The sequence below is a fragment of the Triticum dicoccoides genome, chromosome 7A, assembly GCF_002162155.2.
Source record: "Triticum dicoccoides isolate Atlit2015 ecotype Zavitan chromosome 7A, WEW_v2.0, whole genome shotgun sequence".
NCBI classification, from domain to species: domain Eukaryota; kingdom Viridiplantae; phylum Streptophyta; class Magnoliopsida; order Poales; family Poaceae; genus Triticum; species Triticum dicoccoides.
The window spans coordinates 220963420-221035508 of NC_041392.1; positions in this window are offsets into that span (position 1 = coordinate 220963420).

The following is a 72089-nucleotide window of genomic DNA, read 5'->3' on the forward strand; positions in this document are numbered from 1 at the left end:
CCGCCGGGGAAGGTGAGAAGGTGCAATGTTCACTCGGTTGTCCTTGGCGATGGCTCTTACCCACTACTGGCGTATCCCGATTAGCGTGTCTTCCCTTTCTCTCCCAAGCACCGCTGTCTAGGGAGGGCCTCCGACCCCTTCTTCCTCGCTGTCGTAGTGTGGGCAGATCCAGCCTCCCGCCGCCTACCTAGCGACATCCTGGCGACCCTCAGGTATAACTTCCTTCTAAACCGGCCTTTCTTTACTTCCAGAGCTCCTGACATCGCTGCATTTGTATCTTTTACTATTTCCCAGGCCCCCTTGTACATAGGATCGATCGAATGTTTGAAAGCCACCTAAATTTTGATAGTAAAGACGGAAAAGTAGTTCATGCACTCGAATCTAGTACTACTTGATTCAAACGAGGAATAAAGGTGTCGGATTTCAGGTTCCGGTAGACCCTTGAGGTTCGAACACTGGGGTGCGCGTGGAGATTTCGCCTCCTACCTACCTGCACCCCTCTGCATCGCTAAGATCTAAGCTATGGAAAGAACAACACGACAGACACAGGGTTTATACTGGTTCGGGCCACCGTTGTGGTGTAATACCCTACTCCAGTGTGCGGCATGGTGGATTGCCTCTTGGGCTGATGATGATGAACAATACAAGGAAGAACAGCCTCGCGAGTGTCTATTCTTGGCTGGGCGATGAACTGCTGGGAGGAGTTCAGTCACCCTTCTCTCTCTCTCTCTCTCCGATTGTCGATGCCCCCCTCCCCTGGGGGTGGCTAGTCCTATTTATAGAGGCCCTGGTCCTCTTCCCAAATATCGAGCGGGAAGGGAGCCAACAATGGCGGGCTAATTTGAAGGGGGGCAGCTAGTACCAGCTATCCTGACAAAAGTAGTCTTCGCCTGCACAAAGCTCTGGTGGTGACACCGTCTTGGGCTCCACAATGACCTCCGTCTTGCAGTCCTCCTGGTCATGGTCATGTTGCACCGAAATGGCAACCTTTGCCTGATGCCTCGGTACTCCGCGGCTGTGCTTGCCCCCTTTGCACCAAAGAGGAAAGGAGGACACTGCGCGGGCTGGCACCCGCCTGGCACCCTTGGTCGTCATGGCTTGCGTCACGGGCACCTCATGAGGTACCCCGCCTTGATCTCTCCGCCTACTCGCGAGCCAGCCTGATGAGGCCGTGCCTGAGGAAGCTCCGCGTCGTTCGCCCCGCGAGGCTTGGCCCCTCGCGAGGGTCTGGGGTCTGTGTTGGTGAAGATGGGCCGTGTTGGGCCCCCCTTTGAGCCACGCCGCAGGCCGCAGGCAGGCAAGTCTGGGGACCCCCATTCCCAGAACGCCGACAGTAGCCCCCGGGCCCAAGGCGCGCCCGGGCTCGGCCATGCAGGGAGGCGAAAGGGCAAGAGCGAAGCGCCGCGGGCCCTAACAGCCTGCGGTCTTGGGCGCCGCATGGCGGTTGATTGGACGTGGGCTTCTCCACTTCCCCATGGCGCCTCGGCAACTGCATGGGTTGGACAAGGCCCTGCATGCAAAGCGGGTCATAATTACTTGCGATCGTGGGGGCCGTCGGTTGGCCCTCGCCAGCTATAAGTACGGATCGGCGCGCGCCCTTCCAGTTCATCCCCCCTTGCTTCTCCTTCTTCTCCATGGCCCCGTCGAGGAGGTTCTCGGCCGGAGAGAAGGGGAAGGCTCGCCAGGTTGAGCCTGCCTCTCCCCCGCCCAAGTGCGGCCGAGGGCGCCCTCGCAAACATCCTGTGGCCACCACGACAGCTCCCCGTGGCCGTGGAGGCGATTTTCAGCACGGCGACGGGTAGATTGCTGTGGCCGGGGGGCGCGCTCCGGTCGCGCGTCCACCTAGGTCGCGCTTTCGTGCTGCAGAGGTGCTGCCGGAGTTCGTCGTGTGGTCGGCGGAGCCGACTAGCACCCGGCTTCCGCTTCGTCGCTTCCTCCTCGGCGAGCTCCAGGCCGACGGCTGCTGCAGCCAGGCCTCATGGGCTTCACTGGAGGTCTCCGCAGCCAGGAGCCTGGCCCTGGCCCGCGGTTGGCAGACGTTTGCCCGCGTGCGTGGCCTGAGCCGTCGTTGCACCCTGCACTTCAAGTTTGACGGCGATGCCACCCTCTACGTGAGGGTGTTTGGGGAAGATGGTCGCCTCGCAGGGTGCTGCCCCGAGGGCGACGACCGTGGCCAGGAACCCAGCTCTGGCGATGATGGAGAGGACAGCGCTCGCGTGACTGGCGGCGCTCGGGGTTCCCCAAGCTTCTCCGGTTCTTCTTCAGGCGGCGACTCTTCCAGCGGTGGCAGTGGTCAGCCTCCACGCCGTCGCATCTGCTTGGGAGGTGGTAGCATGTCCGCCCGCCGTCGCGCCCCGGTGAAGCGCAAGAGGGAGTCTGGCTGAGCCTCGGAGGCAGCTCGAGTCTTCCCTGCAGGCTGGTGTGAGGCGAGCTGCGCCTGATCTGTTCTTTCTTTTCCTTTTTCCTGCGTAAAAAAGACAGTAGTGTGGAGCCCCGCGGGGGTGTGTTTGGGTTATTGCTGTTAATCATCGGTTTGCTTTCGTTATCGTGCCTTCTGGCTACGTGCCCGCGTGTGGATAGTTCCCGGCCCCAACCGTGGGGGGGCGACCGACCCAGGCCCTGTGTTCGTGTCGCGATGCCCGTGGGGCACGGACTGGAGGGGTGCTCCTGTAATGGACCCAGGTCGTGAACCCTTTGAACGATTAGGACAGGAACACTCGCGAGGGCGCTCGGCTGTCCCCCCCCCCCCTCGCGAGGCCTTGCATAAGAGATATCGATGCAGGACAGTGAAAAGTCGAAGAACCATAAGCCAAAGACGGCAACAACTTCAATAAAACTTCGAATGAGAAGGAACAAGCCAACTGCGGAAAGCAAATGAAAAGCCGCGTCCGGCACCTAATCTAGTCTTTGACGTCTTCTCACCAGCGCGGAGCTAAGTGCTGCCACTGGGTGTGGGAGGGAGCCCCAGGGCCTGAGGCCGGCGCTCCTGAGACTCCGGGGCGTGTACAGCCCCAACCCATTATTACGTGAGAGTGTCACGGGCGGCGAGCTTCACTGGCGTTGGCCTTCTTCACAGGCTCCGGTCCTTTACCAAAACACGACAGCTTCACAGGCATTCGCCTTCTTCACAGGCTCTGGGACTTTCCCAAAACACGACAGCTTCACAGGCATTCGCCTTCTTCATAGGCTCTGAGCCTTTTCCAAAACGCGACAGCTTCACAGGCATTCGCCTTCTTCACAGGCTCTGGGCCTTTTCCAAAACGCGACAGCTTCACAGGCATTCGCCTTCTTCACAGGCTTTGGGCCTTTTCCAAAACACGACAGCTTCACAGGAACTCGCCTTCTTCACAGGCTCTGGGCCTTTTCCAAAACGCGACAGCTTCATAGGCATTCGCCTTCTTCACAGGCTCTGGGCCTTTTCCAAAACACAACAACTTCACAGGCATTCGCCTTCTTCACAGGCTCTGGGCCTTTTTAGGGGTAGAACCTCCAGAGGTGCTGGATGTTCCATGCGTTCTGGACCGGCACCCCCTCCTGAGTCTCCAAGCGCGCGGAGCCGGGCCTGGAAACATGAACAACTTTGAACGGTCCCTCCCACATGGGAGAGAGCTTGTGCAGCCCCTCCCTGGAGAGAACCCGCCTGAGCACGAGTTCTCCTACCTCGAGAGTTCTAGGGCGGATGTTGCGGCAGTGATATCGCTGCAGTGCTTGTTGGTACCTCGCCGCTCGCAGCGCGGCTCCTCGGTGACGTTCCTCCCCCAGCACGAGGTCCATCCCCCGCATGGCATCCTACTGCGCCTCGTCGAATGCCAGGACCCGCGTGGAGCGAAGTCTGACCTCATGAGGAAGGACCGCTTCAGCTCCGTAGACCAGGAAGAACGGGGTCTCTCCAGTCGGCTTGGTCGCGGTTGTGCGGATGGACCACAACACGGACCGAAGCTCGTCGTACCAACCTCTGCCACAGGCCTCCAGCTTCTTCTTGAACGTCCTGGTCTTGAGGCCCCTCAGGACCTCTGCGTTGGCTCGCTCGGCCTGGCCGTTACTTCAGGGGAGCGCTACCGAAGCATAGCATATCTGTGTTCCAAGGTTAGCACAGTATGTTTTGAAGAGGTTACTGGTGAACTGCGAACCGTTGTCCGTGATGATGCGGTTCGGCACCCCGAACCGGCTCACGATGCCCTTGATGAACTTGACCGCGGAACCTGCGGGAATGGTGCGGACAGCGTCTACTTCAGCCCACTTGGTGAACTTGTCCACGACGACGTAGAGGTAGCGGTAGCCCCCTGGCGCCCAAGGAAATGGGCCCAAGATGTCCAGCCCCCAGACTGCGAATGGCCACGAAAGGGGTATAGTCTGCAGGTCTCCTGCTGGCTGATGGATCTGGTTGGCGTGGAACTGGCAGGCCTCACAAGCTTTCACTAGTTTGACGGCGTCATTGAGCGCGGTGGGCCAATAAAACCCACTGCAAAACGCCTTGCCGATGAGGGTCCGTGATGATGAATGATGTCCACAGTCTCCGTCGTGTATATCTTCCAGCAATTCCTTCCCTTGCTCCCTGGAGATGCAGCGCAGGGATACATCGTTTGGTCGCTTCCGGTAGAGCTCCCCATCCTTGATGCAGTATGCCGTGGCCTGGCGTGCCACTCGCTCCGCTTCCTCCTCCTTCTCCGGCAGGGTCCCTTGTGTTAAGTAACTCCGGAGCTCCGTGATCCAGCATCCCTCCTGAGGTTCCATCGTCAGGAGCAGGCGTGCTCCTGAGGCCGGGCCACAGGCCGGAGCTCCTGAGGCAGGTGGCTGGGGGAGCTTCTCCCGAGGCTGAGTCGTGTTTGATAATGACGGCAGGGCTGAGGGCTTGAAGAGCTGCTCCTCGAAGACGCCAGGCTCCTGAGGTAACCGCGTGGACGCCCGTTTGGCGATGTCGTCGGCCTCCTGATTGGTGCCACGGGGCACATGCTGCAACTCCAACCCTCAGAACTGCTTCTCCATCCTGCGGACCTCCGCAAGTAGGCTTCCATGTGCTCATCTTTCGGCTCGTACACCTTGTTGGAGAAATTGACAAGGAGCTGTGAATCGCCCTTGATGGTGAGGCGTTTCACCCCCAGGGCAGCTGCGGCCTTCAAGCCCGATATTAAACTTTCATACTCCGCTATGTTGTTGGAGACCTTTTCACCTTGATGGAAACAGAGCTGCACAACTTAGTAGAGCTTGTCCTGAGTGGGCAATATAAGCACCGCCCCAGCCCCAGCGCCATGCCTGGAGAATGCCCCATCGAAGTACATGACCCAGCCTTCTGGCGCCTCGCTTCCCGGGGAGAGGGACCGATCCTCGTCGGCCTTGAGTCCTGGTGCTTCCATCCATTCTGCCACAAAATCCGCCAACGCTGCTCCCTTGATGACTCTGGTCGTGCTGAATTCGAGCTGAAACGCTTGTAGTTCTATGTTCCACTCAGTGACCCTTCCAGCTAAGTTAGGGCTCCTAAGCACTCTCTCCAGGGGGTATGAAGAGACGACCTTGATGGGGTGACCCTGAAAATAGTGCCGCAGCTTGCGCGAGGCCACCAGTAGCGTGAGGAGGAGTTTCTGAGGCATGGGGTACCGTGCCCTCACATCCCGCAACACTGTGCTGACGAAGTACACCGGGTGCTCGACAAGGTTGCGTGCATCAGTGTTGGCGGCTCCCTTCGAAGACCATGGCGCCTCTTGAGGCGATGAGGCCTCCTGAGGCTAGCCATCTGGGGGAGGGGCCTCTTCCGCCTCCGGTGCACTCCTCTGCGGCGGCTAATCCTCCTCAGCCACGGTGGCGGTTTCTGTGGGCCTTCCTTGTTCCTATTTTGCCTTGTCCCGGGCTGCTGCTACGGTTTTGATTCGACGCTCCTCTCTAACCGCCACCAGGGCTGCGATGGCGAAGTACGGAGTGGCGGCGAGGTAAAGCACCAGGGGCTCTTGAGGGCGCGGAGCCACCATGACCGGTGGGCTAGTCAGGTATCTCTTGAGATCCTGGAACGCCTTGTCGGCCTCTTCAGTCCACTCAAAGGGCCCCTTTTTCTTCATTAGCTGGAAGAAGGGCAGCGCTCATTCCCCCAACTTGGAGATGAAGCGCCCTAGCGCGGTCACGCGCCCAGTGAGCTTCTGCATTTCTCTGAGGGTCTTTGGCAGGCTCATGTTTTCCACCGCCTTGACCTTTTCCGGGTTAGCCTCGATGCCTCGGTGGGATACGAGGAAACCCAAGAGCTTGCCCGAGGGGACTCCGAACACACACTTCTCTGGGTTGAGCCGTAGATTCACTGCGTTGAGGCTCGCGAAGGTTTCCTCCAGGTCTTGTATCTGGGTCCTGGCCTCCCGAGACTTTACCACAATGTCATTGATGTAAGCTTCAACATTCTTCCCGAGCTGCGGGCCCAAGGTGATGTGCATCAGCCGCTGAAAGGTCGCCCCTGCGTTACGCAGCCCGAATGGCATGCATGTGTAGCAGTACACCCCACACGGGGTTAGGAAGGCTATCTTTTCGACGTCTTCTACCGCCATCTTGATCTGATGATACCCAGAGAAGCCATCCAAGAAGCATAGCAGGTCGCATTCCGCGGTGGAATCGACGATCTGGTCGATGCGCGGGAGCGGGAACGGATCCTGCGGGCATGCTTTGTTGAGGTTGGTGAAGTCGACACACATGCGCTCCTTCCCTCCCTTCTTTGGCACAACGACAGGGTTGGCCAACCAATCCGGGTATCGGACCTCGCGAATGACCCCAGCGGCTTCTAATTTGCGGGTCTCTTGGACGATGAAGGCCTGGTTTTCGGTGGACTACCGCCTGGCCTTCTGCTTCACATGGCGCACGTTGGGGTAGAAGTTGAGGTGATGCTCGATTACTCTCCTAGGGATCCCTGCCAACTGGTCAGGCTCCCAAGCGAATACCTTCTTGTTTGCGCGCAGGAACCCGACCAGGGCCTCCTCCTGCTCGGGTTCGAGGTTGGCGCCTATGGTGAAAGTGGCGTTGGTGGACCCGTCCTCATCGACGGGTATCTGCTTGGTTTCTGTCTTGTCTTGGGTGAACAACTGTTTCTTCTTGGCGGGCGCAGCCCCCTTGGGCTCGGGGGTCTCCAAGTCGGCGGGTTGTGCCGACACCGCCGTCTTGAAGGCGAGCTTGAGCACCCGCAGCGCGTCTCCGGTGTCCCCGTGCACGGTGAGGACACCGCTGCTCCCGGGCATCTTCATGAGGTTATACGCTGGGTGTGTTGCGGCCATGAACTGGGCCAACGCTGGGTAGCCAAGGATGGCGTTGTAGGGGAGGCCGATGGGGGCGATGTTGAAGTCGGCCAGCTCCGTGCGGAAGTTGTTGTAGGTGCCGAAGGTTATTGGGAGCCGGATCTCTCCCAAGGAGCTGGATGATCCGCCCCCAACGCCTGAGAAGGGCTGGCTGGGTTGCAGCCATTCCAGGGGTATGCAGAGGAGGTTTAAGGCCTCGACCGAGAGCACGCTGAGGCCCGCACAGCCATTGATGAGAGTTCTGGTGACGGCCACCTGGCAGATGGTGGGGGAGCACAGCATGGGGAGCGCACCCGAGCAGGCCGAGTTGGAGGGGTGGTCCTCCGAGCTGAACGTCAGGCCGGCCTTGGGCGCCGCCCGGTCCGGGAGAGCCCCCTGCCGCGTGGAAGCGGCGCTGACCCGGCGGATGAACGGCTTGACGTGGTGACTTGTAGGCGGCGCCTGCGAGCCGCCCAGGAGGGCCGCGACGACCGGGGGTGTTGGTGTAGCACGATGGGCGGGGAAGAGGCTGCGGGGCTCTTCCCAAGAGGCCACGGAGGCTGCCGGCAGGTGGAGCAGCCATGTGCGCGGAGCGCCGGTGAGGGCCATGGGGAGCCAGTTGGCCATGACCCTATTGTCACCTCTAGCTTGGAGGAGGGCCTCCTCGCTCGCCAACAAGAAGGCCAGCGGATCTGTCGCACCGCCGTAGCGCGGCGGCGTCGTTGGCTTGAACTTGTCCGGCCACCGTACCCATTGCAGGGCTGGGGCCAGGGCTCGGAGCCCCTTGGCCCCCGTGCTGGCACCAGCGGCCGGAGCGGGCGACGCGCTACTCATCGTGAGGCAGGCCGTGGCGGTGGCGGAAGAGAAAACTCCGGTGCACTCCTACCTGGCGCGCCAAATGTCGGATTTCGGGTTCCGGCAGACCCTTAAGGTTCGAACACTGGGGTGCGCACGGAGATTTCGCCTCCTACCTACCTGCACCCCTCCGCCTTGCTAAGATCTAAGCTATGGAAAGAACAACACGAGAGAGACAGGGTTTATACTGGTTCGGGCCACCGTTGTGGTGTAATACCCTACTTCAGTGTGAGGCGTGGTGGATTGCCTCTTGGGCTGATGATGATGAACAATACAAGGAAGAACAGCCTCACGAGGGTCTGTTCTTGGCTGGGGCGATGAACTGCTGGGAGGAGTTCAGTCACCCTTCTCTCTCTCTCTCTCTCTCCGATTGTCGATGCCCCCCTCCCCTGGGGGTGGCTAGTCCTATTTATAGAGGCCTTGGTCCTCTTCCCAAATATCGAGCGGGAAGGGAGCCAACAATGGCGGGCTAATTTGAAGGGGACAGCTTGTACCAGCTATCCTGACAAAAGTAGTCTTCGCCTGCACAAAGCTCTGGTGGTGACGCCGTCTTGGGCTCCACAATGACCTCCGTCTTGCAGTCCTCCTGGTCCTGGTCTTGTTGCACCGAAATGGCAACCTTTGCCTGATGCCCCGGTACTCCGCGGCTGCGCTTGCCCCCTTTGCACCAAAGAGGAAAGGAGGACACTGCGCGGGCTGGCACCCGCCTGGCACCCTTGGTCGTCATGGCTTGCGTCACGGGCACCTCATGAGGTACCCCGCCTTGATCTCTCCGCCTCCTCGCGAGCCAGCCTGATGAAGCCGTGCCTGAGGAAGCTCCGCGTCATCCGCCCCACGAGAGTTGGCCCCTCGCGAGGGTCTTGGGTCTGTCTTGGTGAAGATGGGCTGTGTTGCCCCCCCCCTTTGAGCCACGCCGCAGGCCACTGGCAGGCAAGTCTGGGGACCCCCGTTCCTAGAACACCGACAAAAGGGGGTCGGGTGGGGGAAGATCTGTTACCTGAATGTAGGACTTGGTTGAAAGAGGAAATAATGGGTGCGAAAAGTAGCAGAGACTGTTTATGCAACTGGTCTCTTGGTCTAATATGGAAATAAAGGGAAACGCAGTACAAACTCAATATAAACCCGATGTATTGGTTGAAAAAGGAAAGAAAGTGGGGACTGGGCGACAAGTCAACAGAGTAAGTCCAGCACTTGATTTTCTAGCCTCACATAGTATAAGGTGGCTATACCGCACAAAAATGGGACCAGACCAGAAATCATGTTCTGATGTTTGTTGCCCTAAGCCACTCTTATGTAATGCCACTGGTAAAATGTAGCTGTCGCTCTGTTAAAAGTAAGGACAGGTTAAACCAATGTTTTTTTCAATGTAATGCCTCCAGTAATATGAACCAATGGCACTTTTTTCATGTCCTGCTAAATTTCCCACTAAGATAAGTTGCTTCTTTTCGTTAGAAATGCAAATGTCCTGGTCCACCTACTCTCCCGTGCCCAAATACCGACTCTGTAGCAGCTGTTAATGTAATGTTGCTGGTAAAAGGAAGCAATGGCACCATTAAAGTAATGTAGTATTTCACGGTTGTCATAGTTAATCCTAATGCCCACACTAATATCTAGCCATGCTGCTGCTTTAGAAATTGCTACTGTCCTTATAGGATTGCCATTCAGATAAGGAACATGCTTCTTTTCATTTGATGTATGTTTCATCACTTGTTTGTCACCCTCCTTTCCATCTTTTTTTTGTGCAAACAGAGACATACATTTCACGCTTGATCTTACTTGAACTGCACAAATGATAACCAAATTATAGTTGAACATTCCAGGAGCTTCACAACCAACCTTGATGTGCTCAATTTTATTGCAACTAATGAAGAAGAAGCTCTGTGGGTTTCGTTTTCTGATGGAAATGGAACCGAGGGCTGAAGCCCTTTTCTTAAAAAAAATGAAGAAGTTGCTTTCTCATGGGACATTGGTTCATTTTAGGCTGAAGCAGTAATGTTATTATTTTGCACCTTAATCTAGTGGCACTATTAATTTGAGGCAATGTTTTGGCACCACTAGTTCCACTGATTTTTTTATATAGCAAAAGAGGGGGTTTCCTCCGATTTCATTAAAGAAACCATACCATAGAGAACCATTATCCGACAACATCTCAGTGTAAACGGGCAGTTATGCAAGTACTACTAGACCGGACTGAGTACTAGTAGGAGACAAGTTCGCCACGTAAGCTAGGCAGGTAGGTGGACGCAGCACCAGCTAGACCAAGTTTGGATTACAACCCAAATGCTACCACATAAACATCAGGGGGGAAGATAGAGCCAGCTTCAGCATCCCAGTATAAGCACCCCCAGCCTCCATCCTTGCGACGCACGGTACACCTCGTTTGCCACCTGCTCGACCCTAGTGCCACTTATAAAATGAAGTAATAATACAGTTAAAATAGAGCGAGTGTCCTCTCTATCATTTCATTTCCAATGTAGATAAAGAAAGTGCTTCTCTTTGTTAGTATATGTTTCATCAACTAGTCCCATTGTTGATGTTTAAGCATTTTTGCAAACTGGGGTGCTTAATTTTAGTTGATCTGCACAAAAATAGATATTGGAATGTCTCAAGGCCCCTCCATGTACTACCGATGTACACTGATACTCATCACTGGTAGAAGGTGTATCTGGGAGACTTGGGTCGATTTCCAGTATGAGGCGTACCGTATGAGGCGTCGCAAGGCCCATCTCGCCCTCGCAGCATGGCATACTATGATACTATCACAATATTTTCTTCTATTTATTAGTGTATGTTTCATCAACTAGTGCCACTATAATGTAATCACGCTTTTTCATTATATGTGTAGACAGGGTTATTCAGCTGCATTTTGGTGGAACTGCACAAATGTACGGATGGAACCGACATATATGTAGAGTGCGAGGTGCCAAGTAAAAATTACCGACACAAACCCTGCTCCATCTAAGCATTGGCATCCACCACCACCAGTGGGTTGTGTGGCGCTCACTGTGATTTGATCTTTCTCGGCAGCAAATCCTCTAACCAAATACTAGTATCTTAGACTTAAAAAAATACTAGTAGCTTATATTGGCAGTTTTCTAGGAAGTACTCTTTTCTGAAAGAAGCACCAATCTATTTTTCTTTATTTGTACACAGTGTCACAATGTTGACCCAAAGGTCTAGAGCTATTTTAGGGTGATTGGTGTAGTACTCGGAAATTGATTGTAAGCATGATTTTTATTAGCTGTCACACTGATGGTAAGCATGAGCAGATGGAAGATTATGTTAGTGCGAAGCTTACCTTAAACCCTACCGACGCCGTTGAAACAAGGCGAGCGTCGAGGGAACCATGGAGAATGGCGGGGAAGGGACTGTCGGATCATGGGTTCCGGGAAAACCCTCGAGGTTCCAACACTAGGGTGCATGCGAAGGTTTTCTCCCTACCGATCCACGCCCTAGCTCGCTAAGATCTCGCGGATGAACTCCACGAACTTGCGACACAAAGACACAAGATTTATACTAGTTCGGGCCACCGTTGTGGTGTAATACCCTACTCCAGTGTGGTGGTGGTGGATTGCCTCTAGGGCTGATGATGAACAGTACAAGGGGAAGAACAGCCTCCTGAGGTTGAGGTGTTCTTGTGCTTGGCGAACTTGTGTGGGCAAGATGCCTCTGAATGAGTTCTCCCTCTTTTCTTTTTTGTCCCCTATTGTGGTGTCTAGTTCTACTTATATAGGCCCTGGTCCTCTCCCCAAATATTGAGTGGGAAGGGAACCAACAATGGCTAATTTGAAAGGGGACAGCTAGTACAGCTTATCCTGACAAAAGTAGTCTTCGCCTGCAAAAGGCGCTGGTGGTGACGCCGTCTTGGGCTCCATGGTGACCTCCGTATTGCCTTCCTACTATTCTTGGTCTTGTTGCACTGATATGGAAACCTTTCCTTGATGCCTCGGTACTCCGCGCCTAAGCTTGCCCCCTTGGCACCAAAGTGGAAGCAAGGACACTGCGCGCGTTGGCGCCCGCCTAGTCTCGATCTTCATGGCTCACGTCACGAGGACCTCGCGAGGTTTGCCTTGCCTTGATCTCTCCACCCCTCATGAGCCTGTCTGGCGAGGCCGCTCCTGAGGACGTCTTGCATCGTCTGCCTCGTGAGGCTTTGCCCCTCGCGAGGGTCTTGAATACCTCGTCGATGAAGACAGGCCGTACAGGCCTGCTAGCTCAGTCATGCCATGGGCCGCAGGCAGGCCAGTCTGGGGACCCCCGTTCCCAGAATGCCGACAGTAGCCCCCAGGCCCAAGGCACTCGGGCTCGGCTTCGAGGAGAAGCCAAAGGTCAAGCGCGGAGCACCACGGACCCCAAAAGCCTGCGGCCTCAGTTGACGCGTGGCGGTTGATTGGACGTGGGCGTCTCCGCTGCCTCGGCAACTGCCCGTCTTGACAAAAAGGCTGGCGCAAACAGTGCTTGCCTTCATTGCTTCTTCCTCGCCTTGCTCCAGATCCCCTTTCTCGCTCCTTGCTGCCGGAACCTTCAGATCCACTCCAACCTCGCTCCACATCTGTGACACATGGCGCCGCGCAAGGTCAAGTCCTCGTCGGCACCGGCTTGGTTCGAGCCAGCCCTCGATGCTCCCAATGTCACGGAGAAGAACCTAGCCGCCATGCGCTTGCTGACGGTGGGGGAGAGCAACGAGAGAGGAAGACGGAGCCCCAGCTTGCCTCCGACGCACCGAAGCCTGAGGGAAGCACCTTCTTCCCTTTCTTCACGAGCAGCATCGTCGCCGGGCTGGTTCCCCCCTTTTCTGATTTATTTTTTGAGGTCCTCGACCACTTCGGGCTGCAGGCGTTGCATCGACATCCCAACTCTATTCTTCTCTTGTCTATCTTTGCCTACTATTGCGAGGCATACCTGGGCGTGATGCCGTCTGTGGCACTACTATGCCACTTCTTCTTCCTCCGCCTCACCAGCGGCCATATCTCCGGGTGCGCCAACTTCATCACGGCCAGCCAGGCCACTCGATCTCGAACACCTGGAAGAGGGTTGACAACATCAAGTTCAAATGGGTCATGATGAGTGCCAAGTGCATCCATCCACACTTGGAACTGCCGACGGAGGCGCGCCAGTCTGACAAGGGGTGGTCTCGTGTAGAGCTCGCCGATGAGCGGGCGTCGTCGGTGTTGGAGCAGATGAAGATCGATTTGATGCCGGGCAATGCGAAGGCGTCCAAGGTGCCGCGGGCCATGCTCCTGAAGGAATTCTTGACGCTGCGTGTTGCTCCACTTCAGGCGCGCGTGCGCCCTTTGTGGAAGCTTGGAGATGTAGAAGATAAGATTCGTCTAAGCCCAGTGGCCTTGCCTGATGACTAGCTGACTGTAGTTCTGCACCTTTTGGTTGGCGATAACCAAGAGTACCCGTTGAGCGCCTTTATTCCTTTGTTCCATCGCAAGGACTGGGAGAAATTCGTTTCCTCCAGGCCAACCTTTGACGCGCGCGGGCTGGTGCCGCCGGCGCTCGCTGGGGCCTCTGCAACGCTGAAGCCGGTGGAGGTGTCTTCTGACGAGTCCCGCGGGGAGGAAGAGGGGGAGGAGGACTCGGAGGAGACCCCCTAGGAGATGGGGGAGAACTCCCCCTTGAGCAAGGCTGACATCCTCCGCGCTTTGCTAGACAACGCCGAGGTCGACGCCCGCCAGGAGGAGAGGGAGCTGTCCCTCATCCCAACAAGGGGTAGATCGTCGCTAGTCTATCGAGATGCTGCCTCTGACTTGGTACCGCCTGGGGCCGGCTTCGGCCCTTCTGCTGCGCCCTTTTCTGCCCCCGGAGCCCGTGTGCCCACTCCTCAGGCCCCGACGCTTCCGGGTTTTAGGCTCCCCAGGCGGAAGGTGGAATATGTCATAGTGGATCAGTAAGTGCTTCGAGCTTTGTCTTGTTCCTGCTTGTACTTGCTATTTTCTGACATTCACCCTTGGTTGATCAGGCCGGTGTCTTCAGCGAAGAAGAGGAAGGAGGATGCCGCGGTCGTGCCCCCCTCTGCAGAGAAGAGCGGTGATAGCACCCGCACCTCCCTAGCCCGGTCGCCCTCCCGAGACCAAGAGGAGCATCGGCAGGAGGAATCAGCCCCCATGGCCCCGCCGGCTCCGGAAGTGCCGGCACCCGGCTCGGCTGATGAGGTCCCAAGGGCTCCAGAGCCCTCGATCTTCTAGGCTCTGGTAACGACGTCGCCTCCTCCTCCTGCTGTGCCTCTGGCCCCAAATTCTTCTGCTCCCTCCATAGTCTTGGAGCATGTCTTCTCGGGGATGGCCAAGCTGCCGGAAGACCTCCTAGGCGCACACCCGCACCTAGTGGCCGGCCGCCTGGAGCTGGCCTCAGGCTGGCTTCACTCCGACTCGGCAGTTCGAGCATGACTGAGCTAGGCCACGGCAGCCTCCGAGAAGGAGAAGCAGGCCGCCACCAGAGCTGCGGCCAATCGCGAGGCGGCGCTGAAGGACGCCGAGGCCGCCCGTGACTGCTGCCGAAAGCTGGAGGGTAAGCTGAAGAGCCTGCAGGACGAGTGCGCAAAAGAAGCACGTGAACACAAAGCGAAGGAGGAGGAGATGAAAGCTCAGGAGGACGCCATCAAGGGCCGCGATGCCGAGCTGGGGGAGCTGACGAAGGCGCAGGCCACGGAGCGCAGCCGACTAGAGGAGCTGGAGCAGAAGGCGAAGGCGAGGGAGGCCAAGCTCGACGCTAAGGCGGAGATACTAGCCGAAGACCGCGTGGCCTTCTCGCTTGTTGAGAAGAGGTCCAGCATGGCACCGAAGTCACTGTACAAGAAAGTCCTGGAGAAGTCGCTGACCACCGACGAGGATGGCCCTGCTCAGCTGCTTCCCCTCTTGGTGAAGGCGCTTGAGGAAGTCATGGAGGGCATCGGTCCCATGGCTGATGCAGAGGCTCATGTCCTTTCTTTAGCTGCACTGACGTGTGTCTTCAGCCATCTGTCCCTTCGCGACCTAATGCTCATCTCGACAAGCTGCTGGAGCCTATAGCTGATGAACATTGTGCGGCCGCCACCTCAGCCGTGAAAGGTCAGGTGGAGGCTCTGCTGAAGAAGTTCCGCGGTTTCGTCCTCGCGCCCTCGACCAGTGATGCCATCGATCCTGCAGCTGGCAGTGCAGGTGAAGACGACGCTACCAAGGGAGGAACACCTTTTGCAGGCGATGGCGGTGTCCAGGGGTGACCTGCGGCTGCTTTCCTGTTTCATTCCTGCAATACGCATCAGGCCTCGTGGAGGCGTTAAAACTTTCAGTTGATATTGTGAGGACAATATGTCTTGTAATATTTCCTTTGAGATTTTATGATTTTCTTCCTATTTGCTTTGTGTTCTGCATCGGTAGAGCCTGGCCCCGCGCATACCTCAACCGCCGTTGGGCCGACCGGATACCAGGATGGACCAAGGAGTGAGGGGCTATGTGACCAGTTAGGCTCCTGAGTCGCGATGCTCAGGAGTCCCCCTTGACGCGCAAACAGCTTACAAGGAGAGTATGCGAGGATAGGTTAATGTTCTACATCAGCAGAGCCCGGCCCTGCGCATACCTCAACCACCGTTGGGCTGACCAGAGACTAGGACGGACCAAGGAGTGAGGGGCTACGTGACCAGTTAGGCTCCTGAGTCGCGATGCTCAGGAGCCCCCCTTGACGTGCAAACAATCTCTATACCTTTGTCCTAGCTGAGGCTCGGCTCCGGAGGGGCATGCGACGACCAGGTCTGGGAGACCTGGTTGGGTGGCGTACGCTTGAGGTTGACCCGAGCGCAGCCCCCGCGCCCAGCCCCCTCGGGCGGCTCTCCCGAGGGGACGCATTGCGGTGAGGCCGGACGCTGAGCTTTGGGGCTCCCTGAGGTTGGTACGACCATGAAGCCGCCCTCAGTTGTTTATCACTAGCGCGGAGCATAGTGCTTCCGCTTGTGCATGGGCATAGCCGCTCCTCCGCAGTGTCGATGGCCAGCGCGGACCATGGTGCTTCCACTTGTGCGTGGGAGAGGGGCTCCCTCTGCGGAGAGCCCCCGGGGCGTGTATAGCCCCGCCCTGACACGTGGCATGCACGACAGGGCTAGGCGGGGTGTATCTGGACACTCGTGAGCCAGCACAGGACTCACGAGGCCCTACCTCAAGGCGGATTGCGCCTGGTCTTGGTTCTTGTTCGCTGTGCTGGTCCTGCGAGGTGGTCAGACAACCTGCGCCAAACGAATCTCCTGAGGTTATCGCGTGAGAAAGCCAAGAACCAACGGCCCCAAGAGGTGACGTAAACGGGGCTGGCCCACTAGACAGAGCTCAGCCATTGGACTTTATCGACGCTGCAGGGACGGGCCCGAGCACAAACACCGTGCTCAACTTACTCACGCGAAGGGTCCTGAAGAAAGACGACCGGCGCGCGGTCCCCATGATGTGTGGCGATCGAACAATTAGGAATCATAGGTAGATTAAACATGAGAGTAGCAGGCTTAAGTAAGTACATGCCACTGGGTCAAGCCCGAGCGTCTTGCGGATGATGCAGCCCGAGGGGCGCTCCCAGCTAAATGAACTTGGAAAATGTCACCTGGTTATGTTGACGAACGAGAGTTGGGGCAGTTGAAGGTGCGCAGCAAAGGGGTTGCTCCTCACGAGCCACCGGGGCCCTGAGCCTTAGGAGGCTCTGGGGGCTCAGGTGATTCCTTGAGGACCGTATCCATCTCCATCAGGATGGCATGGTGCCTGGCCTCCTGAGCCGCTAGGATGCACCGCAAGTTGCGCTGGTAGGCGGATAACACGCTCGGTAGGCCGAAGGGCATGCGAATGTAGCTGTGCGGTGGGCCCTCGCAGCGTCCCACGCGCGAAGGCCAGAAAAGCTCCTTAGCAGTGGCCCTGTTGAGCCCTCGAGCGTCAATGCAGACACGCAGCCCGGCATCCTCGCCTGGATGGGAAGCTGCGCCTCATGAGCGGCGGTCACTGCGCATGGGCCTTGCGTCTTGCAATTCTTGGGTGGTCTTGGTGACGAACTCCTGAACTGTGGGCGATCCTTGCCATATGCTCTCCTGAGGGAAATGTGTCGTGAAGCACGCCTCCAAGTGGTGCCCAAGCGCCTCCCTCGTGATGTGGGAAAGGTCTGAGGCGTTCCATAAGAAAGCCCCCGAGCCCTGCCCGAGAAGGGCACCGGGCGCGCTTTCCTATGCGATGAAGGGAGGCGCCCCGGGAGCGGGCGCTGATCCTGACGAGGCTCCGGCTATGATGCCACCCTCTTGAGGTCCTTCACGGCGCAACTACTTCTTCTTCTTGGGGATGACCTCAGGAGGGCCCTCGCCCTTGCTGTCGGGGTCGTCGATTGCTGCGCTTGGAAGGCACGCTCGAGGGAGCACACCACATCTCTTTCTTCACATGGGACCGTGATGATCCAGTTGCTTCCCGGCATCTTGAGGACATTGTAGCCGTGATGGGTCACTGCGATGAACTTGGCCAGGGCTGGATACCCGAGGATGGCATTGTACGGCAGACGGATGTGCGGGATGTCGAAGTCGATGAGCTCGGTGCGGTAGTCCTTGCGTTCCCTGAAGGTGACAGGGAGGTGGACCTTCCCTATCGGTGTGGTGGAACCATCGCTCACTCCTGAGAAAGGCTTGGTAGGCTGAAGCTGGTCATATGGTACTTGGAGGTTGTCGAACGTGTCGACGGACAGGACATTGAGCCCTGCGCCACCGTCGATGAGGGTCTTGGTAACTTGCACGTTGCTGATGACTTGGGAGCAAAGCATCGGGAGGGCGCCAGTGGTAGCTGCGCACTTGAGTTGATCTATCGAGTTGAACCAGATGGGGCACTGGGACCATCTGAGCGGGCGTGTGGCTTCGAGCTTGGGGAGGACTGCATTCACTTCACGAGCAAACTACTTGAAGATACGCTGCGAGGCTGGTGCCTGGGCTCCGCCCAAGATGCAGGCGATAGCATGCGGTTCCTAGAAGCCCCCAGCCCCTCATCTTTATGGTGTTCGTCATTCCTTCTTCGCGGTGGCAGCAGCGGAGGGAGTCCGGCGTTGCCTTGAGGACGATCCTCACGAGGCTGATCCCTCCAGGCGCCCTCGTGAGGCTGATCCTGCCAGAGGTCCTCACGAGGCCAGTCGCGCCACTCCTAGCATGGGCCACGATCGTCCCAGCATCCACCACCACGTCCTCCTCCTCGGTCGTAGTCTCGGTCGCCGCGCTCAGGGCGTCGACCAAAGCGTCCTTCGCGAATGGCTCTGACCTCTTGACAGTCGCTAGTGTTGTGGGTATTCAGGTTGTGGAAGGCGCAGAACGGACGGCTGCTCTTGGATGACTCTGGTTGGTCTCTGCCACGCTTGGTGTCTGGTTCCGCTGCGAGCACGGCTACTCCCTTGCGATTCACGTCCTTGGCCTTGGCTTTCTTCTCCTCCGGATCTGCAGCTGGGAGCTCGAGGAGGGAGAGGCGCCCCTCCTTTGCTCTTGTGCACTTGGTCGCCAGGTTGAACAACTCCAGGGACGTGCACAACTCCTCATGGATAGCGACCTCTTCCTTCATCATGATGTCGCGGACGCCATCAGAGAACGCAGAGATGATGGCCTCGTCCGTCACCTTGGGGATCTTGAGGCGGACGTTGTTCAAGTGATGTATGTACTTCTGGAGGGTCTCTCCCGGTTGCTGCCTGGCGCGGCGTAGGTCACCTGCAGCCGGCGGGCAGTCGCGACTGCCCTGGAAATTGGCGACGAAGCATTTGCACATCTCGTCCAAGGAGGAGATCAAGCCCGATGGCAGGATCAGGAGCCAGGAGCGGGCACCATCCTTGAGAGCGATGGGAAACCAGTTCGCCATGACTTCCTCGTCGCAGTTGGCCGCTTCGATGCTCAGCTCGTAGAGCTACAAGAACTCCGCGGGGTTGGGGGTGCCGTCGTAGCGAGGAGGCAGATCCGGCTTGAACTTGCCCGGCCAGGCGACGCTACGTAGCTCGGGGTCGAAAGTGCGGCAGCCGACTGTGGTCACTGGGGCCCGCCTTGGGGTGGAGCTTGCTCTTGATGGGGTCCGCGCCCTGCCGCTACAGGTGGCGTGCGGTCTTGCCGCTGCAGCCGGTCCTGGCGCAGTGGCGCGAGGAGCGGCGGAGCGTTTTCTTTCGGTCGAGCGACTTCTTGATAGCTTCTTTCTTCATGCATGGACGCGGGACGCGGCATGTCACGCCGTGGAGGCGCGCACCCAGGCGCCAGGGCATCGTCTTGGGGCAGAGGTGCTGGAGGCGCTCCGTGAGCTACGTCGCCCGTAGCAGGCGGAGGGCGAGGCAGAGAGATGGACGGCGCAGGGGAGCCCCCTGCGGCGCGGACAAGCTCGGCGATTCGTTCGAGCCAGTCTTCTTAGAGGTCGTCGACCATTCGGTAGCGCAGGAGCTCGTGCGCCATGAGGAGCCCGGCCATGTGTCCATGGAAAGGCGGCGTGCATGGGAAGAAGAACCAGCCGGGGTCAGCGATGGAGTGGCGGTGTGGCCGTCCCGCCGCACCAAGGGGTGCCACGAGGATGCTTGCTGCTCGTTCCCCGCCGGGCCGCTGGCGGCATTGGAGGCAGGCGACGGGGAATGACGAGGTGGCCCACCGATGGGAGCCGTCTGAGCGACGCAGGCGGCGAAGGTAGCCCGGCGCTCAGCACGAGCGCGGCGCGCGTCTGCCATGGAGACGACGGAGCAACGGGGCGCGGAGCGATGGAAGGAAGCTTCGGTGCACCCCTACCTGGCGCGCCAGATGTCGGATCACGGGTTCCGGCAAAACCCTCGAGGTTCGAACACCGGGGTGCACACGAAGGTTTTCTCCCTATCGATCCATGCCCTAGCTTGCTAAGATCTCGCGGATGAACTCCACGAACTTGCGACACAAAGACACAAGATTTATACTGGTTCAGGCCACCATTGTGGTTTAATACCCTACTCCAGTGTGGTGGTGGTGGATTGCCTCTTGGGCTAATGATGAATAGTACAAGGGGAAGAACAGCCTCCTGAGGTTGAGGTGTTCTTGTGCTTGGCGAACTTGTGTGGGGGAGATGCCTCTGAATGAGTTCTCCCTGTTTTCTTTTTCGTCCCCTACTATGGTGGCTAGTTCTACTTATATAGGCCCTTGTCCTCTCCCCAAATATTGAGCGGGAAGGGAGCCAACAATGGCCAATTTGAAAGAGGACAGCTAGTACAGCTTATCCTGACAAAAGTAGTCTTCGCCTGCAAAAGGCTCTGGTGGTGACGCCGTCTTGGGCTCCATGGTGACCACTGTCTTGCTATCCTGCTGGTCTTGGTCTCATTGCACCGATATGGAAACCTTTCCTTGATGCCACGGTACTCCGCGCCTGTGCTTTCCCCCTTGCCACCAAAGAGGAAGCAAGGACACTGTGCACGCTCGCGCCCGCCTGGCCCCCGTCTGGTCTCGATCGTCATGGCTCACGTCACGAGGACCTCATGAGGTTTTCCTTGCCTTGATCTCTCCGCCCCTCGTGAGCCTTCCTGGCGAGGCCGCTCCTGAGGAGGTCTTGTGTCATCCGCCTCACGAGGCTTGGCCCCTCGCGAGGGTCTTGAATACCTCGTCGATGAAGATGGGTCATACATGCCTGCTAGCTCAGGCACGCCGTGGGCCGCAGGCAGGCAAGTATGGGGACCCCCATTCCCAGAACGCCGAGAGGGACATCGCGCCATCCGTCCTCCTCTTGCAGTGGTAGAACGAATACTCATGTGGCTCTGGCTGGCTCTGCACCCTCACGAACGGCACACCGTACTCGATCAATTCATTATCCTCTGGGTGCTCGACCTTCGACCTGTATGCCCTCCACCTCTGCCTGACTTTCTCCTCGGGTCAATCTGTTTGCTCCATCACCCAGAGGAGATATTCAATGAACTCGAAGGACTGCGGTGTGAACGCCGCCGAGGAGTACATCGCCGTCGTCTCTCTCTTGCGCATACATTTCCACATGGCCCTCACCGTCCTCAAAATCTCCCACTCATTGTCAAACCAAGTAAGGATCTCCTTCAACCTAGCTAACTTTGCCTAGTCACCGCCGGTGATCTTCCTGATTCTCTCCTGCATCCTCTCCATAGATGTCCTTCTGAGTGGTCCGGTGCTAGATTTGGAAGACGGTGGTCTTGCAATAGAGAAGAGGGAGAGGCGAGATGGTGGTTTTGGAATGGAGATGATGGAGAGGAGAGGAGGTGGTTTTGCAATGGAGAAGAGGGAGATGCGAGACGGTGGTTTTGGAATGGAGATGATGGAGATGAGAGGTTTACTGCCTTTCAGTCGCTGACAGGTGGGCCCCACGCTTATTGGGACCCATGTGTCAGTGTCTCAATGGCAGGATGGCCTACGTCAGGGGATTCTCGTCCGAGGAGAGAGCAGGGGGTTTTGCAAGGGAGAAGAGGGAGAGGCGAGGTGGTGGTTTTGGAATGGAGATGATGGAGAGGGGAGGATGTGGTTTTGCAATTGAGAAGAGGGAGAGGAGCTTAGGGTTGTCAGTATTTGTAGGTTGTGAATTGTGCTTTGTGTTGTGTATTTTGAGAGTACTTTCAGATTTGTAGTATTGAGCATATGAAGTATTTTATGAATTCTAGAGATATATTTTTATTACTTAAAAATGTAGTTTAATAGGAGTATAAAAGTGAAGAAAATGTGATTCTCAGAGAAGAAACTGCAAGTTTCAGTTCCAGATAAGAAACTGCAAGTTCAGTTTCAGATAAGAAACTGCAAATTTAAGAGGCAGAGCATTTATATTAACACGGCCTTTTCAAAAAGGGTTAACATCATGTTGGAAGTTTTGTTCATGATCGAAAATGGAACTACCAGCTAGTTAACATCATGCTGATCAACATTCGTGCATAGCACATCTTCATATGATGCATAGTCAAAAAGGTATGCTATTTTCAAAATGCCTACACAATGTCGAGTGTGCGAAAAATAGAGAAAACGAGGGATGAAGTTTTGGCAAGTGTTGCACATGGTGTGTGTTGATGACAATGGGGACCCAAATGTCAATAATGGCAGAGGCAAAAAAATTGGAAATATTTTCCCTGCATCAGGTGGAATCGAACCCGGGTGGAAGAGTTGTCGCCTATCGGGTAGTGTCACTTGGCCACTGGGCTAGTTCAGTACTTTCGTTACAAATAGGGCACTGCCTCAGGTGGTCCGATCTCCCCCCGCGCCTTTGGGCGCTCGCCGCGGCGCCACTGCTTGCCGTTGTGAACATGCTGAACAAACGAGAGGAATCTAGAGAGGATGGTACATGGACAGGCGGACAGGCGGGACCCACCAGGTCTATGGCCGTACGCAAGCAAGTGCCTCATCGAAAAAATACTTCCTCCTAATGCTATACTGACATTGGGGCCCACAGGTTTGTCAACATAGTTACATTTTTAGGTGCTTCAACATAGTTACTATAGGAGATAAATTCACAACGAAGCCGGGGAGCTGGCAGTTATCATTTTATTATCAAAAGGGCAGCAAGTATTATCTGGGTTTTGGGCTGCCCCGTCTAGGCTTTCTGTTTTAACATGCACAGCCCACGACATGCCGGTTTGTATTTTTTTAGGGCCTTCATGTATCGACCGGCCTATGGACCTCCCATCCGAGGTTTTATTTTTCCTAAAACATCGACAATCCAATTTATGTATTTTTTGAAGAAAACGCAGAGGTCTGTTCTATTTTTCTATATAAGAATAGGAATGCCTAGTCCAACTTATGTTTCCCTTCTAATAACTATATTATATATATTTAAATTATTTTATATGTTATTATATATTATTGTTATTGTGATCATATATTTAACAGATACTTACGTATGTAAGAAGAAAATATCCCACATCTTATTAACTTATAAAAATAATTTCTTAACAATAAAATCCTGGATTTTTTTGGCAACGAAAATCCTGGTGATTGTGTACAAAAGCTTGGTAAGATTTAAGGACCAATGTAATAATAAATCACTTATTTTTAAATATATTTATAACAAAATGCTCAGCCCCTGTTTATTTTTTGATAACGTTGATGCACCCAACCCAACATTATAATTAGAATCAGTCCAGCAAAATCGTGTATATCGAGAAAGTGCAAATGGCCTGTAATTTTTTAGGAAAAAATTAAATGGCACGCATGGATGCTACATTATTTGTTCACCCAGCCCAACAAATGGACTGTAATTCTAAAAAAAGAGATCAAATTGACTGTAAATTCTAAAAAATGGGTTGAATACGTGCCACATTGTTGGAGGCTGAAATGCGGGCCAATAGGTCGAAGCTAACGCAAGTCATTGTCAACTTAGTCAACAAATGATTCTGACATCGTTAGTCATTGGATTTACATCCAACGACCGGCATCCATATTCAATCTCTCGTCTTCTTCCTCCAGCGCCTCCGGGACCACCTGCTCCCACCTCCTCCTGCTAGCAGCTCTACTTAGCATGCTTCCCTGTGAAGCGCTACCCCATCGTTGGCCAGGCCATCCCTCCACCCCTCCACACCTCCTGCTCTTCTCCAGCGACTGCCGAACCACACCGCACCAGAACTAGTTAACCCTCATACACCTATCCTTCTGCGACTCTACTCCCGCGTCTTCCCATCTCCGGCTCGTTGTTGTCCGGGGCCACCCCGTCGTCCACCACCTTGGATGCGCTTGGCGCAGAGTGGTCACCGTGGTCAACAAACGACATCCATCGGAAGTAGACTATGCGTCGAGAGGCTGACAGCTGGGTCCATGGCCGCACGCAAGGAAATGCCTCCTTGTTATGCGAAAATAATGATTCCTCCACCTGACAGCTGGGACCCATCGGAAGGGCCTCTGTATTCCGTGAAAAAAACGTTCCCCCATTGACAGGTTGGACCCACCAGCTATATCTTTGCACCCAAGGAAGTGCCTCCTTATTACGCACAAAAAATGAATACCCCCTGCTAGCTAGGACCCACCATAGTCGGAGGCTGGCTTGTGGGCCCACTAAGTTGACGGGGACGGAGGGCTTTGTCAACTTAGTCAATATGAACTATTCTAGCTCCAGTCACCATACAATGTCCATCAAACGATCCTAGTGCTTCTTCAACCTCTGGTCTTCTTGCTCCAGCCACCCAAACCAGCGCCGGTCATGCCCGGTGCTCCTGCCTCCAGTGGCCGGTTGTGATGCCGTGGAGGCCTCACCGCCCCCTACTACTCCCACCGCTGGCCTGGCCATCCCTCTACACACCCACACCCCCTATTATTCTACGGCGATGGCAGCCTCACACTATGTAACGCCCCAAGACAGATGCTCGAGAAGACCTCCATATATTTCCGGGTTCCGTCGTGTGTTTTGTTTGGTTCTTTGCATTCATCATTACATCATGTGCATTGCATCATGTCTTCATGCCATCTTGTCATTTCTTTTTCTTAACTCAACCAAATAAAATCGGATGGATCTTCGGTCCATTTAAATCGAGGGATATTCACATGGTGAAATTCTCTTTATAACATATCTCCCAATATGTGTAGGGAGCTATATTAAATATTCCATTTTCGGAATCACCCACGAACACACGTGCAATAATTCCCCATGTCTATTCCTCTTCGTGTTTGACCTTCAAACCTTGCCAATATCTCTCATCTCTTTTATCGAGGCTCCTCCTAAAACCTCAACATTTTTGGAAACCTCTAATTCCTAGTCCTTGCTAAAACCTTTTGAATTAAATTCAAATGATTTTGAATTTAATTCCTGCAATCTTGCCACTCCTATTTTTCATGGACCGTGCACATTTTTACGAGTCCGTGGAAATTATCCCCATGCCCAACTCTTTCTCTAACCTTTCTTTTCTTCCCTTTTTCTTTCTCTTTATTTTTTCTGTTTTGAAAAGAGAATTAGAGAAAGAGAGAGAGAAGGAGCCCAGTAGCCTGGGCCTCCCAACCTCCCGCGCCGGCCCAAGGTCAAGGCCTAGCCGCCCCCACCAATCCCTCCTAACCCTAGCCCGAACCCCCCTGCCCGATCCCCCACTCTCCCTCGTCTCCTCCCTCGCGCCGTCACCACGCACGAGAGGAGAGCCTCGCCCGATCCCTTCTGCCTCCTCGTCGCTCGACCTCCTCCTTCCCTCGATCTCTTTCTCTCGTGCCCGACCCCCATCTTTCCCTCGCAGCCCGATCCCCACTCCTCTCTTCCACCTCACGCTGCCCCTCTCCTCGCCCTTCCTCCCCCCGCACGCGAGACCTCCCCGACCACCACATCCCTGCTCGCGCCCAGATCCCATCGTCGTATGGCCCGTGGAGCCGCCCACTGCTTCGCTTCACCGCCCGGCGCGTATCCCGCGCCTCCCGACCCGGTGCTCCCCTGCACATGCGCCCGAGGCCACGGCTTCCTCATCCCGGTCCATGGGGGACTCGCCGGAGCCCAGCCGTTGGACCTGCGCCATCCTCTGCTTCCTCTACGGCGACCAGGGGCCCCATCGCGTCGCGCCCAGTCGCCACCAGCTTCTGTGGTGAGCCTTTTCTGCTCACCACCACCATCGTCTCCTTGCTGCCGTCGCCACGAGGCCCCTTGTGATGTTTTGTGTTGGACCGTCAAGATCTGCCAGATCGACTACATGGACGCCCAAGACCATACAAGGACCGCCAAGCATCTTCTCTGTGATTTTTTGCCAAGTAACACAACGACGCGTCAAGTACCTCTACCGTCATCTCCGGAAACGCCAAGATACCCCTACGCATGAAGACGCCAAGTCCATTTCGGAATTCATCAAGTACCGCTACACATGGTCGAACATCTACGAAATGTGTACCACTACCGTCCACCTGTGAAGACCCCGTGGATGTCAAGTTCCTTGTCGTGACCCCGAACATCTACGGAACATGAACAATTACTTCCTCTTCGAAACGTGAACCACTACCGTCGCGAGAACGACTACTTCCCCTCTGAACCGATTCACTTTGAAAATGCACGCTTCGAAGGTATAACCCCGAGATGACCTTCCGAGAACGAATGTGGGTTGTATGAGATGCCCGTGTTTTGCACCATGTCCGAGTTGTTCCTTGCGCGTTCCTCATTGCCTTGCCGTCGACACGTGGGAACCTGGTAACCGGGATCACCCCACCATCTTGCATGGCACGCTCTCCGCACTTTCTTTTGCACCGACATCTCAATTGAGTTATCGGAACCGATATGTTGCCGTGGCATCATTTTCGGTATCGTTGTCGTGGCACCCCTTTTGTTTCCGCCACGGTGACCAATGCTTCTTATTGCTCTTGTCAACTTCAATAAAAATTGCATAAACTTGTCCATGTCATCCGCATCATGATAACAACTATTGAAATGTTTAAATTGTTGTTGCAATAAATTACTAAGGCATACGGGGATTTACCGGATTTGTTGTTTGTTATATCCGGCCCCATTTAAATGGTTTAGATGGTGTAGTTTTGTTATGCCCCACCTCTTGCCATGTTAACCAACATTTAATATTGTTGAGTACTTAAACGGGAGAGAACTAAATAATCGACGTGGTGTTTCGTCAATATGCAACTCGTTGCATATTGAGCTCCACTTAATTTGTAGGATTGTTTGTGCACTTTGCCATGCCATGCCTCAATAACCTGGACATGCATCATACTCGATTGTGCATCATGCCATGTTGATGTGTTGGTTGCTTACTATGTGTGTGCTTTCTTTTCCGGTGTTTGCTTCTTCGGGTTGGTTCCGTTAACGTCGCGCTTGTGAGGATCCGTTCGTCTACGTCCGTTTATCTTCTTCATGGACTCGTTCTTCTTCCTTGCGGGCTTTCAGGCAAGATGATCATACCCTCGAAATCACTTCTATCTTTGCTTTGCTAGATGCTCGCTCTTTTGCTATGCCTATGCTGCGATACCTACCACTTGCTTATCATGCCTCCTATTTTTATTGAACCAAGCCTCTAACCCACCTTGTCCTAGCAAACCGTTGATTGGCTATGTTACCGCTTTGCTCAGCCCCTCTTATAGCGTTGTTAGTTGCAGGTGAAGATTGAAGTTTGTTCCTTGTTGGAACATGGAGATGTTGTTCCTTGTTGGAACATGCTTATTTGTTGGGATATCACTATATATCTTATTTAATTAATGCATCTATATACTTGGTAAAGGGTGGAAGGCTCGGCCTTATGCCTGGTGTTTTGTTCCACTCTTGCTGCCCTAGTTTCCGTCATATCGGTGTTATGTTCCCGGATTTTGCGTTCCTTACGCGGTTGGGCTATATGGGAACCCCTTGACAGTTCGCCTTAAGTAAAGCTTCTCCAGCAATGCCCAACATTGGTTTTACCATTTGCCTCCTAGCCTTTTCTTTTCCCTTGGGGGTCGCACGCCCAAGGGTCATCATTATTTTTAACCCCCCCGGGCCAGTGCTCCTCTGACTGTTGGTCCGAACTGAGCTGCCTGCGGGGCCACCTCGGGGAAACTTGAGGGTTAGTTTTACTCGTAGCTAGTCTCATCTGAGTGTGCCCTAAGAAAGAGATATGTGCAGCTCCTATCGGGAATTGTCGGCACATTCGGGAGGTGTTGCTGGTTTAGTTTTACCCTGTCGAAATGTCTTGTTGTACCGGGATACCGAGTCTGATCGGAATGTCTCGGGAGGAGGTCTATTCCTTCGTTGACCGTGAGAGCTTGTGATGGGCTAAGTTGGGACACCCCTATAGGGATTTGAACTTTCGAAAGCCGTGCCCGTGGTTATGGGCAGATGGGAATTTGTTAACGTCCGGTTGTAGAAAACCTGAAGTTGACCTTAATTAAAATGAATCAACCGCGTGTGTAACCGTGATAGTCTCTTTCCGGCGGGGTCCGGGAGGTGAACACGGTTGTTGGAGTTATGCTTGACGTACGTTGTTTAGGATCACTTCTTGATCATACTTTTACCGACCGTGCTTTGCCTTCTCTTCTCACTCTCATTTGCATATGTTAGCCACCATATATGTTAGTCGCTTGCTGCAGCTCCACCCCATACCTTTACCTTACCCATAAGCTTAAATAGTCTTGATCGCGAGGGTGCGAGATTGCTGAGCCCCCGTGACTCACAGGTACTCCCAAAACCAGGTTGCAGGTGTCGATGAGTCTGTGCAGATGACGCAACCAAGCTCAGGAGGAGCTCGATGAAGATCTTATCCTTTATGTTGTTTCTTTCTAGTTGATCAGTAGTGGAGCCCAGTTGGGGTCGATCGGGGACCGTGTCGCATTTGGGGTTCTTCTTTTATTTTGGTTCCGTAGCCCGACCTTGATTGTATTTGGTTGATGTAATGCTTTATTCTTGTAATTGTGTGAAGTGGCGATTGTAAGCCAACTATGTATCTCTTTCCCTTATGTATTACATGGGTTGTGTGAAGATTACCTCACTTGCGACATTGCTTTCAATGCGGTTATGCCTCGAAGCCGTGCTTCGACATGTGGGAGATATAGCCGCATCGAGGGTGTTAAACACTACTAGGGAAAACCCTAGTAGTAGCGCCGGTATTTTCCCTATCAGTAGCACGGGACGACGCGCTACTGATAAGGTGCTATAGCTAACGTGTAGTAGTAGCCCTTGTCGACCCACGCTACTGCTATACATGGCTAGCAGTACCATGCTTTAGTGCAGAACGCTGCTGCTAATATCTACAACGCTTTTCAGCAGGAAGCGCTACTGGTAAGGGAGCGCTACTGCTAACTATATTCCCCTCGCTACTGCTAGTTTTATTAGTTTCTATTTTTCTGCATATTTGTTTTGTATTTGAATAGGCTTTATACAATAATCTTTCACATATCATACACATACAAATGTAATCATAGCATATACATACAAATAGTCTCATCAAATCATGGCATCATCATAATCATCATCCAACACAAAGTGGTCTATTGTCATCATCTCGAAAATAGCGATACAAGTCTCGATTACTTGCAACTACATCGTCATCCATCTAAACAATGATATACGCGAGAAGAGCTATCACTTTGAGTGAGAGCGGAACTATCCAGTACATGAGTTTGTATCCCTCTCTCGCATTAGCATGAACCTAAACTAACTACTGGTCGTCACTCGGAAACAGGAAACCAGTACACCTGGGCCTGACATTCCGGCCACTCATCGTATACTCCTGGTGTAGCACTTCTTCGCCATCGATGATCTATACACCTGCATCGTCACATGAGTCGATGATATGCAACATATATAGTTAAGCAACAGAAAGAGACAGACTTGGCAAAAATAGAAGCAACATATCATAAGCATAAATAACAAAGTTTATCGTACCCAAAAATGCCCTAACCAGAGTGATCTTCGCTAGTCCAGGAGGACGGTTTAATTACATCACAAATAAAGTTTCGTCATGCATAACTCAAAGTTTCATCATACAGATAGTATGGACTAAACGGACACATTGTCATATACCGACAATCACTCCATGTCGTGCCATCCATCCAAGTGAGGGAGATAGTCCCCGAGCTTAGTGAAAGGCTTCAGGTCGAGACGCTGAGCGGCTACGCGTGTTCGGACGTCTTCCCACGACATTTGTCCTTCTTCGTAGAACATCACTGCTTTTCCGACGACCTCCTTCATGATTATTTGGGCAAGTTCGTGCTGGATGTGATAGAACTTAGCTCGAAGTCGATGATCCTCGATATCTCCTAAGTTCTTTGCCCATTGAAGAATATGGCCATCGCCGGATCTAGGTGACCTGCGACGGTTCTGGTGATCCCGTCTGTACTCCACCATGTGGTGTAGGACATAGAATCCATCATTAAGAGAATCACTCGGTTGCTGGATGCAACAGAAGTCAGTCTTATGGCCGAAGGCGGGCCTGCCATACCTTTTCTTCTTGTCCTTGACCTCTCCACCCCGTGCGCCGTATTAAAATATAGCACTGTCGAGAACATACTTGATGTGGGTGTAATCCTTTTTGTTAATGTTCTTCGATGAGTCCAAGTAAAGAGTGTGGGAGTATCGGGGGTAGAGGATGATGAGGACGGCACGCCCGCCGCTGCGCAAAATAAGTACACCTCAAATTAATTAGCCTCCACCGTGTAAATGAATGATTGAAATCAAAGGAAGGATATCCGCGCGGATGACATACAGGGGATGATAAGGCACGAGAATCGCCTCCTTGTCCTTATTGGCGAGCATGAAATTGGCGATGTATTCGCTCGCGTATTCACGGTGCTCTGCGCAGACTCCCAAGAAGCCCTCATGCATGAAGTATGGGTCAGCGACACAGATATGAGGTATCTGCTCAACCCCGATGAGGTAGTTCATGTGCAAGGCATAAAGGTAGAGAAACGTAAAATTTAGCTTCTTCAAGTGGAACATGTCGAAGATGTAATCGAAGGTAGAACTTCTCCGCGGGGAATGTGTCGATGTACAACAATTGCCACAGTACGTTAACCACATAGAGTAGGTATCCTGGATTTTTTGAGGCGATGAGTCCTTTCTATATCCACATCACATCGTCATGAAGTCTCCTTAAATCGCCAAATCTGGCCCCTAGCACTTCTTTAGGTAGGATTGGTTGACCGGGGATATTCCATTTTGCCGCACTGGGGATATCTATATGGTCTTGAACCCGAGGCTGGTGAGGCGGCTGGACCATAGAAGCAGCTTTTTGGCCTTTCCTCGGTCTCTTCCTAGACTTCTTTACTACCGGTGGCAATTCAGGCACCAACCCATGACGCTCAAACCCTAAGTAGGCACCAGTATTGACATACTGTTGATTGTCATCGTCATCCTCATCTTCTTCTATGGCGACATCACCAGCGACTAATGGGGCCTCTTCCTCACCCCCTTTGCGATTACGCAGCACGACAGCCGACGCTAATTAGGTAGGTGAGGTGTTGATGTTCATACCTAACTGCATGCTCGTGGGTGTGATCCCGGCCGCCTCTAGACGAAGCAGACTCTTTGGCCACAACAGGACCCACCCATTGCAACAATCACCAAGCCGCCGCGGGGTCTCATCGTCATCCCCCACTAGTACCGGTGGAGCCAAATTCTCGTGGCCCGGTTTGACACTAGCCACGAAAACCATGAAGACGCCCGGGGGGATCGGCCGGCTATGGAACAATGGTTCCTTCAGCTCCATTATCGTCGCATTCCCCACGTCCACCTTCTGGTCACCGATGTTGTACAATATGGTGCACGGGGTTTTGTCGGCCTGCAAAGAAAAATCTGCAACGTGAGACACCCGAATGGCAACAAAAATGGGAGATTATACATTTATTGAAGGGGGCCGGTGTGACAGATATCGTGAAGGCGTCGAGCTCATCCAAAGACGAAGCACCGCCGAGCACGTCCGGTGCGGGAGCCGGTGCGGGGCAGGTGCAGGAGCCGGTGTGGGAGCAGGTGCAGGTGCAGCTGCTGGTGCAACGCTAGTCGAGCTGCTCCCGAGGAAGTCGGCGAGGGGAAGGCCGCTGCATTTTTTCTGGATTTTGCCTGCTCCAATTGAAAACGGCCGGAACCAAGGTAGTAGACATATCTACAAGCACCTATTTTGTGGCAGCTACCGCTGTTGCGACTATTTCAGATAATTTCTTTTCAACTGCAATCTGAACCTTCTTATCGATGTTTTCTTCAGTTAACCTCCGTCTTTCCTTTCTCTCCTCCGTGGTCTCACAGTAGTACTTCTTCCACGTGGCGCCGTCTCTAACACCGTCACGCGTCCATACGACGGCCGAGTCTCCACCGGGAGTCTTTTCAATATGTTCAATGCCCGGTTGAATGGGGTGTAGCACTTGGGCCTCGCCAACGCCTCAGACAGCGAGTCGCTTTCGGCCGCAATCCTATGCCACTCTCTCTTCAAAAGGCACAAGGATCGTTTACAAATATGACTAACATGTGGTCGAATGGATCAGAAACAAAAATTACCAGCAGTCTCATGAAATCCATCATGACCGCGTTCTTCTCGAAAACCTTCTTCACTCGGTCCCAATGGTGCCGGGCCCTGAGGATGTCATGCTCCTTGTGGCACCCCGGCTCAGAGAAACCAGAACGCCCCGTATTCCAGCCCAGAGATCGAGGCAAAGTCTTCTGGAATACGGCACTGCTTAGCATAGAACAAATCAACTCTTTATTGCAATCTATTGGGGTACAAGGGGATTACATCGGAACGGCGATGCTACGCCTGCCACGGTTGCTCTATGCAAGCAGCAGAACAACACGATGCAGCGGAATGACTACTGGTAGCGGAAAAGCAACGATGATGGTGAACTCCACTCCGCAGGGACTATGAATGGAACACTTATCCTAGCACGCAAACAAGGGATCCACGGCAAACAAGCAATCATATCCGGCATGACCTGCAAACTGGCATGACATGCCAGGTCAGTACATTGAATGTACTTGCAAGCTCACCACAACCAAAGCAATCAAGACAAACAATAGCATGGCAATTACAGGTTAACAAGGATTAACATGATACTATCAGATCAATCATAGCATGAACAAGATGATACAGCTAGAACAATACAAGCATGGCATAAACATAAGAACATGATGATACTAGCATGCAACATGATGAAACTATCATGCACCAACTTACTCTATTCGGCTTACCTCGTAACCATCACCTGTATCACTTACCATCACGGATATCATACAATCATCTCAGGATCCAATCAAGCTTGGTATTAACAATACTGTAGTAATCATTTATGACCACAAGGATCTTGACCTTTACCCTTGACTCTTGCATAACATCCCCAAATATCCAACAAGTTGGTATTCCCGATACCATAGTGATCATCTCACGATCACATAAATATCAACCAACTTCTTTCATCATCGAACCGGGGTTGTTATTAATTAAATAATTATGATTACTGTTGACCCATAGTGTGACCAACTATGCACTGGGCCAATATCCGCGGGCGCGACTATCGATAGATTAAACACACTCTGCAGAGGTTAGCACACTATCCCCACACCACAGAACCCATGGTCCCGCACTCCCATACGTGCGGACACGGCATTCCGACAAACCGATCTACTACCATGACACTCTCCCGGCCACTCTGACCAACTCCCCTTTGGCCTTAGTCCTAGGTGGCCCCGTGCCTACCAAAGGCACCAACGGCCACCGTCGTGGCAAAAGGGTCCCAAACGGGGACATGAGCTCAAAACCAAACACGGGCACACAAGACTCATGCCGTCCTACCTGGCCAAGGTAGCGCCCGCGCATAACCTTCCCTCGCGGGAGGCACCGACGAGAGGCATGACAATAGACCAAGTTAGGGCCTTCCCATAAGGCAAACATGGTTGCACTGGTCAGCTCGATATGGTGGTACCATGACTCAGCCAACAGTTGTTCAAGTTCAATTTAATCCGGTTAAACTTGAATGCAATATGCTGAGCCATGGTAAAATAACTTGATGCAACTACAATGCATGAACATGATATCAAAATAAGCATGGAGGTGCAACATAATCAACGAGCAGCACAACAACATTTAATCATTTATCCAGATGAGCATGGCATATTGAAAAGCATGAATATCACAACTAGCACACTACTCAGAGCATGACATGACACCAGCATCCACCATAAATACCATGTAATAACGATAAAACTACCATGCAAGTATTTAATCAACTAGATGTAATGAAACATGCATAATGGCGGTACTCGGAATAGACGATAGTCAAGCACCGAAGACCGTCACCAACATGTACTAATACCAAACATGGTCCACAAGAAAGTAATACTAGCATGAAGATCATAATAACAGAGTGCAAGAAAACATAGCATCACGGTAAGCACTGATCCATAAGCATAACCGAAATAACAATAGCAGTAGCAAAACAATCAAACAGTTATTAAAGATTCAAGTTGTAAACCAATGCTTCTACATGGATATCATGCAAATAGTGGTTGTGGCTTCCCTGGGGATGGAGAAGACTCCGGGAAGAAGTGCGGAACGACCGTGGAAAGAATCGCCAGAAAGGGAACTTTCTCGGAGAGGGTTGATTAGGGGCAAGGGAAAAAATAGTCATTTTCAGAATGTTGAAACATAGTGAAAATGGTTGGAACGGAACGGGTTCGACAAGATGAAGACATGGGCGTTGGATTCACCTCGATTGGAGTTACGAATAAAAAGTTAGGAGGAGTTTTCTGCCATGGACCTATCCGCAAGATTTTTTTTTCAAACAGGGCCTAGAAAGGAAGGCGCACTTTCAGCCGCAGTTAACACAGAACACGCTTTCTCGATTCGAAAACGTCTTTTGGAAACTACGCTTCCACTTAACTGATGTGGCGGTGATGGGGCCGGGCTTATCTCGCTGACGTGCAGGTCCCACGGGGCGGGGCCCTTCACTTATCCACGTGGGCAGGCGGGTCAACGCGGGGCCGGCGGCTGGCTCACTAACGTGCGGGGCCCACTTGCCAGCTGGAAGGGAGGGATGTGGGCATCGTCTTCCTCCTGGCTCGCGCCCGAGAGGCAAAGGCACGGCTGGCGCCCGACGACGACTGTGGCCAGCTCCGGCCACCTCTCATGGTGCTCGACCTACCGACGTGCTCAGGGGAGGGAGCCACACCTGTCTGTGGGCAGGGCAGTCGCTGGAGAACACGGGGGAGGGCTGAGCACGGGGCACAGCGGAGGAGGGCTTCGGGTGGAGATGGGCATGTGGCCAGAGTGGCTCCAGCGAGGGGCGAGGGCACGAGGAGGATCTTGGTGGTCCGGGGAGTTCTTAGGTGGCGACAGAAAGGAGGGGGAGGCTCGACTTCGACTGAATTTAGCTGAGGCCGTGCGGCGGCCATGGCGTCCTACTGCGGCGAGGAGGGGCTCCGGGGCTCGGGAGACTACCTAGGGAGGGGTCTGGGAGTGAGGTGAGGTGTGTGGTGTGCTCAGGATGGCTCAGGGCTGGCTTAAATAGCCATGGCAAGGTGATTCGAGATTGGTTGCCACCGCGGACGCGTGTCCGGCGCCGCAGACGCGTGTGCTCATGGCCAAGCTCGAACGGCAACAAGGGGGAAGTGGACGAGGGTCACGCAGACGAGAGGGGCTCGGGGACAAGAGAGGGAAGAACCCACGTCGCCATTAATGCCTTGTCGGCACTGTGCGCCCATGGACGCGCTGCGTCTAGCTCCGGTGAGGAGGCCTGGAGAGGGGGCAACAGGTTGAGGGCGACGTGAGAGGGAGGGGGAGTCAGGTCGGCACCAGCGGACATGTGAGCTCCATCGATGCAGAGCTTGCCGGCGCGTCCCGACACCGAGAGGGCGTCCAACGCTGCCAGGGCACGTGCAAACGACGTAGTCACCACTATGACCGGCAAGGAGGGGACGCAAGAGGCAGGGAAACATTGTCTAGGGTTTAGTCCTCACATACTAGAGGCCGAGGGAGGTGATGGATCACGAAGAAGTGCCAAGGAGAGATGTGAGTGATCGCCTGGAGTTTGTTGTATCAGTTTTGGCTGAGTACTGCTGATCAATAGGAACTTGATTGAGTCAAACGGAGTTGTCTGGGGTGATTAGGATAGGAAGGACTATGATCCTGTGAATTTTAGATGGAAATGGACCAATAATTAATATAGTTGCTTTACAACTAAGTAATCTGGTCCAGAATGAAGATCATGATGGTGCACACAAATGGAGAAGCCACCTTAGCTGAAATTTGGCAAGGCATTATGATTTGGACATATAGAGATTCTGCAAAAATTTCATACCAATTGGATTCACCAAAATGGTACTTCCTTCACAGCTATTCTCTCTGTCCATAAACTTGCAAAAATTCTAGAGGTATATTGGCTAGATGGAATATGCCCAAATTTGGTGGAGATAAGTTATATGGATAAGAGAAGGCCTAGGAAAATTTTCAGACTTAGTGGAGCAAGATAAAATATACTTGATTCACTAACGGAAAATTTGGGCAGAAACAAAGATTTGAAGATGTGCTCACATGGAGGCATTAAATGAGCTCAAATCTTGTGGATAGCTATCATATGATGATATGGAGGTCATGCATAAATTTCAACTCATTTGGATATGCCTAGCTAGTACTTCCTTCACAACCAATTCCCTCAGATAGGAACTTTGAAAAATTGCTCAGGAATATTTACTAGGCAAATTAAGTTGAAATTTGTCATGAGGCAATTATTTGGACATGAAAAGGTGTCCAAGAAGTTTGGGGTCAATTGGGAAAATATAAATGGCACTTGCTTCACAATCTTCCACTCATGATAGAATAGGAAAAAAAATTAATTGAGCATGATGGGAAACATGTCCAATGAAATATTTTGCCATATTTGAGAAAGATATGACCCAAAAAAATTATTAGAATTATTTGGGAATTTTAGGAGTGATGGAAATATAGGTTGCTTCACAACCTAGGGCGATTAGGGTTATTCCTTTAATAGAAAAGGATTATTCCCAATAAAAAGAATATTGGGATTTGGGCTAGGATGGAAAGGTCTAGGGAAGGATTTGAGGTTGACAAGCCACATTGGAAGCAACGAAGAGGTCATCTTAAGTTTCTAGACCACAAAGTCACGGAGCAAGAAGACTCAAGCAAAAATTCTCAGAAAAACAGATGAAAAAGAAAGGGCCAAAAATCAGGCTGTGACACTCCTGCGGGACGGTGAACTCCGCCAGGGGGTCTGGGATGCCCAGACTCACGGCTTCCACGTCCTCCTCGGCCCATATGGACCTCTTCCCGCCGTAACCACGACTTCCCGAGGTAGTGGCACCCAATGTTCTTCTGTTGAAGCCCCTTCATGTACTTTGACTTTTTTTTGGCAGCTTCGGCCTCGCAAGCCGCCTTGAATATTTGAAAGTGCTCTGTCGTGATTGTCGGATTATCCTTTACAAACTCGGAGTAGGGTTCCTTTTTAGTTCACGATCCGATATTTCACCATTGATTTCCAGGCGGCCAACGCGTCGCTAAACTTTCTCATGGCGTGTTTGTTTATCATCTTCATTGTCGCGTCCTTATCTGAATCTTTATAATCCTTTTCATTCTGGCCTGGGAACAAGAATATCTGGTGCAGCTTCTTTAGGAGAGAGGGCCTCATATTATCTATCTTATTTAGTTTCTCATCGTTGACGGTGGCGGTTGTCCGTATGATGCAGCCTATTTGATTGCCGTAGCATGCGCGCGCTTCCTCGGGCGCGTTTGGCTCAAAATTGCCGTCATCCACCTCCGTGACCACAAGTCTAGTAGTCCTGAGCTTGTTAGGAAGTCGTCACCTCTTTGCTTTCGGTTCTATACCGGCTCCGCTAGTCTCGGCGCCGGTCTCAGTCTCAACGCCGGTCTCGATGCCGGTCTTAGTCTCAGCATCGGTCTCAGTCTCAGTGCCGGTCTCGAAGTCGGTCTCAGTCTCCGATGTGATAGGTGGACCCAGCAACATGAACTGTTGATCGTCGACTTCCCTCAAAAATTCCTCTACCGCCAGGTACACGTTGTTGCGGTCACAAGAACCATGTCCTTCATCGTTGCTAGCCATGTTTCCTACGATTAAATCTAGTCAATTAATTCTAGACCTAATAAAATGAATAATGACATAAAAAGGCCTATGTTGTGCAGGAACGTTGAATCCTTCCCGGTGCGGCAAATCTCAGGCACTCGTTATGTCCTAGTTTGTAGCACAAGTCATGCCGAAATTCACGTAAAATTTTGGGATGACTTTTGCTAAAAAGTGGACAAATCGAGAACCTGAATGCTGGAACGGAAATGAATCAACATACGCAAAACATAGGTCACTCAGCTTCATTCCTAGGAAAGAACAAAGCCACTTCGACACAATCGAAACATGTGCAAACACAATTGAGGAATTTGCATATATCGTGAGCACTTCAAATTTGCATGTCCTAGCGTTTGACACTTCAAGAAAATCTACACAAATCTCATGGTCTCTCAAACTAAATTCAAAAACCAAATATAGATTATATTTACTTAACTACTGAACTAAACTTTAATCTAAACTAAACCCTACTGCCCTAATTAACATCTAGTTAAACAAACTCAATTCAAAAACTAATCCCTACTAAACTAATAAACATCTGCTGGATCACGGGTTCCAGCAAAACCCTTAAGGTCCGAACACTGGGGTGTGCGTGAAGATCTCCCCCCTATCGATTCGCGTCCGAACTTAGCCTAGATTTCACGAACTAACTGATGAACTCCCAACATAAGGACACAAGATTTATACTGGTTCGAGCCACCGTTGTGGTGTAATACCCTACTCCAGTGTGGTGGTGGATTGCCTCTTGGGTTGAAGACGAACAAAACAAGGGGAAGAACAACCTCGTGAGGTTGAGGTGTTCTTGTGCTTGGCGGGTGTGCCGCCCAGGATGTGGTGGATCCGATCTCCCATCCCTCTCTCTGGTGGTGGCTAGTCCTATTTATAGAGGCCCTGGTGTTGGGGAACGTTGCAGAAAACAAAAATTTTCCTACGGTTTCACAAAGATCCATCTATGAGTTCATCTAGCAACGAGTGAATGGATTGCATCTACATACCTTTGTAGATCACGCGCGGAAGCATTCAAAGAACGGGGATGAGGAAGGCGTACTCGACGTGATCCAAATCACCGGAGATCCTAGTGTCGAACGGACGGCACCTCCGCGTTCAACACACGTACGGTCAGTGTAACGTCTCCTCCTTCTTGATCCAGCAAGGGGGGAGGAGAGGTTGAGGAAGATGGCTCCAGCAGCAGCACGACGGCGTGGTGGTGATGGAGCTGCAGTACTCCGGCAGGGCTTCGCTAAGCTCTATGGAGGAGGGGGATGTGTTGGAGAGGGAGAGGGAGGCACCAAAGGCATGGGGTTAGAAGTCCTCCATCTCCCCACTATATATAGGGGGGCCAAAGAGGGGCGCCGGCCCTAGGAGATCCAATCTCCTAGGGGGGGCGGCCAAGGGAGGAATCCCTCCTCCCCAAGGCACCTAGGAGGTGCCTTCCCCCTTTGGGACTCTTCCCTTCTTGAACCCTAGGTGCATGGGCCTCTTGGGGCTGGTGCCCTTGGTCCATACAGGCCAAGGCGCACCCCCTACATCCCATGTGGCTCCCGGGGGCAGGTGGCCCCACCCGGTGGACCCCCCGGACCCTTCCGGTGGTCCCGGTACAATACCGGTGACCCCAAAACTTGTCCCGATGGCCGAAATAGCACTTCCTATATATAATTCTTTACCTCCGGACCATTCCGGAACTCCTCGTGACGTCCGGGATCTCATCCGGGACTCCGAACAACATTCGGGTTACTGCATATACATATCCCTACAACCCTAACGTCACCGAACCTTAAGTGTGTAGACCCTACGGGTTTGGGAGACATGTAGACATGACCGAGATCGCTCTCCGGTCAATAACCAACAGCGGGATCTGGATACCCATGTTGGCTCCCACATGCTCCTCGATGATCTCATCGGATGAACCATGATGTCGAGGATTCAAGCAACCCTGTATACAATTCCCTTTGTCAATCGGTATGTTACTTGCCCGAGATTCGATCGTCGGTATCCCAATACCTCGTTCAATCTCGTTACCGGCAAGTCACTTTACTCGTACCGTAATGCATGATCCCGTGATCAGACACTTGGTCACTTTGAGCTCATTATGATGATGCATTACCGAGTGCGCCCAGTGATACCTCTCCGTCATACGGAGTGACAAATCCCAGTCTTGATCCGTGTCAACCCAACAGACACTTTCGGAGATACCCGTAGTATACCTTTATAGTCACCCAGTTACGTTCTGATGCTTGGTACACCCAAAGCACTCCTACGGTATCCGGGAGTTACACGATCTCATGGTCTAAGGAAAGGATACTTGACATTGGAAAAACTCTAGCAAACAAACTATACGATCTTATGCTATGTTTAGGATTGGGTCTTGTCCGTCACATCATTCTCCTAATGATGTGATCTTCGTTATCAATGACATCCAATGTCCATAGTTAGGAAACCATGATTATCTGTTGATCAACGAGCTAGTCAACTAGAGGCTTACTAGGGACATGTTGGTGTCTATTATTCACACATGTATTACGATTTCCGGATAACACAATTATAGCATGAATAAAGACAAATATCATGAACAAGGAAATATAATAATAATGCTTTTATTATTGCCTCTAGGGCATATTTCCAACAGTCTCCCACTTGCACTAGAGTCAATAATCTAGTTACATTGTGATGAATCGAACACCCATGGAATTCTGGTGTTGATCATGTTTTGCTCTAGGGAGAGGTTTAGTCAACGGATCTGCTACATTCAGGTCCGTATGTACTTTACAAATATCTATGTCTCCATCTTGAACATTTTCACGAATGGAGTTGAAGCGACGCTTGATGTGCCTGGTCTTCTTGTGAAACCTGGGCTCCTTGGCAAGAGCAATAGCTCCAGTGTTGTCACAAAAGAGCTTGATTGGCCCCGACGCATTGGGTATGACTCCTAGGTCGGTGATGAACTCCTTCACCCAAATTGCTTCATGTGCTGCCTCCGAGGCTGCCATGTACTCCGCTTCACATGTAGATCCCGCCATGACGCTCTGCTTGCAACTGCACCAGCTTACTGCCCCACCATTCCAAATATACACGTATCCGGTTTGTGACTTAGAGTCATCCAGATCTGTGTCGAAGCTAGCGTCGACGTAACCCTTTACGACGAGCTCTTCGTCACCTCCATAAACGAGAAACATTTCCTTAGTCCTTTTCAGGTACTTTAGGATATTCTTGACCGCTGTCCAATGTTCCTTGCCGGGATTACTTTGGTACCTTCCTTCCAAACTTACGGCAAGGTTTACATCAGGTCTGGTACACAGAATGGCATACATAATAGAACCTATGGCTGAGGCATAGGGGATGACACTCATCTCTTCTATATCTTCTGCCGTGGTCGGACATTGAGCTGAGCTCAATTTCACACCTTGTAACACAGGCAAGAACCCCTTCTTAGACTGATCCATATTGAACTTCTTCAATATCTTATCAAGGTATGTGCTTTGTGAAAGACCTATGAGGCGTCTTGATCTATCTCTATAGATCTTGATGCCTAATATATATGCAGCTTCTCCAAGGTCCTTCATTGAAAAACTCTTATTCAAGTAGGCCTTAATGCTGTCCAATAGTTCTATATCATTTCCCATCAAAAGTATGTCATCTACATATAATATGAGAAATGCTACAGAGCTCCCACTCACTTTCTTGTAAACGCAGGCTTCTCCATAAGTCTGTGTAAACCCAAACGATTTGATCATCTCATCAAAGCGAATGTTCCAACTCCGAGATGCTTGCACCAGCCCATAAATCGAGCTTTGGAGCTTGCACACCTTGTCAGCATTCTTAGGGTCGACAAAACCTTCCGGCTGCATCATATACAATTCGTCCTTAAGGAAACCATTAAGGAATGCCGTTTTGACGTCCATTTGCCATATTTCATAATCATAAAATGCGGCTATTGCTAACATGATTCGGATGGACTTCAGCTTCGCTACCGGTGAGAAAGTCTCATCGTAGTCAACCCCTTGAACTTGTCGATAACCCTTAGCGACAAGCCGAGCTTTATAGATGGTCACATTACCATCCGCGTCTGTCTTCTTCTTAAAGATCCATTTATTTTCTATGGCTCGCCGCTCAACGGGCAAGTCAGTCAAAGTCCATACTTCGTTTTCATACATGGATCCTATCTCGGATTTCATGGCTTCTAGCCATTTGTCGGAATCCGGGCCCGCCATCGCTTCTTCATAGTTCGAAGGTTCACCATTGTCTAAAAACATGATTTCCAAGACAGGGTTGCCGTACCAATCTGGTGCAGAACGTGTCCTTGTGGACATTCAAATTTCAGTAGCAACTTGATCTGAAGTTTCATGATCATCATCATTAACTTCCTCTCTAGTCAGTGCAGGCACCTCAGGAACATTTTCTTGAGTTGCGCCATTTTCTGGTTCAAGAGGTAATACTTCATCAAGTTCTACTTTCCTCCCACTTACTTCTTTCGAGAGAAACTCTTTCTCCAGAAAGGATCCATTCTTGGCAACAAAGATCCTGCCTTCGGATCTGAGGTAGAAGGTATACCCAATAGTTTCTTTAGGGTATCCTATGAAGACGCATTTTTCCGACTTGGGTTCGAGCTTTTCAGGTTGAAGTTTCTTGACATAAGCATCGCATCCCCAAACTTTCATAAACGACAGCTTAGGTTTCTTCCCAAACCATAATTCATACGGTGTCGTCTCAACGGATTTCGACGGAGCCCTATTTAAAGTGAATGCGGCAGTGTCTAAAGCATAGCCCCAAAAAGATAGCGGTAAATCGGTAAGAGACATCATAGATCGCACCATATCTAATAGAGTGCGATTACAACGTTCGGACACACCATTACGCTGAGGTGTTCCAGGCGGCGTGAGCTGTGAAACTATTCCACATTTTCTTAAGTGTGTGCCAAAGTCATGACTCAAGTATTCTCCTCCACAATCTGATTGCAGGTACTTGATTTTCCTGTCACGTTGATTCTCAACCTCACTCTGAAATTCCTTGAACTTTTCAAAGGTCTCAGACTTGTGTTTCATTAAGTAGACATACCCATATCTACTCAACTCATCAGTGAGAGTGAGAACATAACGATAGCCACCGCGAGCCTCAACACTCATTGGACCACACACATCAGTATGTATGATTTCCAATAAGTTGGTTGCTCGCTCCATTGTTCCTGAGAACGGAGTCTTGGTCATTTTACCCATGAGGCATGGTTCACATGTGTCAAATGATTCATAATCAAGAGACTCTAAAAGTCCATCAGCATGGAGCTTCTTCATGCGTTTGACACCTATGTGACCAAGGCGGCAGTGCCACAAGTATGTGGAGCTATCATTATCAATCTTACATCTTTTGGTACTCACACTATGAACATGTGTAGCATTACGCTCGAGATTCATTAAGAATAAACCATTCACCATCGGAGCATGACCATAAAACATATCTCTCATATAAATAGAACAACCACTATTCTCAGATTTAAATGAGTAGCCATCTTGAATTAAACGAGATCCTGATACAATGTTCATGCTCAAAGCTGGCACTAAATAACAATTATTAAGGTTTAAAACTAATCCCGAAGGCAAATGTAGAGGTAGCGTGTCGACGGCGATCACATTGACCTTGGAACCATTCCCGACGCGCATCGTCACCTCGTCCTTTGCCAGTCTTCGCTTATTCCGCAGCTCCTGCTTTGAGTTACAAATGTGAGCAACCGCACCGGTATCAAATACCCAAGAGCTACTACGAATACTGGTAAGGCACACATCAATTACATGTATATCACATATACCTTTCGTTTTGCCGGCCTTCTTGTCCGCTAAGTATTTGGGGAAGTTCCGCTTCTAGTGACCACTTCCCTTGCAATAAAAGCACTCAGTCTCGGGCTTGGGTCCATTCTTTGGCTTCTTCCCGGCAGCTTGCTTGCCAGGTGCGGCAACTCCCTTGCCGTCCTTCTTGAAGGCTTTCTTACCCTTGCCCTTCTTGAACTTAGTGGTTTTATTCACCATCAACACTTGATGTTCCTTTTTGACTTCTACCTCTGCTGATTTCAGCATTGCAAATACCTCAGGAATGGTCTTTTCCATCCCCTGCATATTGAAGTTCATCACAAAACTCTTGTAGCTTGGTGGAAGCGACTGGAGGATTCTGTCAATGACCGCGTCATCCGGGAGATTAACTCCCAGCTGAGTCAAGCGGTTATGTAACCCAGACATTGTGAGTATGTGCTCACTGACAGAACTATTTCCCTCCATCTTACAGCTGAAGAACTTGTCGGAGACTTCATATCTCTCGACCCGGGCATGAGCTTGAAAAACCATTTTCAGCTCTTCGAACATCTCGTATGCTCCGTGTCTCTCAAAACGTTTTTGGAGCCCCAGTTCTAAGCTGTAAAGCATGCCGCACTAAACGAGGGAGTAATCATCAGCACGTGTCTGCCAAGCGTTCATAACGTCTTGGTTCTGTGGGACAGGAGGGTCACCTAGCGGTGCTTGTAGGACATAATCTTTCTTTGCAGCTATGAGGATGATCCTCAGGTTCCGGACCCAGTCCGTGTAGTTGTTGCCATCGTCTTTCATCTTGGTTTTCTCTAGGAACGCGTTGAAGTTGAGGACTACGTTGGCCATTTGATCTACAAGACATATTGTATAGATTTTTAGACTAAGTTCATGATAATTAAGTTCATCTAATCAAATTAATCAATGAACTCCCACTTAGATAGACATCCCTCCAGTCATCTAAGTATAACATGATCCGAGTTAACTAGGCCGTGTTCGATCATCACGTGAGACGGACTAGTCAACATCGGTGAACATCTTCATGTTGATCGTATCTTCTATACGACTCATGCTCGACCTTTCAGTCTTCTGTGTTCCGAGGCCATGTCTGTACATGCTAGGCTCGTCAAGTCAACCTAAGTGTTTGCATGTGTAAATCTGTCTTACACCCGTTGTATGTGAACGTTAGAATCTAACACCCGATCATCACGTGGTGCTCCGAAACAACGTACTGTCACAACGGTGCACAGTTAGGGGGAACACTTTCTTGAAATTATTATGAGGGATCATCTTATTTACTACCGTTGTTCTAAGTAAACAAGATGCAAAACATGATAAACATCACATGCAATCAAATAATAATAGTGACATGATATGGCCAATATCACATAGCTCCTTTGATCTCCATCTTGGGGCTCCATGATCATCTTGTCACCGGCATGACACCATGATCTCCATCATCATGATCTCCATCATCGTGTCTCCATGAAGTTGCTCGCCAACTATTACTTCTACTACTACGGCTAACACGTTTAGCAATAAAGTAAAGTAATTTACATGGCGTTTCTCAATGACACGCAGGTCATACAAAAATAAAGACAACTCCTATGGCTCCTGCCGGTTGTCATACTCATCGACATGCAAGTCGTGATTCCTATTACAATAGCATGAACATCTCATACATCACATATATATCATTCATCATTCATCACGACTTTGGCCATATCATTCATCATTCATCAATGACACGCAGGTCATACAAGAAAGCACTTGCTGCAAAAACAAGTTAGACGTCCTCTAATTGTTGTTGCAAGTTTTTACGTGGCTGAAAAAGGGTTCTAGCAAGAACGTTTTCTTACCTACGTGAAAGCCACAACGTGATTTGTCAACTTCTATTTAACCTTCATAAGGACCCTTTTCATCGAATCTGCTCCAACTAAAGTGGGAGAGACAGACACCCGCCAGCCACCTTATGCAACTAGTGCATGTTAGTCGGTGGAATCGGTCTCACGTAAGCGTACGTGTAAGGTTGGTCCGGGACGCTTCATCCCACAATACCGCTGAAGCAAGATAAGACTAGTAGCGGCAAGAAAGTTGACAACATCTACGCCCACAACAAATTTGTGTTCTACTCGTGCAAGAGAACTACGCATAAACCTGGCTCTGATACCACTGTTGGAGAACGTTGTAGAAAACAAAAATTTTCCTACGGTTTCACCAAGATCCATCTATGAGTTCATCTAGCAACGAGTGATTGGATTGCATCTACATACCTTTGTAGATCATGCGCGGAAGCGTTCAAAGAACGGGGATGAGGAAAGCGTACTCGACGTGATCCAAATCACTGGAGATCCTAGTGCCGAACGGACGGCACCTCCGCGTTCAACACACGTACGGTCAGCGTAACATCTCCTCCTTCTTGATCCAGCAAGGGGGAGGAGAGGTTGAGGAAGATGGCTCCAGCAGCAGCATGACGGCGTGGTGGTGATGGAGCTGCAGTACTCCGGCAGGGCTTCGCTAAGCTCTATGGAGGAGGAGGATGTGTTGGAGAGGGAGAGGGAGGCACCAAAGGTATGGGGTTAGAAGTCCTCCATCTCCCCACTATATATAGGTGGGCCTAAGGGGGGGCGCCGGCCCTAGGAGATCCAATCTCCTAGGGGGCGGCGGCCAAGGGAGGAATCCCTCCTCCCCAAGGCACCTAGGAGGTGCCTTCCCCCTTTGGGACTCTTCCCTTCTTGAACCCTAGGCGCATGGGCGTCTTGGGGCTGGTGCCCTTGGCCCATACAGGCCAAGGCGCACCCCCTACAGCCCATGTGGCCCCCGGGGGCAGGTGGCCCCACCCGGTGGACCCCCGGGACCCTTCCGATGGTCCCGGTACAATACCGGTGACCCCGAAACTTGTCCCGATGGCCCAAATGGCACTTCCTATATATAATTCTTTACCTCCGGACCATTCCGGGACTCCTCGTGACGTCTGGGATCTCATCCGGGACTCCGAACAACATTCGGGTTACTGCATATACATATCCCTACAACCCTAGCATCACCGAACCTTAAGTGTGTAGACCCTACGGGTTCGGGAGACATGTAGACATGACCGAGATCGCTCTCCGGTCAATAACCAACAGCGGGATCTGGATACCCATGTTGGCTCCCACATGCTCCTCGATGATCTCATCGGATGAACAGAGGATTCAAGCAACCCTGTATACAATTCCCTTTGTCAATCGGTATGTTACTTGCCCGAGATTCGATCGTCGGTATCCCAATACCTCATTCAATCTCGTTGCCGGCAAGTCACTTTACTCGTACCGTAATGCATGATCACGTGATCAGACACTTGGTCACTTTGAGCTCATTATGATGATGCATTACCGAGTGGTCCCAGTGATACCTCTCTGTCATACGGAGTGACAAATCCCAGTCTTGATCCGTGTCAACCCAACAGACACTTTCGGAGATACCCGTAGTATACCTTTATAGTCACCCAGTTACGTTGTGACGTTTGGTACACCCAAAGCACTCCTACGGTATCCGGGAGTTACACGATCTCATGGTCTAAGGAAAGGATACTTGACATTGGAAAAACTCTAGCAAATGAACTATACGATCTTATGCTATGTTTAGGATTGGGTCTTGTCCATCACATCATTCTCCTAATGATGTGATCTTCGTTATCAATGACATCCAATGTCCATTGTCAGGAAACCATGACTATCTGTTGATCAACGAGCTAGTCAACTAGAGGCTTACTAGGGACATGTTGGTGTCTATTATTCACACATGTATTATGATTTCCGGATAACACAATTATAGCATGAATAAAGACAATTATCAGGAACAAGGAAATATAATAATAATGCTTTTATTATTGCCTCTAGGGCATATTTCCAACACCTGGTCCTCTCCCCAAATATTTAGCGGGAAGGGAGCCAACAACGGCCAATTTGAAAGGGGACAACTAGTACAAGCTATCCTGACAAAAGCAGTCTTCGCCTGCCAAAGGCTCTGGTGGTGATGCCGCCTTGGGATCCACGGTGACTTCCGTCTTGCTGTCCTTCTGGACTTGGTCTCGTTGCACCAATATGGAAACCTTTGCTTGAGGCCTCGGTACTCCACCTCTGCGCTTGCTCCCTTACCACCAAAGTGGAAACAAGGATGTTGCGCGCGCTGGCGCCTGCCTGGTCTCGATCGTCATGGCTTACGTCATGAGAAGCTCGCGAGGTTTGCCCGGCCTTGAACTCTTCACCCCTCATGAGCTAGCCTGATGAGGCCGCTCCTGAGGAGGTCTTGTGTCGTCCGCCTCCCGAGGCTCGGCCCCTCGCGAGGGTCTCGATTCCTTGTTGATGAAGATGGGCCGTACAGGCTGCCAGACAAGCCACGCCGTGGGCCGCAGGCAGGCAAGTCTGTGGACCACCGTTCCCAGAACGCTGACAGTAGCCACCGGGCCCAAGGTGCGCTCGGGCTTGGCTTCAAGGCGAAGCCAAGGGTCAAGTGCGGAGCGTCGCGGGCCCCAATAGCATACGACCTCGGTCGACGCATGGCGGTTGATTGGACATGGGCGTCTCCGCTTCCCCATGCTGCCTCGGCAACTACCCGACTATCAAAAGGCTGGCGTAGACAGCGTTCGCCTTCATTGTTTCCTTTTGCATTGCTTAGATCCCCTTTCTTGCTCCTCGCTTCCGAAATCTTCAGATCCGCTCCCATCCTTTCATGCATCAGCGACCAGTGGCACCCCGGAGGGTCAAGCCCGCCTCATCGCCGGTGCCTTCTGCAGCGAAGGCTTGGTACGAACCTGCCCTCGACTCGCCCAACGTCCCAGAGAAAACCCTCGCCGCCATGCGCCTGCTGATGGCGGGGGAGAGTAATGAAAGGGGGAAGATGGAACTCCGGGTTGCCTCTGACGTGCCGGAGCCAGAGGGGAGTGCGTTCTTCCCCTTCTTCATGAGCAGTATCGCTGCTGGGTTGGTTCCCCCCTTCTCCAATTTCTTCTATGAGGTCCTCGACCACTATGGGTTGCAGGTTGTAGGATCGAAAGTATGTCTAGAGGGGGGGTGATTAGACTACTTGACCAAATAAAACTTATCATTTTCCCAATTTTAGTTCTTCGCGGATTTTATCAACTTTGGACAAGTCAAGCAATCTTACAACAATTCAAGAAAGCATGCAAAGAGTATATGAGCAGCGAAAAGTAAAGCATGCAACTTGCAAGAATGTAAAGGGAAGGGTTTCGAGGATTCAAACGCAATAGGGGACACATATGTTTTTGTCGTGGTTCCGATAGGTGGTGCTATCGTACATCCACATTGATGGAGACTTCAACCCGCGAAGGGTAATAGCTGTGCGAGTCCATGGAGGTCTCCACCCACAAAGGGTCCACGAAGAAGCAACCTTGTCTATCCCACCATGGTCGTCGCCTACGAAGGAGTTGCCTCACTAGCGGTAGATCTTTACGAAGTAGGCGATCTCCTTGCGCTTACAAACTCCTTGGTTCAACTCCACAATCTTGTCGGAGGCTCCCAAGTGACACCTAGCCTATCTAGGAGACACCACTCTCCAAGAACTAACAAATGGTGTGTTGATGACGAACTCCTTGCTCTCGTGCTTCAAATGATAGTCTCCCCAACACTCAACTCTCTCTCACAGGATATGGATTTGGTGGAAAGAAGATTTGAGTGGAAATCAACTTGGGGAAAGCTAGAGATCAAGATTCATATGGTAGGAATGGAATATCTTGGCCTCAACACAAGTGTAGGTGGTTCTCTCTCAGAAAAAGTAAGTTTGAAGTGTAGGTTCGTTCCGATGGCTCTCTCCACGAATGAAGAGGAGGTGGAGGGGTATATATAGCCTCCACACAAAATCAAACCATTACACACAACTTGCCAATCTCGGTGGGACCGAATTGATAAACTCGGTCGGACCGATTCAGCAAATCTAGCGACCGTTAGGATTTTCGGTGAGACCGACATGCAACTCGGTAGGACCTATATGGTCAGGGTTAGGTCATAACGTAATCTTGGTGAGACCGATTACACAAACTCAGTGAGACCGATTTTGTTAATAAGCTAACCAGAAAGTTGGTCAGGTAAACTCAGCGGGACCGATTCGCTCATTTCGGTGAGGCCAAAATGTTAGGAAAGGGAAACCGAGAGTTTACATTGCAATCTCGGTGCGACCGATCGCTCATATCGGTGAGACCGAAACGTTACGAAGGGAAACAGAGAGATTACAATCCCATCTCGGTGAGACCGAGATCCCTATCGGTGAGACCGATTTGCCTAGGGTTTGTGGGAGTGGCTATGACATCTGAACTCGGTGGCGCCGGATAGAAAGAATTGATGGGGCCGAGTTTGACTTTTGGTTTAAGTCATATGTGGACGTGAGAAAGTAGTTGAGGGCTTTGGAGCATATCACTAAGCATTTTGAGCAAGAACCTCATTAAGCAACACCTCATCCCTCCTTGATAGTATTGGCTTTTCCTATAGACTCAATGTGATCTTCGATCACTAAAATAGAAAATGTAGAGTCTTGAGCTTTGAGCTTGAGCCCATCCTTTTGTCCTTAGCATTTTGAGGGGTCCACTTTTCTCATCCATGCCATGCGAGTCATTGAGATTTCCTGAAATATTAATCTTGAAATAGCATTAGCTCAATGAGCTATATGTTGTTAGCAATTACCAAAACCACCAAGGGATAGTTGCACTTTCAGTCTCCCCTTTTGGTAATTGATGACAACATATAGATCAAAGGTTCGACAAATGATAATAAGAATGAAAAACATTGTCGCTTTGAGAAGTATGTGAAAAGCAAGAGCTCCGCCTAAATTTGTGCATAGTTTAAGATTTGCTTTGGACTGCAAGTGCACAATGAGTTAGGATCATAGGTTACTCTTCCATGTCACATACATCTTGGTGGAGCGCTCAAAATGATAATAATTAAATACATGCACTCATCACCAAGCAAAGTGAATGATCATATGGGGATATAAAAGGATAATGTCATCCAACAAGCATTAAGGTAGCATATGATCAAACACATGATCATCCAAGTATCGCACAAAAGCATAAAGTATCTCAAACAAGCAAATAACAAAGTTTAACCACCAAAAAAAAGAGATAACAAATAGAAACACTCTCTCTCGAAGCCTATGATCTATACATTTTCTCCCCCTTTGGCAATAAGTTACCAAAAAGTTCATAAAAATGCATAGTGCTAGATCGACTCTCATGCTTGGTCTTCAGGTGGTGGTGTAGATAAAACTCCAAGGACGAAGGCATCCGTTGATGTAGACGGAACTGGTGTAGTGGGTGCTGGAGCTGGTGGCACTGAAGCTATAGCTGGTGCAGATGAAGTTGCTTTGGTGTCTGTAACTGGCACTACAACAAATCTTTGTCCTCTGGGCACTCTAGCAAAAGCATCAGTGGTAGACTTGCCCTTCTTCTCCTTCACTTCATCCTGAAGTTTCTCAACAGCTGACTGTATCTCAGTGACCTTCACGTCTAAATCATAGAACTTCTGCTGCATGATTCTCTCCAAGCTCTCCTGGTGTTGAGTTAGGGTGGCCAATCCCTTCTCAATTCTCAGAGTGGAGGCAATCAAGTAGCCAAGCTGATCTTGCTTGCTCTTTAGAAGATACTGAGATGCCTCATCAATGGTTGGCATCTTTACAGCCTTTTCAGTCCTTGCCTTCTCCCTCTTTGCTTGTGCTTGCACAGAAGATGGTTCATTCTCATCCATCACCACAGTGTTGTCCTCAAAGTCTGGGTAGATGTGCATATGATCTTTGTCCAAGAGATATGTGCCAGTGCCCATCTTGGAGTTGATTAGCTCCTGGATCTGTGGGGCACACCCACAACTTCTCTTCTGATCTGCAGCTGTTCTCTTTATAGTTTCCAGAATTAGGCTCATGACTTTGAACTTTTGAGGCACATCAAATATGTGAAGCAGGTTAATTGCATGGCCTCTGATCATCTTGTGATCACCTGACTTTGGCAATAGAGTGTGCCTGAGGATCGAGTTGATTGTTGGCAACCTAACAGAAGGTAATGTACTGATCCAAATTTGTGTGTCTCAAGAGCAGCATCTGGGATCTCTCTATACATATGTGCCATGGTGTTGTGATCCTTCTTCTTCTTGGCATAGACATCCAAGTCATCTTCATTCTCTTTAGGAGCATTGCTCAATTTTGCCCATTCTTCAACTGTTTGCTGGTACCTAGTACCTTCAGACATCCAGACAATCTTTCCATCTGGGTAGAAATGAGATGTGGAGTAGAACTGCAAAATAAGCTCATCATTCCACTTTGTGAGCTTCTGCCCAACAACGTCCTCTACTCCACAAGACTTGAAACTATCATAGACTCCAGGATAGTGTTCTCCATTTTCCCTGATGTACTCCCAGTCCACCCATGTCATATCACAGACCATAGGCTTCTTGTCAAGCAACACTGTCTCATAGAAGTCTTGTTGTTCCTTTGTATGGAACCTGTAGTCCACAACAGTTCTTCTCCTGACTGCATAGGGATCAGTCAATCTCCACTGTCTGAGTCCTGCATCCTTCCTGAGCTTCATGTCCTCAGCTACTGGATGAGCATCATTGTGATCTGGAATTTTGGGCTTCAACTTCCTCAAGACATGTGACTCATCATCTACTTCTTCTATAGAGGCTTCAGGCACTGGGGCCTTGTTCTTCTCCGCAGCTGGAATATTCCTTGTACTCCTCTTGGGTGTAGTTTTGAGTTTTGGAATAGCTTCCTTGGGAGCTTCCTTGGGCTTAGATGGAGCAGCCCCTGATCTTATAGCATCTCCCATAAGATTTTGAACTTTAGGTGCTGGCTCAACAACCTCTTCCTCTTCATCATCATCTCTCATAATTGATGATCTGCCAAGCACTTTGGCAGTGGTCTTCTTGACCCTTTCCTTCCTTTTCTTCTCTGCCACAACCTATTCTTTGGGTGCAGATCCCAAAGTTTCTTGAGTGGATGTTCTGGTCTTTGACATAGGAACTCTCTTGGCAGGAATCTTTGTCTTCATTCTTGGCATAGTGGCAGCAGCTGTGCCATATTCCTTTTTCAGAACTTTCCTCTTGAGGTGGCCTCTTCCTCAACAGCCACATAGTCCTCATCCTCAAAATCTGAGGTTCTCTTCTTTCTGGCCCTGGTGGCTGCCTTAGGCAAGTTGCTAGGTGTACTCCTGCTTCCATCATCATAGCTGCTAGAGGGACTAGTGCACTCGCTCATGTGAACTTGCTCCTCAGACTTGTTCTGGCTGTCACTCTGATCTGACATGATGCAAACACTGACAATAGACCCTGTGAAAAGATATAGATGAGATAGATTGGATGAGCATCACAAAGTGCAGAGGCTTTTGCAAAAGAATGAGTCAAAAACTTAGTTTTAGTTTTCCACAGAAAGCATTTCGGATCTACTGATTTGAAAACTCGGTGATACCGAAGCAGCTTTTGGAAACTAAACTAGTGAACTCGGTCAGACCGAGCCACAGTTCGGTGGCACCAAGACTGCTAGGGTTTCACTAAGAATTGAACTTGGTCACACCGATTTGCAATTCTCGGTCAGACCAAGAATCACATGTGCAATGGCCTTAGCCAAATCGGTGGAACCGATTTCAACAACTCGGTTGGTCCGAGATGATTTCGGCGAAACCTAACCCTAAATTTTCAATCCACAACTAAACTACGGAGTGATTTCGCTGGATAGAGTGATCTCAATCGTGGCAAGATACATGGCAAAACAATGTGCTAGGAATCAGAGTGAGATTAGCACAAGGATCAAGTCCATACACTAAGTGCGGCGATGGACCTGCTATGGCGGCAGCGATGGAAATGATTTCTGTTGACAGCGGCGGAGACTAGCGGCGGGAGGCAGATGGCGATGAGGAGGATGATCGGGAGACCCCGGGGAGGCAGAGCAGGCTAAGCGCAGGTGAAGGGGTTCGAAGAACTTTCCAAATTTTGTCCCGGGATATATATAGCCTGACCCTGTCAGTGTGACCGAGTGGAACAACTCGGTGGCACCGAGATGCATAACTGCAAGCAGTTACTGAAACCCGGTGTGACCGAAAAGTTCAAATCGGTTGCACCGAGATTGAAACCTAGATCGACTTAGTGATCTCGGTATGACCGAAATGGATGAATCGATCAGACCAAAACGCACAAAGAAGTTTTTGAAGTTTAAGTCTATGATGAATCGGGGACTCCGAGTGCTCCTCACGCAGAGTGGTTCGAATCTGACTTGATCAAACTTTGTGATGTCGCATGAATAGAGTTTGAGACAAGAAAAGCATAGATAGCTATAGAAAGTTCTTAGGCATTCTTGTCCATCCACTTGGTAAAAGAAAAATGAACCAAACAATCAAAACAACAAGTGGATGTCCTCGAATGAGTAAATTATGCAACCAACATGCTCACACAATAAAATGGCAAATGAAATATGTGGCAAAGCATGCACAACCAATTCTAGCATCTATCAAGCAACTGGCGATGACTAGATCATCTATATATGAGTATGTTGACTTAGGAGTCAAATGAGAACATTTGATCACAGGTCATACTCATCGTTTAAGCACAAGTGGGGTTACCACTTTTACATAAAGTGTTGTTGTGTTCACACCATTAGAGTTGCTTTATCTCAATTCTTAGAGTAAAGCTCCCCCTAGATGTGAGATCCCCCATAAGAGGGATGAACTAACCTTGGGTTTTGTCGATGATGACTTCATGTAGGTGTTGAAGATGTGGATGCTCAATGTTGATGTAGATCATTAGTATCAAACCTTTGGAGTGAGTTGCACTTTCAATACCTACACGGGTTAGTCCCACAATGAACAAACAAGGATATCCATAGACATAGAGTGATGCACACACAAGATGATGTCTATGAAAGCATTAGGTTACCTTGTCCCTTGTATTACCAACAAGAGGGTTTGTGACTCCTTGAACTAGTGCAAGATGTGGAAGTTGATTGCACTTGTTCTTGCCAAAATAATAAGGGTGAAGTATGTTGGCGGAGTCACCCTCAAGAACTCTCTAGTTCTTCTTCTTCGGGATCCACATCATCTTGATGGGCATGCTTGGAGTTGTAGTCGTACTTGATGAAGTAGAACTTGATGTAGTTTTGGGAACCCACTTGAGCAAGGACTTGGGTTCTTCTTCAAATGCAGCAATTTCCTCTTGAAGCTTATCCTTGCCTTTTTGCTCGTGGTCTTGTGGTGGAAGATCATCTTGAGCTTGTGTCCCTTTGAAGGAAGTAGGATCATACTTCTTTTGTTGAGGAACAAACTTCGTCTTGGGGTATTGATCTTCTTCCCACTCAACTCCATTGGCATTGAACTTTCGTTCAAAACCAACACCTTGGTTCTTCCGGTGCCTTCCTTGCTTGCGTACAATTTCCTCAAATTGCTTACTCTTGGCAAGGCTCTTGTAAACACCTTTCTCTATAATTCCCTTCAATAAGCCACTTTCTTGCTCAAGTGTAACTTGGCTAAGAGAATCATTAGTGGAATCAAGAGAACTACTAGCAGCAACAACATTAGATTTAGCATGATTATTATTACTACTAGAGGAAGAATCTTTCTTGTTCTTGTTACTAGACTTGGCTTGAGGCATGTAAGTGGATAAGAGTAAACGCTTGGCAATATAAGAATAATTTTTCTTATGAAGATCATCATTGATTGCCTGTAAGAACTCATTCTCTTGCTCAAGGTTGAGCTTTTCAAATCGTAATTTCTCATGAGTCCTTAAAAGTTCTCGATGATCTCCTAAGATAGTTTCATGAGCTAACTTAAGAGTGTTTAGTTCTTTAGTTAGAAACTCAATCTTATCCTTATCATTGTCATTCGTTTTATCTTGATTAGCATGATTAATTGATGTTTCATCATAGTATTGATCACTAGAGTTGTCAACAAGTAAATCATCATCACCTAACAAGTCATCTTCATCACTATTGAAATCAACATACTCGGGGTGTGATACCTTTGGGCCTTTAGCCATGAAGCATCTTCCAAGTCCTTCATTTGGTGAATCAAATATGTCGTAGGAGTTGGTTGACACAAGTGCTAGACCGGCAACAACTTCATCTTGAGTATATCCGGAGTCGGAGTGATAGCTTCTCTCGGAGTGATTGTCGGAGTCGGAGCCGGATACCCATTCACCAACATGAGCTTGATGTCTTCGTTTTGTGTAGCTCCTTGATGACTTGTCCTTCCTTTCTGAATCCTTGCTTCTCCTGGATGTTCTTCGTTCATAACGATCATCAATACTCCTTCTCTCTCTTGATGGTGATTCTTCTCTTCTAATTCTTCTTTTTGGACTATCTTCTCTTCTCTTGTAGGGTGTCGTACAATTATTGGAATAGTGTGCGGGTCTTCCACAATTGTAGTAATTTCGCTCTCGACTAGAAAATATTTTGTCATTGTAGGACCTTGAGTTGGAACTTCTCTCTTTGCTTCTACTCTTGTAGAAATTGTTGAAGTTCTTCACCATTAGGCTCAATTCTTCATTGAAGGTTTGTTTCTCACTTGATGATGTGGGAGCTTCACATGAGGCTTTGTAAGCACCACTTGACTTGTTATGGAGCTCCTCCTTATCCTTGAGTGACATCTCAAGAGCAATAATTCTTCCAATGACTTCTGTTGGCTTGAGAACTTTGTAATTGGGCATCATTTGGATCAATGTGTGTCAGTGTCAAAACTGGCGGATCTCAGGTAGGGCATCCCGAACTGTGCGTCTAAGGCGGATGGTAACAGGAGGCAGGGGACATGAAGTTTTATCCAGGTTCGGGCCCTCTTGATGGAGGTAAAATCCTACGTCCTGCTCGATTAATATTGATGATATGGGTAGTACAAGAGTAGATCTACCATGAGATCAGAGAGGCTAAACCCTAGAAGCTAGCCTATGGTATGATTTTATGTTGTAGTTGTTGTGTCCTACGGACTAAAACCCTCCGGGTTACATAGACACCGGAGAGGGTTAGGGTTACACATGGTCGGTTACAAGGAGGAGATATCCATATCCGTACTTCCTAGCTTGCCTTCCACACCAAGTAGAGTCCCATCCGGACATGAGACGAAGTCTTCAATCTTGTATCTTCATAGTCCAACAGTCCGGCCAAAGAATATAGTTCGGCTGTCCGGAGACCCCCTAATCCAGGACTCCCTCAGTAGCCCCTGAACCAGGCTTTAATAAAGATGAGTCCGGCGCGCAGTATTGTCTTCGGCATTGCAAGGCGGGTTCCTCCTCCGAATACATCACGGAAGGATTTGAATACAAGGATAGTGTCCGACCCTACAAAATAAGTTCCACATACCACCGTAGAGAGAATAATATTTCCACAAATCTAATCTGCTGACACGTTTCGGCAACCCGACATTATGCCACGGCCCGGTAATTATTCGAACCATTTTTCTTCAACCAGCCTCACACATAACGCGAGGCGGTTTCTTGACACGTCTTGTCAAAGCAGAGATCGTGTTCCCCTAATTACGGGATTCTCATCAATACAGTCGTGGGTAACCCAACCGTATCTAGGACTCCTAGATTATAGGCAAGTCCCAAACGGCTACGAAGAGGACGCTTGATATTCACCTCTTTATAAAGGGACAAGGCTTTTACTCTTTTCCCTCCCGTGCTCAATCGAATCCTTCCCCCGCCTCGAGTTCTAACACCCAAAGCCCAGGCCAGGTGCTCCGGATCTTCAATCATGTCCGGATCTAGCCTTCAAGGCTGGTGGATGCCCTCCTCCGTTACAGAAGAAGACATCAAGAAGTTGAGAGAGGCCAGATACCTGACAGCCGAGGTTTCGCATCGGCTGCCTGCTCGAGGGCAGGTCGTCCCTACTCCTAAACCCAACAAAGACGTCATGTTCATCTCCCACTTCCTCCGAGGTCTAGGCCTCACTCTAGATCCCTTCGTTAGGGGGCTCATGTTTTATTATGGGCTAGATTTCCATGATCCGGCCCCGGACTCCTTTCTCCACATCTCATCATTTATTGTTGTATGTGAGGCCTTCCTCCGCATTACCCCTCACTTCAGCCTATGACTCAATACCTTTGATGTGAAGCCGAAGATGTTCGAGGGGCAGCATGTAGCGTGCGGAGGCGCATTAATAAGCAGGATTGCCGGAGCTCCATGGCCAAGGGGTTCTATTCCAGAGGTGTCCGGATTATGGCAACGGGAGTGGTTTTACATCACAGCTCCCAGAAGTGCCAAGTGGGTGGCTACCCCTGCTTTCCGCTCAGGCCCTCCACCACAACTGATGTCATGGATTAGCAGAGGGCTAAGCTGGGGTCCCGCCAAGGACATGCATGTACTGCAAAGCCGCATTCAAAATCTCTTCGAAGGAGATTTCAGTTTGATTATGGTAATGCAAGTCATGCTGGTTCGACGAATCCATCCATGCAAACGACGGCCTCTTCGCATGTGGGAGTTCAACCCAGAAGGACCGCATGCTATTCAAGATTTCCTTGGCCTGACGCACGAGGAGATGTATAGATCATTCTTTAGACCCTAGATAGAGTGTCCGGATACTACCGAGGATGTGGGCCTGAGCAGCAACCGCACCGCCGACCAAGTAAGTTATCCTCTAGCCGATCACACCGTCTTTCATTTATCATGACATTATTCTGAGAAATCGCTCTTTAACCAGGACTAGATAACAAAGGCATAGATGATTCGGTGTTCTGCCCCCCTTCCTGAGGGTTTGGAAAATCCGGTACTGGAAAAGATGCTCGAGCTAGCACCTTGCCCGGAGCCCTCAAAGGAAGACAAAGGGGGGAATAATGAGAGCGAAAGCGGGCCTCCACCGCTACCTATTTTGACAGAGGGAACGAGCGCCTCCGTGAGGGAGGATAACCGAGGGAAGGAATCGGACATTCTCTCACCCCGGGGAAGGAAGAGGACTACCTCTGAAGATCCGGAAACCAAGGTTTCCAAGCGGGAGAAGAAATCTCCACCAGAGGGTCCTGCCTTGGAGGGTGCTCTTGCCGCACAAAGTCTGCGCGGGGATCAGCCCTCTAACAAGCTGTAAGTAATTAAAAAGTACTTTAATAGTGAAGATATATTACCTTACCTCTGAGGAAAATAACCGAAGTATTTATCTTGCAGTTCGGATATTTGCCCTTCTCAGCAGAGCTCGTCTTCGGGGGATCTTCTTCCGGAGATGATGGAGAGCGAAACGCCTCCCCCGGACTCCTCCGCTCAAGAAGTGTCCTCACGGAGGGCCTCTCCGGATCCGGTGAGGCCAGAAGATAATCCTATAGTCACCCGAAGTCCCCAGTGTCCGGCTCTCGAAGAGAGCAAACAGAAGAGTCCGGCACCGTCTGGTATGCGGTCGGGCGTACTGACAGAGCTGTTAGAGCGAGCGGCCATCTCAGAAGAACACCGTACATTGATGGGTACGGTGATGGAAAGGATCTCATCCGCCGAAAGCAGGTTGCATGATGCCTTTATGAGTCTACTGACGGGCTTTGAGGTACGTAAAATGATGGACATTTGTCATGGTACCGCACATTTTTAGGTGTGCCCTGTGTAGATAGTAGCCCCTGAGACTCTAGTTGTCGCCGAGAACGGCGGAAAACATAGGATCGTAGTCCCAGGCAATAACCATACCGCTTTAATGTGCAGGTAGTGAGAGCTCCGGTGGCTAACCGGACTCATGAGTTTGCCGAACTGAAGCGGCAACTGGATGCGGCGGATGCCGACATTGAGCTTGTTAACAAGAGGCTTGACGAGGCACAGGGTAAGAGCAGCATGATGCCAGTATCTTTAATGTGTTGTGACTGCAAATGGAGCTGCCACCGTGGAAACCCTACGGGTGGAACTTGCCGGAGCCAAAGAATAAGCAAGGATTAGTAATGCGGCTGCTTTGAAGGCGGCCGAAGAGTTGAAAGCCGAGAAGGCCGTGCATTGCGAGAGCAAAGAGAAGATGGCCAAGATGGCCATAAAGTTAAAAGACACTGCTGACCATTGCCAGTTCGTTGAAAAAGAAAACCGAGCGAAGGCAACGGACCTTAAAAAGGCCACGATGGCGAACAAAGACACCCGCTTTGCTATGAGAGCGAAGAAGGAGGAGCTGCATGAAGCCGGGGATATTGCAGCTGGGAAGCCCTTCCTGCTGCGGAGGAAGTTCGTAGATCCACAGTATGCCCCTCTGGATCGGCTGTGGAGTTCGGCAGACGCATATATGGACTTGGCGGCGAGCGCTACCGATGCGGCTAAATACTTCCAAGGTCAAACAGATCGTGAAGTGGACAAGCTGTTCTGGTCGCAATTCAACGTTCCAGAGTGTCCGCTTCCATTGACTGATCAGCTAGCCGAATGGGCCGAACTAAATAGGTTGTCCGGACTCGCCATGAGGTATATCGTGGATCAGCTGTGGCCGGAAAAGCCGAAGCCGAATAGCTATTTCAGCTTAGTGCAGCAGTTCCTTGGTGCGGTGCCGCGCATCAATGCGATGAAGAGGTCGGCTGCATAGAAGGCTCGCGGATGGCCCTTGCCCATGTTAAAGCATACTGGGCGGAGATGGATGCTACCACTGTTGCGGCGCAGGGTTCGGCCATAGGCCGAGTGGTTGCCAAGCACTATTTCGAAGAGGTTCTCGCGGGTGCTCGTTTGATAGAGGCCAAGTGCTCGAAGAATATTATGTTTGAGTGACATGTATTCCCATTGTAAACACAATGTTTTTATGAAATTTATTAAGGCTGTGTTTATACTTTTGCCTGAAAGTAATATGACGCCTCCTGTGCGGCCGTTTATGTATACATGTGTATAACCTGAAAGATTGCAGTCATCGGCTTCAGCCCCCACGCATATAATGCGGAGGTGTTCGCAGAAGACGCATGTTCACACTTAACCCAACGTCTTGGTCCTATTAAGGATGTGATAGCGCAGCGAACGAGGCAAGCAGACTATAATGCTTTAACACTTTCACTCAGCCATAGGAGTTTGACGGTGGGGCTACTATATAGCCCCTGTTGGCTCCACACTCTCCCGAATTTGGGGTGCGTACATGCCTGGCCGGGAAACAGCCCTTCGTTAAGGCGTAGGAATTCTAACATTCCGATAGGTCATCGAGTGGTTGACCAGTCTCACGCTATATCATGACGGTCAGTTTTCGGCTTTCTCTACTGAGGTGCTCGTCCGGATGACCCGGGGCACAATCGCAGTAGTTCTCCTAGTGCTACCTTAGTCGATAGAGCAGAACATAAGGTACCAAAACATAGGAGCTGGGCAAAACCCAACATTTGACCAAAGACAAGATTCAGAGCTGATGCATATAAGGCCAAACTCGCGACGCCGAACACTCCCTAAGGTATTCGGTCTTTATGGTATAAACCGGGCCTAAATAGTGCCCTTTGTAAGAAGCCCCTGGTGTCCAGGTACGTGCATTATTCTCAATTGTACTGAGAATCCGAGGAATAGTGCCCTTTGACGTGGCCACATGCCAAGACGCCAGCATCCTTCTCAATTGTACTGAGAATCCGAGGGATGTGTATCAACAAGAGACAATAAAAAAGGTTGACGCAGGGTCTTAATCTAAAAAGAATCCTTGGGACGGGTCCCTGCTGCACGTGTGCGCCTGTGTCTCCGTTGTGCTGTATCCTGGACGGGTATAGCACGGTGGTCATCTGTAAAAGAGAGGAACTTAGGTGAAAAGTTGTCCTGCAAAAAGGTAGGTTTTAAAGAAACCATGTAAATTTCTAGATGAGTAAAAATTGCCACTTGTCTGCGCGCGTTGAGCACCTTGTGTTTATGAGAGGGGTGTGGCCATCAAACCTGTATGAATTTCATATAGCTGCGCCGGACTCGTCTAACTGTGTCCGTGGTCTTGACGACCTATCGAGTACTTTAGTTGGTGAGGCCGTTTTAGTGTGCGGCTGCCGCGGCAGCCGAACCCTCCTCGGCGCGCAGGGATCACTCAATATTTCAATTTACTATAATGATGCCACATGGACCGGGCATCTTAAAGCATGAGGGAAGCATAATGCGGTATTGCATTAAAGCGAGTGAAAGCTTCGCGTCCAAGTAGTGCTTGATAGCCACTTTGGAACGGAGCAATGTGGAAGGTTAAATTTTCGCTACAGAAGTTATCAGGGAAGCCAAATATAACTTCTAGTAGCAGGGAGCCCGTGCAATGAGCCCCTAGGCCTGGCGTTACTCCTTTAACGGTAGTATTGCTGAGGCAAATTTTTGCTGGGTCTATCCCCATTTTGCCTATTGTGTCCTGATATATCAAGTTTAGACTGCTGCCACCGTCCATCAGGACTCGTTTGAAGTGGTATCCATCAATTATTCGGTCTAATACCAAGGCAGCCCATCCTGCACGCCAGATACTTGCTGAGTAATCCCGATGGTCAAAATTGGTCGGTTGAAACGACCGGTGGCAGGGCTCCACGGTGATAGGCCCTTGGGCATATTTATCTGGGACTGCCGCTTTGTTTCTCCCCTTGATCACATGTAACACATTGACTATTTTGACTTCTGGTGGAAATTTCTTTTGTTCCCCAGTGTCTTGCTTGAGAGGCTCATCCTCGTCTTCGCTTGGTGTATCCTCCCCCTTGTGTACGGCGTTGAGCTTGCCGGACTGCTTGAAGACCCAACATTCTCTGTGGGTATCATTAGCGGGTTTACCAGGGGTGCTATGGATCTGACATATTTGGTCCAGAATTTTATTGAGGCTGGACAGTTCATCTCTGGCGCCTTTAGAGGGCGGCTTTTGCTGACCTGGCTGAGAGCTTCTGAATCCGGCGTTTACCACCGTGCTCTTTGGGCTGTCTTCTTTATTCCGACGCTTATTATTTTTGCTGCGTCGTGATTTCCGTTTTCATCTCTAACTTCGGATGTACTTGGGTCGCTGGTGCTGCATCTGGCTAGCCAGCTGTCCTCTCCCGCGCAAAAGCGGGTCATGAGGCTTGTTAATGCTGCCATTGTTCTCGGCTTTTCTTGGCCGAGGTGTCTGGCAAGCCATTCCTCGCGGATGCTATGCTTAAAAGCTGCCAAGGCTTCGGCGTCCGGGCAGTTAACTATTTGGTTCTTTTTAGTAAGAAACCTTTTCGAAAGCTTTCGGGCTGACTCTCCGGGCTGTTGAGTTATGTGACTCAAATCGTCCGCATCCGGAGGTCGGACATAAGTCCCTTGAAAATTTTCCTGAAAAGCATCTTCGAGCTCTTCCCAGCTTCCAATGGAGTTTTCGGGGAGGCTTTTAAGACAGTGCCGAGCTGGCCCTTTGAGCTTGAGGGGTCTTGATGGTGTGGAGATCATCTCCTCGAGCCATATGGATATGGAGGATATAGTCCTCATTCCAGACCCAGGGTCTGTTGTTCTGTCGTATGCCTCTATGTTTACGGGTTTGAATCCCTCTGGAAATTCATGGTCCAGCACCTCATCGGTGAAACATAGGGGGTGTGTGGCACCCCTGTATCTGGGTGTACCGCGTTGTTCGGATGTTTGTTGTGTTGATTCGTATGCTGGAGCGCGCTTGCGTGGTCCATAGATGGATCTGGTTGCGCCATCCTTTTGAAGCGAGCCTTCGCGTGGATCGCGTATTGGTTTATGTGTGGCATTGTTTGCTGCTCTATGTTGGTCGTGAGGACGTCTATCCGGCCAAGTGGCCGTTTCGATTTTTGGTTGTGGGTGATCCAAGGCCTCCTCATCGAATTCGGGTAGCAACTTCCACTTCGGGTAGCTCTTGGTGGGGCAATTACCTCCGTACTTCGCTGCTGCTTTGAGTACTTTGCTCCATCTGATTCCGAGTGTGTCTTGTGCAGCCTTGAGTCTTTGCTTCTGCTGTTTTAGACTCCTCGCGGTGGCAACAAGCCTTTGAAGGGCATTCTGTGGCTCCGGGTGTCTTTCCGGTGTGAGGTCGTCCGGACTATTATCTTTGACAGAGTCAGGTTGTTTGGTTTGATTCTCCATATTGCCGTGATCCGGCGATGGTTCACCCTGCTCTAACGCTAGGTCTATATGATCGTTGTTTCTGTCGAAGCGGGATTTGGAGCGGCGCTTACGCCACCGCTTTGACTGCTTCTCGAGGGGACAACCCTTCGTTGCATCCTTCTGTTCCTCGTCGTCGTTTTCTTTTGGTGTGTTCACCATGTATACGTCATGTGATGAAGTCGGCGTCCAATGCCCTGTGGGCAATGGTTCCTGTTTGTCTCCTGCATCGTCGTCCATACCGTTGATGTCTTCAGAGTCGAGGTCGAGCATGTCAGTCAAGTCATCGATAGTGGCTACTAAGTGGGTGGTGGGTGGGCGGCGAATTTCTTCATCATCCGCATCCCAATCCTGCTGGTCATAGTTCGGCCAGGATCCTCCTGACAAGGAGAGGGACCTTAGTGTGTTTAGTATGTCGCCAAGGGGCGAGTGCTAAAAAATATCTGCGGAGGTACTCCATGATCGGCGCTCAATTGGATTCAATAGGATCGGGTGCACGCGGTTCGAAGTCCATGGCCGGAGAAAGATCCGGCAGTTTAGCAATACGGCTCTCGTGCAAGGTAAGGTCGATGTTTGGCTCGATCGCCGCTGACGGTAAGGCCTCCGTGGCGGGTTCCATCCACCTGTCCATGGAAGGCACAACTGGCTCCGAATTGAGGGTCGGAGCGGCTGTCGGTGCGATTTCCTGAACACTGTCTGATGGTAGAGCTAAATCGTACTCATCGTGACCGCGTGATGCACAAGGCAGAGGCTCGAATCCATCGAAGATCGGGTCTCCGAGGACGTCGGCCATGTAGTTTAAGCTTCCAAACCTGACCTGACGGCCAGGGGCGTAGCTTTCAATCTGCTCCAGATGGCCAAGCGAATTGGCCTGTAGTGCAAAGCCGCCGAATACAAAAATCTGTCCAGGGAGAAAAGTCTCACCCTGGACTGCATCGCTAATGATGATAGAAGGAGCCATCAAGCCAAACGGCGACGACACAGAGGAACTCTCAATGAAAGCACCAATGTCGGTGTCAAAACCGGCGGATCTCGGGTAGGGGGTCCCGAACTATGCGTCTAAGGCGGATGGTAACAGGAGGCAGGGGACATGAAGTTTTACCCAGGTTCGGGCCCTCTTGATGGAGGTAAAACCCTACGTCCTGCTCGATTAATATTGATGATATGGGTAGTACAAGAGTAGATCTACCACGAGATCAGAGAGGCTAAACCCTAGAAGCTAGCCTATGGTATGATTGTATGTTGTAGTTGTTGTGTCCTACGGACTAAAACCCTCCGGTTTATATAGACACCAGAGAGGGTTAGGGTTACACAAGCTCGGTTACAAAGGAGGAGATATCCATATCCGTACTGCCTAGCTTGCCTTTCACGCCAAGTAGAGTCCCATCCGGACACGAGACGAAGTCTTCAATCTTGTATCGTCATAGTCCAACAGTCTGGACGAAGAATATAGTCCGGCTGTACGGAGACCCCCTAATCCAGGACTACCTCAATGTGCATACCGTATCATATTTTCCGTCCAAAGCTCTTAGCATCTTCTTGATGATGAATTTTTTGGTCATCTCTTCACTTCCCAAGCCGGCGATCTCATTTGTGATAAGAGCAAGCCTAGAGTACATTTCAGTGACACCTTCACCATCCTTCATTTTGAACTTGTCAAGATGACTTTGAAGCACATCCAACTTGGATTCCTTGACGGAGTTGGTACCTTCGTTCATATCAATCAAAGTATCCCAAATTTCCTTTGCATTCTCAAGATGGCTGATTTTGTTGAATTCTTCGGGGCACAATCCGTTGAAGAGGATATCACAAGCTTGAGCATTGTATTGCAGCATCTTCAACTCTTCCGCAGTAGCTTCACGGTTCAGTTCTCTCCCATGAAAGAATTCACCTTGCAAGCCAATACGCACAATAGCCCATACGGCAGGGTTATGTCCAAGAATATGCATTTTGATCTTATGCTTCCAACTTGCAAAATTAGTACCATCAAAGTAAGGACCTCTACGGTGGTAATTTCCCTCGCTAGACGCCATACTCTCCTAGGTTGTGAATCCAAGGCTATGACTACCAAAAGCTATGGAAATCAAAGCAAATGGAGACCAAAGCTCTGATACCACTTGTAGGATCGAAAGTATGTCTAGAGGGGGGTGATTAGACTACTTGACCAAATAAAACTTATCCTTTTCCCAATTTTAGTTCTTGGTAGATTTTAGCAACTTTGGAAAAGTTAAGCAATCTTAACACAATTCAAGCAAGCATGAGAAGAGTATATGAGCAGCGGAAAGTAAAGCATGCAACTTGCAAGAATGTAAGGGAAGGGTTTGGAGGATTCAAGCACAACAGGAGACACAGATGTTTTTGTCGTGGTTCTGATAGGTGGTGCTATCGTACATCCACGTTGATGGAGACTTCAACCCACGAAGGGTAACAGCTGCGCGAGTCCGCGGAGGGCTCCACCCACGAAGGGTCCACGGAGAAGCAACCTTGTCTATCCCACGATGGCCGTCGCCCACGAAGGACTTGTCTCCCTAGCGGTAGATCTTCACGAAGTAGGCTATCTCTTTGCCCTTACAAACTCCTTTGTTCAACTCCACAATCTTGTCAGAGGCTCCCAAGTGACACCTAGCCAATCTAGGAGACACCACTCTCCAAGAAGTAACAACTGGTGTGTTGATGATGCACTCCTTGATCTTGTGCTTCAAATGATAGTCTCCCCAACACTCAACTCTCTCTCATAGGATATGGATTTGGTGGAAAGAAGATTTGAATGGAAAGCAACTTGGGGAAGGCTAGAGATCAAGATTCATATGGTAGGAATGGAATATCTTGGCCTCAACACAAGTGTAGGTGGTTCTCTCTCAGAAAATGTAAGTTGGAAGTGTAGGTTCATTCTGATGGCTCTCTCCATGAAAGAAGAGGAGGTGGAGGGGTATATATAGCCTCCACACAAAATCTAACCGTTGCACACAACCTGCCAATCTCGGTGGGACCGAATTGACAAACTCGGTCGGACCGATTCAGCAAATGTAGTGACCATTAGGATTTTCCGTTGGACTGACATGCAACTCGGTAGGACTGATATGGTTAGGGTTAGGCATAATGTAATCTCAATGAGACCAATTACACAAACTCGGGGAGACCGATTTTGGTAATGAGCTAACCAGAGAGCTGGTCAGGTAAACTCGATGAGACCAATTCGCTCATTTCGGTGAGACCGAAATGTTACGGAAGGGAAACAGATAGTTTACATTGTAGTCTCAGTGGGACCGATCGCTCATCGCGGTGAGACCAAAACATTACGAAGGGAAACAGAGAGATTACAATCCCATCTCGGTGAGACCGAGATCCCTATCGGTGAGACCGATTTGCCTAGGGTTTGTGGCAGTGGCTATGACATCTGAACTCGGTGGCACCGGATAGAAAGAATTGGTGGGGCCGAGTTTGACTTTTGGTTTAGGTCATATGTGGATGTGAGAAAGTAGTTCAGGGCTTTGGAGCATATCAATAAGCATTTTGAGCAAGAGCCACATTAAGCAACAAATCATCCCTCCTTGATAGTACTGGGTTTTCCTATAGACTCAATGTGAGCTTGGATCATTAAAATAGAAAATGTGGAGTCTTGACCCTTGAGCTTGAGCTAATCCTTTTGTCCTTAGCATTTTGAGGGGGGCACTTTTCTCATCAATGCCATGCCAATGATTGAGCTTTCCTGAAATATTATTCTTGAAATAGCATTAGCTCAGTGAGCTATATGTTGTTAGGAATTACCAAAACCACCTAGGGATAGTTGCACTTTCACAAGTGCTGCATCTCCATCCCAACTCCATCCTTCTCTTGTCCATCTTCGCCTACTATTGTGAGGCGTATCTGGGCGTGATGCCGTCCGTGGCCCTGGTGCGCCACTTCTTCTTCCTCCGTGCCAGTGAGGGCCATATCTTTGGGTGCGCCAATTTCATCACATCCGGCAAGGCCAACTCGATCTCAAACGCCGGGAAGAAGGCCGACAACCTCAGGGCCAAATGGGTCATGATGAGTGCCAAGCGTGTCCACCCTCTTCAGCTTTGTTGGCTGGTGCACCCACGCCTCGAGCCACGATGCTCTCTGGCTTCAAGCTCACCAAGTGAAAGCTGGACTATGATGCCATGGACCAGTAAGTGCTCTGGCTCGTCTTGTTCCTGATGTCGATGCTCATTTCCAACTCTCTTTCCCAGCTGCGTAACCAGGCTATCATCTGCGGTGAAGAGGAGAAGGGGGAGCGAGGTGGTGCCGCTTGATTCCGTGTCGCCTCCTACGACGGCGCCCCTCTCCGTGAGCAAAGGTGGGGTGGTGCTCATGCTTCTCCAGCCCGGTCATCCTCGCGAGGCCTAGTGGAGCACCGTCGGGAGGAGTCAGCCCCTGAAGCGCCGCAGGCTCAGGAGGTGCCTCTGTCCGACACGGCTGGAGAGGTTCCGAAAGCTCAAGAGCCCTTGATCTCCCAGGCTCTAGTGCCAACATCGCCCCCTTCTCCTGCTGTGCCCCTCAGCCATCTTGGAGCGCGCCCTTTCGGAGATGACCCAGCTGTGGGAAGATCTCCAGGGCACGGACCTGTGCCTGGTGGCCGGGCGCTTGGAGCTGGTCTCAGGCTGGCTTCACTCCGACTCGGCGGTTCGAGCGTCGATGAGCCAGGCCACGGCGGCCTCCGAGAAGGAGAAATAGGCCGCCGCCAAAGCTGCGGCCGATCGCGAGGCGGCATTAAAGGACGCCGAGGCCTCCCGTGGCCGCTGCCGAGAGCTGGAGGGCCTGCGTGCCTAGCATGCGGAAGAAGCACGTGGCCGCCAGGTGAAGCAGGAGGAGATGAAGGCCCGGGAGGACGCCATCAAGGGCCGCGACGCCGAGCTGGGGGAGCTGGCGAGGGCGCAGGCAGCGGAGCACAACCGGCTGGAGGAGTTGGAGCGGAAGGCGAGGGCGAAGGAGGCCAACCTTGACACCAAGGCGACGGTTCTTGCCGAAGACCGTGCGGCATTCTTGACCTTTGAGGAGAGGTCCTGTGTGGCGCTGAAGACACTATACGAGAAGGGCTTGGAGAAGCTGTTGGCCACCGACGAGGATGGCCCTACTCAGCTGCTTCCCTTCCTGGTGAAGGTACTTGAGGAAGTCGTGGAGGGCATCGGTCCTATGGCAGAGGCAGAGGCTCGCGTCCTTTCTTCAGCCGCGATGACACGGGTCTTCATCCACCTGCACCTTCGCGACCCAGTGCTCGTCTTGACGAGCTGCTGGAACCTGTAGCTGATGAACACTGTGCGGCTGCCGCCGCAGTTGTGAAGGATCAAGTGGAAGCCTTGTTGAAGAAGTTCGACGCCTTCGCCCTCCACTACAAAAAAAGACACATCCGTGACATTTTGGGCCGAACAATTTTTTTTCTGTCATACTTATGACACTTTTATGACGATAATTGTGACAAAACCTGGTATCATCATAGATGTGGTGGGGTCCTACTTCTATGACAAAAAATCATGACCGAAAATGGGCTTTTCGTCCTGGGCGGGATGGAGACGCAGCTGCATGACATTCTTTGGGCCGTCCATGACGGAAAAAACTGTGGTAGAAGTGAGGGCGAGGAAAATATCGGGGTGTTCCCGGTTACGGTGGGTGGTCGGGGCCGAGTGATGCGCGTTTCCCTCTTACACGCACGCGCGTGGGTGCGAGGCATTGGGCTCTAACTGAACCCGAGCGAGGCGTTGGGCTCTAACTGAACCCGAGCGATTGCACTACAGGCTACGCGTTACTGAAACCGAGCGATCGATCGATGGCTTTTAACTGAACCCGATCGAGCGATTCCTTCACTACTGCTGCTAACTAAAGCCGATTGATGCTGCATCTGGATGAACAGTGAGCATTGCGGAGGGGGGTGGATGAACAGTTCCCGGTGGGGGAGGATGAACATGATCCCATGGTGTTGCCTCTGGATGAACAGGACCCCGATCGATCGAGTCGGTTGGGGCTGGATGAACAGGACCCCGTGGAGGGCAGGATGAACAGGACCACCCCGTGGAGGGCAGGATGAACAGTAGATGGTGGAGGGCTGGATGAATAGTAGCCCGTGGAGGGGTGGTTGAACAGGAGCCTGTGGAGAGGGCTGGTTGAACAGTACCCGGTGGAGTAGCGCGCGGTGGAGGCTGGATGAACAGGAGCCCGTGGATGAACAGTCGCAGGTGGAGGCTGGAGGAGGTCGACGGTGGATGAACAGTAGCCCGTGGAGGCTGGAGGGGGTCGACGGTGGAGATGAACAATATCCCGTGGAGTCCCGTTTTGCGGTATGCCACACCCCCCTGATGAACAGGACCCCATTTTGACCATAGCGCTCCAACATAAGCCCGTTTCCTCCATTTTAGGGTACGCCACACCCCCGATCAACAGGACCCCCGTTTCGAACGTAGGAGGTCCGTTTCCTCCGTTTTGTGGTACGCCAGACCCCTCCCGATGAACAGGATCCCGTTTCAAACATGGACGGTCGAACACAAGGCCATTTCCTCCGTTCTGCGGTACGCCAGGCCTCGTTTCCATCGGCTGTTTCGTCCAAGCCCTCCCGATGAACATGATGACGCATTCCGTTCTGACCCAGCCGGTTAGCTCCCCATGAACACAACGACGATGTTGTTTCTCCATTCCAACACAACCATGTACACGAGCCCTAGCCATACGTACGCGCGAGTAGGCGTTCGAGACCCCGCCCATATGTACGTACGTGGCCGTATTTACTTTCTTGCACCCTGGCCGTTGTACATACGTGTACATGCTACGTGTACGCCTCTACTATGACATGTGCGCGCCTCTACATCGACCAGTATGTACGTACACATGCGCGACCAGAATGACAACGCTACGTATGCTTCGACCAGGTGGGTCCCGACTGTCGGAAACTTCCTTGCGTGCGAAGATGTAGCTTGTGGGTCCCAGCAGTCAGGGGGCGAATCGTTTTTTTTGCCCGGACGCACTTCCTTGCATGCGAAGATGTAGCTGGTGGGTCCTAGCAGTCAGGGGGAAACATTTTTTACGCGAAATACGGTGGCCCGTCCGGTGGGTCCTCGCTGTCAGGTAGAGGAATATTTATTTTGTGTGTAATAAGGAGGCACTTCCTTGCTACGGCCGTAGACCCAGTTGTCAGCCTCTACACGTATAGTCCATGTCTGATGGAAGCCGTTCCTTGACCACGTAGACCACGCCGCGTCGAGAGCACCAGGGTGGTGGATGACGATGAGGCCTAGGGAGGGGCAACACGGAGCCAGGGAGGACGCGGCAGTGGATGCCCACACGTAGAGGAGTATGAGGGTTCACTGGTTCGCTGCAGTGTGAGGTTGTTGTCGCTGCAGAATAACAGGGGGTGTGGGTGAGTAGAGGGATGGCCTGTCCAGCGGTGGGAGTATTAGGGGGCGGTGAGGCCTCCGCCGCATCGTAGCCGGCCACGGGAGGCAGGAGCACGAGCCACGACCGGTGCTGGTTTGGGCGGCTGGAGCAAGAAGACCAGAGATTGAAGAAGCACTATGACCGTTGGTTGGACATCGTATGGTCAGTGGAGCTAGAACGTGCATATTGACTAAGTTGACAAAGACCTCCGTCCCCTTCAAATTAGTAGGCTAACAAGTCAGCCTGCCACTATACTGGTTCCCAGCTAGTAGGGGGAGTATTCATTTTTTTTGTGCGTAATAAGGAGGCACTTCCTTGCATACGAAGATATAGCTGGTGGGTCCAAGCTATCATTGGCGGTAACGTTTATTCGTGAAATACAGAGGCCCTTTCGGTGGGTCCCAGATGTCAGGTGGAGTAATCATTATTTTGCGCGTAATAAGGAGGCATTTCCTTGCGTGCGTCCGTGGACCCAGCTGTCAGCCTCTCCACGTACAGTCCACTTCAGATGCATGTCGGTCGTTGACCACGTTGACCAGGCCGCGCCAAGAGCACTAGGGCGGTGGATGACGGCGAGGCCTAGGAAGGGAACGACACGGATGCAGGGAAGACTCGACAGTTGTTTCCCACGTGGAGGGGAGTACGACTGTACAAGGGTTTACTGGTTCGTCTGCCATCGCCGGAGAATAACAACAGGTGTGGGTGAGTAGAGGGATGGCTTGGCCAGCGCTGGGAGTATGGTGGGGCGGTGAGGCCTGCGCGGTAGCACAGCCAACCGCGGGAAGGAGGGAGTAGGCAGTCCCGCCGGCGCTTGTTTGAGCGGCTGGAGCAGGAAGAGCAGAGATTGAAGAAGCACGACGGCCGTTGGATGGACATCCAACAGTCACTTCTTGTGCGTCAACCATTTTTTAGGAAAGCCTCAAATCTGTGGAAAACATCATACATCCCATCTGCCATTATTTCTAATAATTTTTACAGCCCATTTGCTAATTCTTAAGTTTTTTTTGGAGCCCATATTCTTTTTGTTAGCATTACAGCCCATATTGTGGCCACGGTTAAAAAATTATACGAAATTTTGCATATTTCGATGCGATCAGAACTGTTTTTAATCCTGAAATTTTGAGTCACATTCAAACTGATTTTAAAAATAAATGTATATCAATATAAAATCCAACAAATTGTCCACGCATAAAAATCAATGCAATTTAAATATATCGAAATGAAAAAAAATAAAATTGGAACTAATTGCCGGTTTGATGTGTTTTAAAAATGTACAGCCCATTTCTCATTACTGATAGGCCATTTTCTCGGGCAGCCGAATGAAGCTCTCCTCGTCTTGAAAGATTTGCAGCCCAACAGGCCTGGCAAAGCGACTTACTTGGCAAATCACTAAAAACTGGGCTGTGGCCGTGGACCCAGCTGTCAGCCTCTCCACGTACAGTACTCTTCCGATGGAAGTAGGTCGTTGACCACATTGACCACGCCG